Below are 72089 nucleotides of genomic sequence, written 5' to 3'. Positions count from 1 at the left end.
TGACAGCATTTATGAGAATGCACTGTAGCAACACCAAGACAAAACATATTACTGAAACATTCTGCAGGGCCTGTTTGAAAAATGCAAACCAAGGATGTCCCAAATGGCATCCTATTCCCATATGGCTCTGGTCAGAAGTAGTGCAGTATACAGGGATAAGGGGGTGATTTAGTGTGGAGGTTGTCCAAGCCAGGAAATACATCCAGACAATTCAGCTGAACCAGTCACCAACTCCCATGCTTCTAATACACAACTGGGCACAGACGTCAATTCAACATCTATTCCACATTGGTTCAACATCATTTCATTGAAATGACGTGGAAACAACATTGATTCAGCGGTGTGTGCCCAGTGGAAACCCCGTTTCCCTTATGAGATTAAAACAGGCACAGTGAAGGAGAGTGACATTAAGAGAGAGGAAGGGTTAGAGAGAGAGAGGGGGTCAGAGAGAGAGAGAGAGAGTGCGAGAAGAGGTCAGAGAGAGGGTCACAGAGAGCGAGAGAAAGAGAGAGGAGGGGTCAGAGAGAGAGAGAGAGAGAGGGGGGGGGTCAGAGAGAGAGAGAGAGAGAGAGTGCGAGAATAGGTCAGAGAGAGGGTCACAGAGAGCGAGAGAAAGAGAGAGGAGGGGTAGAGAGAGAGAGGGGTTCAGAGAGCACGAGAGAGGGTCAGAGAGAGAGGGGGGGGGTCAGAGAGAGCGAGAGAGGGTCAGAGAGAGAGAGAGTGAGAGAAGAGGTCAGAGAGAGGGTCACAGAGAGCGAGAGAAAGAGAGAGGAGGGGTCAGAGAGAGAGAGAGAGAGAGAGAGGGGGTCAGAGAGAGCGAGAGAGGGTCAGAGAGAGAGAGAGGGGGTCAGAGAGAGCGAGAGTGAGAGAAGAGGTCAGAGAGTGGGTCACAGAGAGCGAGAGAAAGAGAGAGGAGGGGTCAGAGAGAGAGAGAGAGAGAGGGGGGGGTCAGAGAATGGGTCACAGAGAGCGAGAGAAAGAGAGAGGAGGGGTCAGAGAGAGAGAGGGGGGGGGGTCAGAGAGCGAGAGAGGGTCCGAGAGAGAGGGGGGGTCAGAGAGAGCGAGAGAGGGTCCGAGAGAGAGAGAGAGTGAGAGAAGAGGTCAGAGAGAGGGTCACAGAGAGCGAGAGAAAGAGAGAGATTTACAGCAGGTCAGCCCTGAGGTGACCCCAGCCAGCAACCCTCCTGGACCAGAGCTGGGATGCAGAGGTCAATGGTCGGTCTGGGAAAATGTATCCCACATGGCACCATATTCCCTAATAGTGCACTACTTTTAACCAGAGCTCTATGGGCCCTGGTCAAAAGTAGTGCACTAAATAAATAATAGAGTGCTATTTGTTGCCGCAGACCATGTCCTGTGCTGGCTGGTGTTCTGGAACAGGGTCAGAACACAGGTGTGACAGAAAACTGAGTGGGGAGCGATGGAAATGAAATAAAGACTGTGGGGGTGTAGCACCACACTAAGAGCCTGTACGGGTTCACTATTCTCTAGACCAGAGCTGCAGTCTGTCTTCTACTGTCTCATTATGTCCTCATGGACCATACTGCTGCAGTCTGTCTTCTACTGTCTCATTATGTCCTCATGGACCATACTGCTGCAGTCTGTCTTCTACTGTCTCATTATGTCCTCATGGACCATACTGCTGCAGTCTGTCTTCTACTGTCTCATTATGTCCTCATGGACCATACTGCTGCAGTCTGTCTTCTACTGTCTCATTATGTCCTCATGGACCATACTGCTGCAGTCTGTCTTCTACTGTCTCATTATGTCCTCATGGACCATACTGCTGTAGTCTGTCTTCTACTGTCTCATTATGTCCTCATGGACCATACTGCTGCAGTCTGTCTTCTACTGTCTCATTATGTCCTCATGGACCATACTGCTGTAGTCTGTCTTCTACTGTCTCATTATGTCCTCATGGACCATACTGCTGCAGTCTGTCTTCTACTGTCTCATTATGTCCTCATGGACCATACTGCTGTAGTCTGTCTTCTACTGTCTCATTATGTCCTCATGGACCATACTGCTGCAGTCTGTCTTCTACTGTCTCATTATGTCCTCATGGACCATACTGCTGTAGTCTGTCTTCTACTGTCTCATTATGTCCTCATGGACCATACTGCTGCAGTCTGTCTTCTACTGTCTCATTATGTCCTCATGGACCATACTGCTGTAGTCTGTCTTCTACTGTCTCATTATGTCCTCATGGACCATACTGCTGCAGTCTGTCTTCTACTGTCTCATTATGTCCTCATGGACCATACTGTATAGCTCCCTCCAGTAACCACGAGCACAACCGTTCCTTGATTTTAACTGGCGGCTTTATTCTGTAGATTAGTCAGAATTATCACCTTCCGTGAGAACTATAAAGTAAATGAAAAATACAGTTAAGCATACTCTTACAACCTTATCTTACGAGTGACTTATTAGCTTGGTATAACTAGAAGTGCTTACATACATAAACAGTTTAGCCGGCGCTATAACAGTATTAGATTAAACACATGAATAAAGGAAAAATACCTCATTGGCTGCTTATTACAGAAGGGAGGAAATCAAAACTTCACACTTATTATTCCTGGCATGAATTCACGCTTCATCCTTAATTATTATAACGTTACCATCCTAACATATACGCTTCAAACTTTATGAACTACACCCGATGACATGAAAACTTAGCTAACACAGCGCGGGATTGCCTTCCCTCCAAAAGTGTGTTGCTACAATAAGAATCCCCGTTACAACAGTTATTAGCTACGTAGTTCCGCTTGTCTTATCATTTCCCGCACAGCGGACACGTAAACAATTCAAACACAAAACAATGACATAACCTGTAAGTCTAACTGTCAGTTACACTCCCACCAATCACCGGTGATTTCTGTGAAAGGGGTCTGCAGGTTTCTTGATCGGCTTCCAGGAGGGTGACTGTCTTATGGATGGGCCTCTCCAGGACGGTGGGTTTGGTGATGCGTTTACCTCTCTCATCCAGGGTTGAGTCGCTGATCAGTAACTTGAATCTTCTCACCCGGCCATCCTGTCCCGGGTACACTTCTGTAACCTTTGCCAATTTCCACTGGTTGCGTGGTGCGGTATCATCTTGCAAGATGACAATGTCATTAATCCTTGCGTTTCTTCTGTCTTTATTCCATTTCTGTCTGTGTTGGAGGTTTAGGAGGTACTCTTTCTTCCACCTTGTCCAGAATTCATTGGCTAAAAATTGTACTCTGCGCCATCTCTTGCGGAGATAAAGATCTTCCTTGATGAACTGTCCAGGTGGCGGCAAGATAACTGTGGACTTCATTGTCAAGATGTGATTTGGCGTGAGAGGTTCTGGACCTAATGGATCATTCAGATATTCCGTAGTTAGGGACCTACTATTTAAAATCGCCATGACTTCATAGAGAAAGGTACGCAGAGAAGCGCTGTCGAGTCTTCCGCATGACTGATCAAGAATGGATGTTAAGACACTTCGTATCGTGCGGATTTGCCTTTCCCAAACACCACCCATGTGACTTGAAAATGGGGTGTTCATGATAAACTCGCATCCAATTTCCTTCAGTCGTGTTTGATCCATTTCTTTCAGGGCGTCCACAAACTCGCGTCTTGCGCCAATGAAGTTGCTGCCTTGATCACATCTAATTTGACGAACATTACCACGTATGGCAATGAATGAACGCAGGGAATTGATAAAGGCGTCGGTGGTTAAGTCATCAAGCATTTCAATGTGAACTGCTCGAGAGCCCATGCAAGTGAGTAGGAGCCCATAACGCTTTAATTCTCTTCTTCCGTCCTTGGCATAGAAAGGTCCAAAGCAGTCCATCCCGCAGTATGTGAAGGGAGGCGTGGTCTCCATGCGTTCCTTCGGAAGATCTGCCATCCTTTGCCCTTCTGTACATCTTCTGAATTTCCTGCATTTCACACATTTGTAGATGTGAGAGGACACGGCATTGCTGCATCCTAGGATCCATATACCGTTGGATCGCAGCTCATTGATCGTCATTCCACGTCCTTGGTGTCGTACTCTTTCATGATAGTGCTTGACGAGCAGCACTGACAAGTGGCTATCTCTTGGCAGGATTGTAGGATGCTTCACATGGGAATGAAGAGTTGCATGAGCCAAGCGACCTCCCACCCTGAGGATACCTTGCTCATCCAGAAATGGACTCAATTTATGCAACTTGCTTGCTTTATCTTTGGTCTTGATGTCTTTCTGGTGCCTAAGTTTGTGTATCTCATGGGAGAAGGCTGCTTCTTGAACCATCTTTATAATGGTGAGCTCTGCCTCTCTCCTTTCTTCTATGCTTGTAGCTTCACTGGACCTCAATTTTAAGCCTATGGCTTCCTTGACACGTCGTTTGAGCCTGGCAATAGCTTTTACCACTCTTGCCCAGTCTGAGAACTTGTGAAGGTGATCTAGTAATGATCTTTCTTCCTTTGCCTGGGTATCATGGACCAGGGATTTCTGCAGCTCTGGATCATTGTCTGAGAACTCTTCCCCCTTGACTTGTCCTTTGGGAAGTTCTTCTTGCCAAAGAAAGTCTGGACCTGTGAACCAGTTGGAAGCCATGAGCTGTTCTGATGTGAGACCTCTGGAAGCATGATCCGCAGGATTCTCTTCAGAGGTCACATATCTCCATTGTTCGGGATCTGTGCTTTGCTTAATGCGTTGAATACGGTTAGCTACAAAGACGTGGAATCTTCTGGCTTCATTGTTGATGTAGCCAAGAACTACCTTCGAGTCTGTCCAGAAGTATTCCTGTAGACCTTGTATCTCTAGCTCCCTTTTGAGCATGTCACTTGTTCGAACAGCGACCACCGCTGCTGAAAGTTCCAGTCGTGGTATGGTCGTAACCTTGGAAGGGGCGACTCTCGCCTTCCCCATAACTAGGGAGCAATGAACTTCTCCTGCTGTGCTGATTGTTCTGAGGTATGAGCACTCTCCATAACCTGAGGTACTAGCGTCGGAGAAGTGATGGAGTTCATAACTCTGCACCTCCTTGAAACTTGATGGCAAGTAGCTTCGTTGGATCCTTACTTCAGACAAGTTTTGTAGACCCTGGAGCCAGAATTCCCACTGGGAGCGTAGGTGATCTGGAAGTGGGTCATCCCAGTCGATCTTGTCACGACACATCTGCTGCAAGATCTGCTTCCCTGTCAGGACAAAGGGTGCCACAAACCCAAGCGGATCATATACAGAGGCTACTGTAGACAACACTCCTCTTCTTGTGAGTGGGCGTTCCTTGACAACTACTCTGAACTGGAACTCGTCTGATGCGACACACCACAGTACACCAAGCGCTCTCTCCGTGTGTGGTTCACCCAGAGCCATATCCAGGTCTTTGGCACCCTCGGCACGTTCTTCCTTGGGAATTGTTTGCTGTTAGAGATAAACTTGTGCAACCGAAGTTTGCCGATGCTGCAAAGCTCTCTTGCTTCTTTCACCAGCTGGGCCGCTTCAGCTTCAGACGATACACTCGTCAACCCATCATCAACATAAAAGTTCCTTTCTATGAACTGGATAGACTTCTTGCTGAAGCTTCCTCGTCCTTCGGCAGCAAGATGTTTGAGACCATAGTTGGCGCAACCAGGAGATGAAGCTGCGCCGAACAAGTGGACCTTCATACGATACACTGAGGGTTGAGACTCTAGATCTCCGTTCTCCCACCAAAGGAACCGTAGATAATCTTGGTCTTCTGCTTTCACATGAAACTGGTGGAACATGCGCTCTACGTCACACATGATTGCAACTGGACCCTTACGAAAACGACAAAGGACGCCCAGCAATGTGTTTGTCAACTCTGGACCGGTAAGGAGATGGTCATTCAAGGACGTCTCTCGAAACTTAGCTGAGCAGTCAAAGACGACTCGTATCTTCCCCGGCTTTTGTGGGTGATAAACCCCATGGTGCGGGATGTACCATGCTGGATGCTTGTTAATTTCCTCTTTGGAGACCTTCTCAGCATCTCCACAAGCTATGGTCTCTTCCATGAATGCTGTGTAGTCCTTGTAGTACTGCTTGTCTCTCCTTAGCCTCCTTTCCAGGCACTTGAGACGGTGAACTGCACATGTTTTATTGTTCGGCAGGTTGGGTCTTTCTTCCTTAAATGGCAGCGGCATCTCATAATGTCCATTGTCCTTGCGTCTGATGCCCGCTTTCATTTTTGTCAGGAACCGGATATCCTCTTGAGATATGAGGTCCTCTTCTGCAGCTCTCTCGTTGAAGTCAGATTCGAGCGTCTTGATAATGTCCAGTGCTGTGACTACCTCTCTTACGCGTGTTCTACAAACATAGTGTACTTGATTTGTGAGGTTGGAAGAAGATTGAAGGCTTGGCATCACCTGTCTAACGATAACCCGATGACTCACTCCAATAGCGTCGCCAAAGTCGATACATGGGTTTCCATAGCCGACTATGCTCCAGCCAAGATCTGTTCTCTGAGCAAAAGGATGATTTCCCTTACCAGACACAATTTCTCTTGGAAGGAGAGCCTGGGAGCAGTTGTAGCCAATTAAGAGACCGACATCACAGCTCTGTTGAGGAGCAATCTCCTCTGCAATGTGTTCAAGATGAGACCATGCTCTTGCAGTCTCTGGAGTAGGAATATGATCTCTGTTTGCAAGAATAAACTCTCTCGAGTAGGTCGTTGGCAGAGGGATTTTCTTCTCCAAGTAAAACCCTCTAACCTGCAAACCAGACAGCTTCTGGCAGGGCACAATGGTATTCCTTGAAGCCATTGTAGAGAGTTTCAGTTGGACTGGCTCCTTCCTTGTATTGAGAGTCTTTGTTGTCTCTTCAAGGATAAAAGTGGTGTCGCTCTGGGTGTCAAGAAGTGCATACACAAGAACTTCACGATCTGGCTCACTTGTGGTTGACACCCATACTGGAATGATTGTGGAGGTGTGAGTGTTGTTAATGTCCCTTACGACTCTGTTAGATATGGCCTCACTTGATGCTCTTGTCCCCTTATCTTGTGGGGGCTCTGTTTTCCTATCCCTTAACCTTTCTTTAGTACGATCTTCGTGCAGGCAGGATGGATGCCTCCTCTGACACGTGTCGCAGGTGTTCCTGTTATTACAATCTTTTGAGCGATGCCCAGGCCTTAAACAGCCAAAGCACAATTTATTCTTTTGAACAAACATCTGTCGCTCTGCGGTGGGCTTATCCATGAACTTCCAGCATTTGTGGAGACTGTGACCTGACTTCTCACAGAAGACACAACTAGTAACAGTATCTTTCTCATCAGAGTTAGTTGCTAATACCCTTGCTCCAGGGCTTTGAATCTTTGGCGTCTTAGGTTTTCCATCTTCACTTGGTTTCAAAGCATGAAGGGATGTCACAGGATTGCAAGCTATCTTTGCTTCTCTCGTGAGAAACTTCACAAACTGACTGAAGCTTGGAAAGGTCTCAGTTTCTTCTAAGATGTCTATGACCTTTCTATTCCATCTTGAAGTTAGCCAATCTGGAAGTTTAGCGAGGATCTTTTGGTTTTCATTACAGTCATTAAGCACCTCCAGGCCCTTATTCTGAGACATAGCAGCCTCACAGCTGCGAAGAAAGTCTACAAGGTCTCTAAGTTCAAGACTGTCCTTGGATCCTATCTTAGGCCATGCATTGAGCTTATCTCTGAAGGACTTGGCGAAGAGGAATTTGTTTCCGTACCTTTCTTCAAGAATGGTCCACGCAGCATGGTAGGCTGACTGTCCCTAACATAAAGTAACTTTCAATGGCTTTCTTGGCAGGCCCACCGATCTATTTTCTTAAGTAATATATCTTCTCAGTTGCTGGTATGTTCTTCCTGTCTATCAGAGTCTGAAAGGAGACCTTCCAGTCAGTGAACGAGAGTGTTTCTCCATTGAATGTTACTGGTTCTGGTATGGGGAGGCGGCTTTCACTGATTGATTCCGCTAGTAACCTGAACATGGTCTTGGTGCCATCTTCTTGTTGTGTGCTTGTAACAACATGTTGTGGTGAGAGACTGTGAAATGACCCATTTCTGTGCATGACTTCTTTCACAGATTTGCAGTTAGAGAGTAGTTCTCTCTTCTCGTCCTCTGAGTTTTCATCTTGCTCATACACTTGCATCCGCGCCTTGGCAGCATTTAGTTTCTTGAGCACTTCTAGGCGCTTTAACTCTCTACGCTTGTCTTCTAGCGTCCTTCGTCTGGCAGCATTTTCTACCTCTAACTTGACTCGCAGCCTAGCTTCTTCTAAGCTGCGTTTCACAGCCTCAGCTTCTTGCTCCGCTGTCCTCTTCTTATCTTCATCTTCGAGTCTCTGAAGCTCTTCTAGTTGGCGTTCTTGCTTAACCATTACTTCTAAAGCTGCTTGGTTAGCAGCAACTTCCGCCGCAGCCTCTTGTCTTTTGACAGATGACACGCTTGAGCGTCTGGAGTTGACCTTTGAGTTGCTTTGAGACTGGGAGGAAGCACTTGAGGGCTGATAGTTGAGACTTGACTTGTGCGTGTCCGAACTCTCACATAAGGAATTGCTGTCCTTCCAGTTCAGTTCTATCTTGTTACTTTGACCTTCTTCCCTGCCTTTTAAATGACACCTTACAGTCTTGATAATAGACATTGTAACTGCTTCACAAGTATCAACTCTGCGTCTTATATCGTTGTCGGGAATGCCGATTTGACGCAAATTTACATAGACAAGGTTTAGTTCTGTAGAGGTATGACTAATATTGTTTAAGAGGTCTTCTAGTAGGTCTTCAGAGCAACAGCCTGTCAGTGACTGTTTTGCTTCCTTTACCAGAGCCTTCCACTTCTCATAGCTGACCCTGAAACGATGTTCGAGCTGTCTCCACCTTTCGTCGCGCAGTTCTCTGCCCTTTTCAGTTAACCTGCGGACCCTCTCACCTTTTCGTGGCTCTTGTTGTGATATCTCATTAGCAGCCTCTGTATCATCATTCGCTGGCAGAAGTGACTCCACACCAGTCTGGGCCTCTTCCTGCTGCTCTGTTTGTTCTGATGAAGGCTTGAAGTTTGCGAGGTGTTGCTGCAGCTGCTCAACTTGACCTACCCCATCTCTATCACCTTTAGTGAAACTACCTCTTTCTGACATTCTAAATCAAATCAATTCTAGGTAAGGTTTGGATAAGTGAGTAGGTGATTTATACTCTAATTCACTGTAATTTAAACCTTAGTACGTGGTATAAACATGTATAATGCTTGTAACAAAGGCTTGAACAAACACCTTACCAAACAATTACACTATTAACTTACAGGTGAAAATAGAATTAATAGGTGTACGCAGACCCTTAATGTTTTGTAACTATATATATATCCCTTTTTTATATATATATATTTTTTTTTAGTAAGTATCAAAGAATATTTTTCCAGTAATACACATACCAGCGATACATTAAGATAGAAAGAACAAATGCATAATACCAGCCTCTTGAAATACACAACTATTTCCAGTCCTTACGAATTGTAATCTTAAAGTCTCTTATTAGCTGTTCACAAGGCTAGGACCACCTTCAAACACCTTGACTTGTACTTGCGTGTCTGACTTTCCTGTTAGTCTTGACCTTATGTTGCCTCACGATGCTTCCTTATGTGGAGATTTTCTTCTTAGGTTGCAGGTAGGTGCAAAACTCTATCTGGCAGATGACAGGGTCTACCAGGATTTGGGAATCTTGTAGACGTTTTACAGCTGGGTAAGATTCTTCTTTCTCTCTTGCTCGTGAAGAGCATTGAGTTCTCACTATAGCTCCCTCCAGTAACCACGAGCACAACCGTTCCTTGATTTTAACTGGCGGCTTTATTCTGTAGATTAGTCAGAATTATCACCTTCCGTTAGAACTATAAAGTAAATGAAAAATACAGTTAAGCATACTCTTACAACCTTATCTTACGAGTGACTTATTAGCTTGGTATAACTAGAAGTGCTTACATACATAAACAGTTTAGCCGGCGCTATAACAGTATTAGATTAAACACATGAATAAAGGAAAAATACCTCATTGGCTGCTTATTACAGAAGGGAGGAAATCAAAACTTCACACTTATTATTCCTGGCATGAATTCACGCTTCATCCTTAATTATTATAACGTTACCATCCTAACATATACGCTTCAAACTTTATGAACTACACCCGATGACATGAAAACTTAGCTAACACAGCGCGGGATTGCCTTCCCTCCAAAAGTGTGTTGCTACAATAAGAATCCCCGTTACAACAGTTATTAGCTACGTAGTTCCGCTTGTCTTATCATTTCCCGCACAGCGGACACGTAAACAATTCAAACACAAAACAACGACATAACCTGTAAGTCTAACTGTCAGTTACATACTGCTGTAGTCTGTCTTCTACTGTCTCATTATGTCCTCATGGACCATACTGCTGCAGTCTGTCTTCTACTGTCTCATTATGTCCTCATGGACCATACTGCTGCAGTCTGTCTTCTACTGTCTCATTATGTCCTCATGGACCATACTGCTGTAGTCTGTCTTCTACTGTCTCATTATGTCCTCATGGACCATACTGCTGTAGTCTGTCTTCTACTGTCTCATTATGTCCTCATGGACCATACTGCTGTAGTCTGTCTTCTACTGTCTCATTATGTCCTCATGGACCATACTGCTGCAGTCTGTCTTCTACTGTCTCATTATGTCCTCATGGACCATACTGCTGCAGTCTGTCTTCTACTGTCTCATTATGTCCTCATGGACCATACTGCTGCAGTCTGTCTTCTACTGTCTCATTATGTCCTCATGGACCATACTGCTGTAGTCTGTCTTCTACTGTCTCATTATGTCCTCATGGACCATGCTGCTGTAGTCTGTCTTCTACTGTCTCATTATGTCCTCATGGACCATACTGCTGCAGTCTGTCTTCTACTGTCTCATTATGTCCTCATGGACCATACTGCTGCAGTCTGTCTTCTACTGTCTCATTATGCCCTCATGGACCATACTGATGTAGTCTGTCTGTCCACATTTTCTGTTTTATACAAACCATGGTCTCTCCTCTCTGACTACCTGCCTCTGGACCTGCGCTTCACACCTGAGCACAGAGCCAGACAATTATATGTCATTTCCTTACTTTATTCATCCTTTCTTTGCTTGTTCTTTCTTTCTCAAGGTGGAGGGAGTTGGGGTTGGTTGAGGCCTGTGTAATGGAAGGAGTTGGGGTTGGATGAGGCCTGTGTAATGGAGGGAGTTGGGGTTGGTTGAGGCCTGTGTAATGGAAGGAGTTGGGGTTGGTTGAGGCCTATGTGATGGAAGGAGTTGGGGTTGGTTGAGGCCTGTGTGATGGAGGGAGTTGGGGTTGGTTGAGGCCTGTGTGATGGAGGGAGTTGGGGTTGGTTGAGGCCTGTGTAATGGAGGGAGTTGGGGTTGGTTGAGGCCTGTGTAATGGAAGGAGTTGGGGTTGGTTGAGGCCTGTGTGATGGAGGGAGTTGGGGTTGGTTGAAGCCTGTGTAATGGAGGGAGTTGGGGTTGGTTGAGGCCTGTGTAATGGAGGGAGTTTGGGTTGGTTGAGGCCTGTGTAATGGAGGGAGTTGGGGTTGGTTGAGGCCTGTGTAATGGAAGGAGTTGGGGTTGGTTGAGGCCTGTGTGATGGAAGGAGTTGGGGTTGGTTTAGGCCTGTGTGATGGAAAGAGTTGGGGTTGGTTGAGGCCTGTGTGATGGAAGGAGTTGGGGTTGGTTGAGGCCTGTGTGATGGAAGGAGTTGGGGTTGGTTGAGGCCTGTGTAATGGAGGGAGTTGGGGTTGGTTGAGGCCTGTGTGATGGAGGGATTTATGCTTGGATGGGGCCTGTGTGATGGAGGGAGTTGGGGTTGGTTGAGGGCTGTGTGATGGAGGGATTTATGCTTGGATGAGGCCTGTGTAATGGAAGGAGTTGGGGTTGGTTGAAGCCTGTGTGATGAGGGATTTATGCTTGGATGGGGCCTGTGTGATGGAGGGAGTTGGGGTTGGTTGAGGGCTGTGTGATGGAGGGAGTTGGGGTTGGTTGAGGGCTGTGTGATGGAGGAAGTTGGGGTTGGTTGAGGCCTGTGTGATGGAGGGAGTTGGGGTTGGTTGAGGCCTGTGTGATGGAGGGCGTTGGGGTTGGATGATGCCTGTGTGATGGAGGGCGTTGGGGTTGGTTGAGGCCTGTGTGATGGAGGGCGTTGGGGTTGGTTGAGGCCTGTGTGACGGAGGGAGTTGGGGTTGGTTGGGGCCTGTGTTATGGAGGGCGTTGGGGTTGGTTGGGGCCTGTGTCATGGAGGGAGTTGGTTGGGGCCTGTGTCATGGAGGGAGTTGGTTGGGGCCTGTGTCATGGAGGGAGTTTGTTGGGGCGTGTCATGGAGGGCGTTGGTTGGGGCCTGTGTCATGGAGGGGGTTGGTTGGGGCCTGTGTCATGGAGGGAGTTGGTTGAGGCCTGTGTCATGGAGGGCGTTGGTTGGGGCCTGTGTCATGGAGGGCGTTGGTTGGGGCCTGTGTCATGGAGGGCGTTGGTTGGGGCCTGTGTCATGGAGGGCGTTGGTTGGGGCCTGTGTGATGGAGGGCGTTGGTTGGGGCCTGTGTCATGGACGGAGTTGGTTGGGGCCTGTGTCATGGAAGTGGGTTGGTTGGGGCCTGTGTCATTGAGGGGGTTGGTTGGGGCCTGTGTCATGGACGGAGTTGGTTGGGGCCTGTGTCATGGAAGGAGTTATGCTTGGTTGGGGCCTGTGTGATGGAGGGAGTTGGGGTTGGTTGAGGCCTGTGTAATGGAGGGAGTTGGGGTTGGTTGAGGCCTGTGTAATGGAAGGAGTTGGGGTTGGTTGAGGCCTGTGTAATGGAGGGAGTTGGGGTTGGTTGAGGCCTGTGTAATGGAAGGAGTTGGGGTTGGATGAGGCCTGTGTGATGGAAGGAGTTGGGGTTGGTTGAGGCCTGTGTAATGGAAGGAGTTGGGGTTGGTTCAGGCCTGTGTGATGGAGGGAGTTGGGGTTGGTTGAGGCCTGTGTAATGGAGGGAGTTGGGGTTGGTTGAGGCCTGTGTGATGGAGGGAGTTGGGGTTGGTTCAGGCCTGTGTGATGGAGGGAGTTGGGGTTGGTTCAGGCCTGTGTGATGGAGGGAGTTGGGGTTGGTTGAGGCCTGTGTGATGGAGGGAGTTGGGGTTGGTTGAGGCCTGTGTGATGGAGGGAGTTGGGGTTGGTTGGGACCTGTGTCATGGAGGGCATTGGTTGGGGCCTGTGTCATGGAGGGAGTTGGTTGGGGTCTGTGTGATGGAATAAAGAGTTGGGGTGTGTTTGTGGCTGTAGTGTGCTGTGTTTTTACAACTTGTGTTTTACAGCTGCTGTTAAACAGCATTGGGTCCACGGTTCCTGCAGTTGGAGTTATTAGATAAGAAACCTAATATAAATCAGAGCCGAGGGGTCTGGCAGGCTGGGGAAAGGAGAGCCGTGACGCTGGGCGACAGGACTAATTCTTTCAGTGTGTCGGGGTTGCCGGGAGGTTGCTGGGGGGTTGCCGGGAGGATAAGGTGATATCGGGTGTTCAGCCTCTGGTTCTGTCGCCTAAACTCAAGTTTCCTATGTTTCCCCCTCTCTCCTCTTCTTCCACATTCACTCCGTTTCCCTCTCTCCTATCCTCCTCCTCCACATTCCCCGTTCAACTTTTCTCCTCTGTTTTCCCCTCTCCTTTTCTGCTCCATGTTCAGTCTGTTTCTCCCTCTGTTCTCTTCTACTCCTCTAACTTCAGTCTTTCTCCCTTCACCTCTTTCACTCACACTTCCCCCTCTCACAGACAGGCCAGAAAGAGGCACAACACTTGCTGGACAAACCATACAGCAACACTATGCATGTGCACTCACAATATAATGCAATCACGAAGCTGAGGTAATGATGTCCTGTCAATGATGTTTATTATAGACAGCACTGACCTCTGCTGGACATTCAATTGGATTTGAACTGATAGGGTTTATCAGTGGAGTTTATCCACAAAACAGCTGACTTTATCAGCATATGCATTTTCTGTTTTTCAAATCAACACACTTCAGAATGCAAATAGAATACTCTGTAAAACATCCAAATCATCCGGCCAACCAGAGAAATGGTAGGTTGAATGTCCATTTCATTTTCGTCTGAAGTTCAACTTTGCCCTTATTTGGCAAATATGTTGTCTGAAGTAGTAGCAACTTGGTTGAAAGAATAAGTGAGCCAACTGGTCTTAGACTGCTGCTTTAAATATAATGTCAAACCACAGATATTTTCCAATGACCTCAGCAACGAGACATGCTGATTCCAAAGACAAGGGATATGTCCCAAATGGCACCCTATTACCTATATATTGCACTACTTTTGGGTGCCATTGTAGTGCACTATATAGGGAATAGGGTGCCATTTGCCATGCACAAAGGGCTTCCAAAATGTCTTGTGTGGTTTTGTGGCTTTGCATCCTGTCGCTAGGAATAAGGACTTCTGGTACTAATCTGTATTTTAGGCACTAAGGGAAAAATATGGGAAACGGTTAGGAACAAATATGGTTCTGTGGTGAGACAGCTATCTATCTCAGAAATGTAATAATGTGTGCTACATGCAATACAAGCAGTAAAGAAAGAGCTAAGGAGCATGTCTGTTGAATCAGCTAGTTCAAATCAAATCGTACTGATCGGGTACACATATTTTGCAGAACTTATCGCAGGTGCCGCGAAAGGCTTATGTTTCAAGCTCCAACAGTGCAGTATACCTAGCAATACAAAGAATACCCACCACTCCAAAAAAATATGAAAAAATAAAAAATAATAATATCAGAACTAGCAATGTCAGAGTCCAGAACGCACACATACAGTACCAGTCAAAAGTTTGGACCCACCTACTCATTCAAGGGTTTTTCTTTATTTTTACGACAGTAGTTTCTACATTGTTTAATAATAGTGAAGACATCAAAACTTTGAAATAGCAAATATGGAATCATGTAGTCACCAACAAAGTGTTAAATTTGAGAATCTAAGTAGCCACCCTTTGCCTTGATGACAGCTTTGCACACTCTTGGAATTCTCTCAACCAGCTTCACCTGGAATGCTTTCCAAAAGTCTTGAAGGAGTTCTCACATATGCTGAGCACTTGTTGGCTGATTTTCCTTCTCTCTGCGGTCCAAATCATCCCAAACCATCTCAATTGGGTTGAGGTCGGGTGATTGTGGAGGCCAGGTCATCTGATGCAGCACTCCATCGCTCTCCTTCTTGGTCAAATAGCCCTTACACAGCCTGGAGATGTGTTGGGTCATTGTCCTGTTGAAAAACAAATGATAGTCCCACTAAGCGCAAACCAGATGGGATGGCGTATCGCTGCAGAATGTTGTGGTAGCCATGCTGGTTAAGTGTGCCTTGAATTCTAAATAAATCACAGACAGTGTCACCATTAAAGCATCACCACACAATCACAACTCCTCTCCATGCTCACGGTGGGAACCGCACATGCAGAGATCATCCGTTCACTTACTCTGCGTCTCACAAAGCCACAGCGGTTGGAACCAAAAATCTCAAATTTGGACTCATCAGACCAAAGGACACATTCCCCGGTCTAATGTCCATTGCTCGTGTTTCTTGTCCCAAGCAAGTCTCTTCTTCTTATTGATGTCCTTTAGTAGTGGTTTATTTGCAGCAATTCGAACATAAAAAAATATTATTTTAAATTAAAACAGTTGACGTTAAGATGTATCTGTTACTTAAGCATTTATTTGGGCTGCAATTTCTGAAGCTGGTAACTCTAATGAACGTATTGTCTGCAGCAGAGGTAACTCTGGGTCTTCCATTCCTGTGGCGGTCCTCATGAGAGCCAGTTTCATCATAGAGCTTGATGGATTTTGTGACTGCACTAGAAGAAACTTTCACAGTTGTTGACATTTTCCGGATTGACTGACCTTCATGTTTTAAAGTAATTATGGTATCAATCAAACATCTGTGGGTGGTATCTAACACTGGGCAAAAACTGGTTGAATCAATTTTGTTTCTACGTTAAATCAATGTGGAAAACTGATTGGATTTGCAAAAAGTCATCAACGTAAGGGAATTATGTCTTTTTTTTACTCAACCCAATTCCAATGACATGGTGACATTTTTTGAAGGATTTTATTTTGAATTCACTTTAGTTGACAACTCAACCAAATGTAAATCAAAAGTAGATGTTGAAATGACACAGTGGGATTGATTGATCGATTTCACGGTGTGTTGATTGCTTTTGCCTGGCTCTAATGGCCCGAAAGTAAAGAATCAAACTACACACACTTGAGATATTTACAACCGGTAGAAAGCTACAGTAGCCCAATTCTTCTGGCAAGTAGTATGGCTGCAATCAGGCGAGCAGTAGCCAGAGACTTGGTAGTGCTGGTTAATGCTGCTGAAAACGACACCTCTCCAGATTACCTGCTTTTCCGTGTGGAGGTGTAACGAAGTTAAGAACGTAACGTCACTCCACAGCTAGCTTGAAATGTCGCTGAAGGGGCTATCCAATTAGTAGCTTTTGCATAGCTCAATCGGTTAGCACCTGGTTTAAGTCCAGTCAGTGGCAAGTTCAGGGAGGCACCGGTGTATGCTAAGCTAGCACACTGACCCCGTTTATAGAGGCATGCACCAAAAATTTGAGTCAGCTAGCTGGTACAACAGAAACAGAAGTGAACCCGTTCGTTCTTAATTTTAATTTGGATGAAGTTGCCTGGTGACTTCGCCAGAGTTGAAGTGATAACAGAGAGTCCTGGTGCAGTACACTACAGACGATTGCCGTCTGGGCCACCATAATCACGCCGTTGTTCAACTGGTCGTTCAGTACAGTACCGTTTCTGTTTAATTAAATGTTAAACACCGTTCTGACGTACTGAACGAACCCCAGGCAAATGCAACAGAGCACTGCGCCGTGACATTAATTAACTTATGGTGTGTTAGATACCACCAATATGTTTTTGCTTATTATCATTTGGAGGAAGAAATACATAAATAACTGAAGAAATAATAAAAAGGAATGAAACTGGGATTAATTATTAAAATAATTATGTATCTATGTGTGCATTCATTCATCCATTTATATGTGCATTTATTTATGCATTTATAATGATGGCAGGTTTGGTCCTCCATAAAAAAACACATTTAGCATGATAATGTATAACGTTATTTAAAAAACGTATAATGTAGACAATTATACATTGGTTGTTCATATTTTGCTAGCCCATGGGAGACCCCAGCAAATGCTCTGTGGTAATTGGCTACTGTCACCTCTCATTTTTCGTGACGAATATGTTTTATACAATCTGATTGGTTTGTGGGACTTGCTTTCACGGCGGGAACTTCTAGCTAACTAGTCAGGTATGTTTACAGTTAGCTAACAAGCCGTGTATATCAAATTTGTAGATACAAAGGTAAATTAACACCATTCAAACATGAATTTCATTGATATTGTAAATAGCTAGTTCGTTTATGCTTGCTGAAAGTTGTGGTAGATGGAGGCTATACAAGCTAGCAAGGACAGCTAGCTAGTTACCTAGTACTTCAAATCACACAGATAAAAGTGAAAGCGGTTAATTTAGCTTAAGCTAACCTTAAGAAGCAAACAGCCTGTTTCCAGTAGCAAACGTCACATTTTAGCGCTTGATGTTAGTTTTGCTGTGTGCGTTATGACACATTGCTTGTTAGCTCGATAAGCTACCGTAACTAGATGCAGAGAATTATATTTCGCAAAAAGCAAATAACTAGATCTAGCTAGTTAACTAGTCAGAGCCATATTGTGAGGGGGATGTGACCAATTGATGTGAATGATATTGTCAGTTGCAGCAACATGTAACGTTACTGGCTTCAAGCTTGTTTTTATTTTTTTTCAGATAGTATACCAGTTGGACAAGGCAGTCACCATGGCTGCTCCCCCAGTGGAGTACACCATAGGAGGGGTGAAGATACAGTTCCCCTGCAAAGCCTACCCCTCGCAGCTGGCCATGATGAACTCTGTAAGTGTGTAAGCATCACACACTTTTAACCATGGGTGATTTTCAAAAGTCTTTCCTTGATTACTCGTCCTCTCTCCTTGCCGTCTCCTTAAAAGGTCAGGGAAGCAAGGAGACTGGAGGATAAGATCTGAGGAGTCGAAAAACTTTTGAGATTCACCCCATATCCCATAAATACTGTATGTAGTTAGCCTACTCTGTGTTATCAGTCTGTTATTGAGTGTGTGACTGACTAACCCCTGTTGTTTTGTGTGATTGTCTCCCCAGATAGTGCGAGGGCTGAATCATGGACAGCATTGTCTATTGGAGAGCCCTACAGGGAGTGGCAAGAGCCTAGCCCTGCTCTGCTCTGCCCTGGCCTGGCAGCAGGCACAATATGGTAAGGGTGCTGTTTAGACAACCTCTTATGAGTTTTGATTCTTGGCTTATTTGCATTCACAAGCAATGCTTTTATTTTACATTTCTGGTCCACAATAAAGCATTACTGCATGTAGTGTATATTCAAGTGTAGCATATTCTGCAGCTGTATACTAGAAATCATAGTCTCTGAGGTTAACTGTGATAATGATTCCAGTATGTATGTCCTGTGTGTGTCCAGGTAAGCTTGAACAGGACGGCAGCGGTCCTACAGAGGTTAAGAAGCCAGCTGTCACCACCCCCTGTCAGTGTGCCTGTCATAGCAAACCCGCCAGTGTCCCAGACAACAGGCCCAAAGCACTAGCCACTGTGGTGGTGGACCTCACAGGCTCACCGGAGGTAGTGATGGCACAGAGCTCATCTTCTCCCACAGACCCAGGTAATCTTAGTTGAGAAACAGTAATAGTGAGATTCCTAACCACTTAGCCATCCACTATGTTGGTCAGTGTTAGAGGTCGACCGATTAATCGGAATGGCCGATTTAATTAGGGCCGATTTCAAGTTTTTTTGGACACCGATTATGACCGATTACATTGCACTCCATGAGGAGACTGCGTGGCAGGCTGACTACCTGTTATGCAAGTGCAGCAAGGAGCCAAGGTAAGATGCTAGCTAGCATTCAACTTATCTTATGAAAAACAATCAATCTTAACATAATCACTAGTTAACTACACATGGTTGATGATATTACTAGTTAACTAGCTTGTCCTGCGTTGCATATAATCGATGCGGTGCCTGTTAATTTATCATTGAATCACAGCCTACTTCGCCAAACGGGTGATTTAACAAGCGCATTTGCGAAAAAAGCACTGTTGTTGAACCAATGGGTACTTGACCATAAATATCCACGCCTTTCTTAAAACCAATACACAAGTATATATTTTTAAACCTGCATATTTAGTTAATATTGCCTGCTAACATGAATTTCATTTTAACTAGGGAAATTGTGCCACTTCTCTTGCGTTCTGTGCAAGCAGAGTCAGGTTATATGCAGCATTTTGGGCCTCCTGGCTCGTTGCGAACTGTGTGAAGACCATTTCTTCCTAACAAGGACCGTAATTAATTTGCCAGAATTGTACATAATTATGATGTAACATTGAAGGTTGTGCAATGTAACAGCAATATTTAGACTTAGGGATTCCACCCGTTGGATAAATTACGGAACGGTTCCGTATTTCACTGAAAGAATAAACGTTTTGTTTTCGAAATTATAGTTTCCGGATTTGTCTATATTAATGACCTAAGGCTCGTATTTCTGTGTGTTATTATATTATAATTAAGTCTATGATTTGATAGAGCAGTCTGACTGAGCGGTGGTAGGCAGCAGCAGGCTCGTAAGCATTCATTCAAACGGCACTTTCCTGCATTTGCCAGCAGCTCTTCACTGTGCTTCAAGCATTGCGCTGTTTATGACTTCAAGCCTATCAACTCCCGAGATTAGGCTGGCAATACTATAGTGCCTATAAGAACATCCAATAGTCAAAGGTATATGAAATACAAATGGTATAAAGAGAAATAGTCCTATAATAACTACAACCTAAAACTTCTTAACTGGGAATATTGAAGACTCATGTTAAAAGGAACCACCAGCTTTCATATGTTCTGAGCAAGGAACTTAAACTTTAGCTTTTTTAATGGCACATTTTGCACTTTTACTTTCTTCTCCAATACTTTGTTTTTGCATTATTTAAACCAAATTGAACATGTTTCATTATTTATTTGAGACTAAATTGATTTTATTGATTTAACTTTAAAATAATAGCCTGTATCTGCTTTTTTGGGTCCTCCAATAATCGGTGTCGGCGTTGAAAAATCATAGTCGGTCGACCTCTAGTCAGTGTGACTGGGGGATGCCCAGGGGGTGAATATTTCCATTCTAACCCAGCACTAATAAAACATATGATTCAACAAATGAAGGGCTTGGTGATTATTTTATTAGTTGAATACAGTGTATTCGCGCTGAGTTCGAACAGAAATGTGCACCCCGTTGGGATCACCTCAGGAATGGATTGAGAACCCATCTGTACTGCAGTGTAAGTCTTATTCCCAATCCCCTAGCTCAGCTCAGTTTGTACATTTTCAATTCAATACAAATGTTGATACCTTTGTCTCAGTCTGTTCAGTGCTCCCACCACCAGAGGAGTACAAGCCCAAGTCTCTAGCCTCTCGTCTGTCTGACAAGGTCCAGACCTCCCTCACTTCCGAGGATGATGACTTCCAGCCTGATAGGAAACGCATCCGCACCCCTGCCATGGAGCAGAAGGTAGGACACCTTATAGAATTTAATGTATTTTTATGTGTAGCCATATTAACAATAAGTTTAACCATTCTGATTTGTCCCCGTTTCAAGTTCTAGGGCATACAAAATCTGCATGTCTGCTGATTTTCAGTTCTTTGCTGCCTTGAATGCCTAAAGATGTATTTGACATCTCAGGAACTACTTAAACAAGATATAAAGATCTTATAATCTATGCAGGCCTGTGCTGATAATGATACACCCTTAGTGTTTTATGTTTTTTATAGGACAATGTACAAAATTCAGTCAATAATAACATAAACCCTTACTCTCTGTTTCCCTCAGGGTCGTAAGAGGAGATGCTTGGAGCAGGGAGTGGTGTTTATAGATGATGAGCCAGAAGGAGAGCGGCCAGTGCCTGGAGCACAGACCTGGACTGTGGAGCTGAGTACCCAGGCACAGACTATAGACCTGCCCCTTGATAGAAACTGCTGTGTGAGTACATCTACTGTATCTTAACTAAGGATATGTTGCCAGTTGCCTGTAAGTGCTGATCTAAATTGATGCACCTTCCCCCTGAGGCGCACTATGTGAGTACTTCTATTCTAAACTAAGGATATGTTGCTTTTTAATGCTGTCCTAGGATCAGCTCAACTGATGGTAGGGCTGGGAAATATATTGTGTATACCGGTACAGATCCACATACCGATATGGATTTTTACCGTCTACAAAGATATTTTGATACAGTGCAAAATTTAATGAAAAGTTCTACAAATTGGACTACTTTCACAGGCAGTTGTGACCTAGTTCTGACATTTCTTGATTTCCTATTTTTTTGGTATTATGTATTGTTTAACATTTTACTGCGTTGTTAGGAGCTAGTAACATAAGTATTTCGCTGCACCCGCTATGACATCTGCTAAACTGTGTACGTGACCAATAAACTTGGATTTGATTTAGTTTGGTTGAGTATAAAACCATCAAAATGTAGAAAGTCCATTCAAATCACTTAGAATTCATTTGTTTCCATCATAGGCTCATGCACTACTCATAAAACATATTTAGAACTGTTTTATTATTCAAATACATAAAAACCATACCGCTATACCGTTAAAATTGAGGAAAATATTGTGATATGATAATTATTTTGGCCATATCGCCCAGCCCTAACTGGTGGACCTGCCCCCTGAGGCACACTATTGTGTGAGTACATCTATTTTTAACTAAGGATAAGTTGCTTTTTAATGCTGATCTAGGATCAGCTCAACTGACTACCACTTTAATGCCAACCATTAGAATCCATGAAGATAAGTATTTTAGTGTTGTACAGCTACACAATTTTGTACCGCTACCCAAGTACTACATTGTGTCCACTCGGTGGCAGCATAGCCTATTTAATTTGTGGCTGTGCTCCATTTGGCATTGTTCTCACATCTCTTATGTGCCAAGTGAATGTGTCATGTAATATAGGTTGTGTTTAGAATGCATAAGGCAGGAGGAGAAGGGGGTAAAAAAGAAATGAAGAGGAGGTGGAAGGAGGAGAAAGTTCCCTCCCGCTGTTCATCTTGCGTTCCCCAGCAGATAACTGAACGGCTCCTCTCTGCTGTGAACTGCTGACTGAAGTCATGAATGGGGCTCTTTGATGGGATAGAGCTCCACTTTTAATTAAGAGGGTTTGCCTCGCCTCGCCGCTGATCTTTGAAAGCCAGGGATAAATATTGAATGGGGTTCACCTGCTGGTTACTGAGCCCTGGGACCTAAAGGGATAAACCCATGCTTTCTGAGGAGGGAGGGCTGGGTGGCCATTCGGGGGGCCCCACAACCTCACACCTGTGCCAGTTGCTGACCAGGATGCATCCCAAATGGGGCCCTATTCCATACTTAGTCCACTACTTTTGACTAGAGCCCAATGGGCCCTGTTCAAAAGTAATGCACTATATAGGGAATAGCGTGCCATTTGGAAATCACTCCAGAGCAGAGGGGTGATGGCTAGTTTGTGTCATGTCTCCTAAGGTATTTGATCAGGATGGCACTGCAGTCATCTTTTTGAGACTTAGCCAGCCCACCCCCTCCCTGTGTGTGTGTTTTTTTATGTGCACCCCACCTCCCACTGGAATGCATTCCGAACCTTGAAGGTTGAGGACTGATGAGCAAATTGGCGTCCAGCGAGCGGCGCCAGAGAGCCAGCCTGTCCCCGCCAACTCCCCACCACCATCACCTGGCCCCCCGGAGTGTGAGATTCCTGTCTCTCAGGTGTCAGCTGTGCAATGCTGAAACTCAAAAGCACATAGGGCTGGAATCGGCTAGGTCTACGTGGCCAAAAGTATACTGAGTGACTGAGAACCACACCAACACCTACATCCAGGGCATGATTTTGACTGTCGCTGCCCTGACAATAAGGATGACGCTAGTACTGTTTGAAACATACCAAGTGATATCTTTGAGTTTTTTTTTTTATGAACACTAGGGAGAAGCCACAAGCAAGGTAATATGGTGCCATTTGGGAGGCAGCTTCTGTGAGTTAAGGGGATAAAGAACCCTGAGCTGACATGATGAATAAACAGAGGGGCCTCTAGGGTCCCCTAGTAGGATCAGGTTACAGCAGGGCCAGATCATTGGAACAGACTAGTCGGCTTTGTGGCTCCGCTACTCGCCTGGGCAACAGAGCCTGATCACCTTACCTGCTGCTGATGCCACGTTAAATAGGCCCCTCCGCATGTCCCTCCTTTTACGGCGAGATCATGGCAAATAATTACTTATTCATCGACAGGTGGGGGGAGGGGGCCACTGCTGAAAAGAGACCCTTGTCAAGAGGCAGCAGCAGGAAACTGCTGACAAGGGTATCCCTTTACATGCCTGTCCCCACCCGAGGCGCAGACCGACACGGTTTGGGGCTTCGCTGGGCTCATAGGAGCGAGCAGACACCCCCCTGGAATGGAATGTAGATAACTAACTAATGGGGCCTGATGGTGTTGCCTGCCCTCTGCAACAGACACACAGCGGCTCATTCATTCAACACTGGACAGTTCCACCCACCGCCGCTGCCTGTTTCTCCATGTGTGATGCTGAGAGTGAGAGTGAATACCTGTTCAATCAAAGTGGCTGAGCTCAGTTAGGGTCCCCTAACACACATTGTAATATTGAATGGTTTGAGAAGGAGCGTTAAGGAGGGTTACCTGAACCGCCTGGCCCCTCTAGTCTCAGCTGAAGCACCACAGGCTCAGCTAGCTTGATCTGCTGGCAGAGAGGTGTAACACACACCCTGAGCTTTCCTTTATACGGTGAGGGATATAAACCGGTTGGTGCCAGATTGTAAAAGATGGAAGAGAGTGAGGGACTTTTTATTATTTTAAAAGTAGGACTTATGCAGTTACTAAGCTTAAGGTTTATGTTAGTGTTATTGAAAGGGTTGGAGTGTCCCACTTAAAAAAGCTCACCACCTGATTGGTATTGGTTTCAGCAGCGCTGTCGGCTACACTTCACCTGTGTGTCAAGAGAAAGGGACGCCACACATCCACTTTGGTTACTGACAGCCAATTAAAAAGCAGCTACACTTTCACATCCCCAACAATGGCCACATATCAGCTTTCAGTAGTCAGAGAATGTCATCTAACCATGGCTGACAGGCAGTATTATGTGGATACACATTATTGCTATACTTTCCTATATGTTAACTACTAGAACATATAGAGTTCACCTGTTAAGAGATTCATCAGTTGTCTGGTATTGGTCATTACCTTTTTTCTATAGAGAGCAATGTAAAATTGAAGAGATTAAAGAGAACTCTCTTGATCTTGTTCTTTCTCCCCCCATGTCTTCCTCCATGTGTCCACCAGTCCCCCGTGGTGTCCTGCTCTCTCTGCCCCTGTGCCTCGTCAAAAGGCGGCCAGAATGGAGCCGCGGGGAAGTCTTCAAAGGAGAAGGACAAAGAGGGCAAGAAGAAACAAGTCCCCAAGATCTTCTTCGGCACGCGCACCCACAAACAGATCACTCAGATCGCCCACGAGATGAAGCGTACGCTCTACTCCTCCGCCCCCATGACCATCCTGTCCAGTAGGGACCACACCTGTGTTCACCCAGAGGTGGTGCCTCATTCCAACCGCAACGAACGCTGCAAGGAACTGCTGGAAGCCAAGAATGTGAGTAGAGTATAGACACACAGCACATACAGACCTACACATACATAGACCTAATACACATAGGGTTACAAAGGGAGGGTATATTTCTAGAAACTTTTCTAAGTTTACCAGTAAACTTCTAGAAAATGTGTATCTTTCAAGGATTTTATGTCCTCTATCACAAGACATCTGGTGGTCCTTTTGGTGCTTCAGATTTGTAGAGGTGTCTGTAATTATCTCTGGCCCTCTGTGTGTCCTTATCACATATTAAACATTATAAATAATTAAATATGATTTTCAAATACAGAATAGAATGATAAATCTGTAAAACATTTTCCTAAATATAAACCATCAACGTAGTGAGTATCATTGGTATTTAATATGAGGGTTTCATGATATCCTTTATATATATTTTTTACACACTTGTGTATTTGACTATGTCAGTATGTATTTGTTAATATTTCAGCATCAAAATGAAGGCATTTGTGAAAATAGACAATAGTTGGAAAAGTTGCAGAGTTAATTGAAAATAATGCCATTGTTGATGCTTTTTAAATTAATTAGGCAATTTTCTCTTGAACCATATGGTCTGGTCTATCTGCTAGAAACTCATGGCCAATATAGACACAGATATAAAAAATGAATACTATATATGAATACTTTTTTAAAGTGATTCAAGGTTTCCTCTTAATTACTGAAGATTCCGGTAATTTTGGTAAACTACAGTTAGCTTTGCAACCCTACACACTTTTTTTTTAATCAAACCTGGAATTTTAACTGACGATTGTCCAATTGCTGGCCCGCTTCCCTAAACTCTGGCTCACCTACCGCCATTCTTTGTAGTAACATGATGTCCTCCTTAGTATCACCAATAGGGTCTTGTTGTGTAGAGCCGAAGTCAAGGCCTCTTGGCCTGCTCCACCCTATGGCTTAGACCAGCTCAGCTCCTAGATAGGCTACATTAGTGTTGCCCTGTTACCTCTCAATGGAGGTGGTTGGGCCTGAATTGGATTCTTTTGAATGGAGATTTACCCCAATCCAAATGTGGAAACCAACTCCTCCTCAGAAATGGAAACACACACACCTCCAATCCTGAGTTTGAGTGGTGTTTCTAATCCCAGTGACAGACACTTAAAGGGAGTGAATTCGAGCCGCCTCTGAGCTCTAGAAAGAAAGGCTTCGTAACCCAACCCCACAGTTAAAAGACAGGCAGACAACCCCCGTCACCGTCGCCCCGGGTGGCAATTACATAATATCCCCAATCGGTCAGACAGACTCTCTAGCAGGACGACGAGGCTTCAGACAGGTTTTGTGTTTGATGGGAGACTCTTTATAGTGTTACGGTCCTAACTCCTGTTCTCCTCAAGGTGAGGTGGCTAGTGTAATGAGCACCTATTACTCACACATACACACACAAATGTGAGACTGATTGTATAATAAGCCCCTATTGCGCTGTCACCAGAGGTGTCTACCTGTCCTGTCCGCCTCAGTCTACAGTCGACACAGTGACAGTGTCACATCCTGATCTGTTACAGAGAATGGGTGTCCCCGCGACAACCCCAAAGGATAGAATGACCACAGCTCCATTGCACTCATCCTACTTCTACCAGCCCTGTTTATCCCTCCACCCCCTCCACTCTCCAGTCCCCTAGGCCCTGTCTAAAGCCAGTCTCTTGTTGCAACACTATACACCCCACTTTCTGGCTTTGACTGAGCTCAATTGGGTAAGACTCCTCTGTTGTGCTTTCTCTTTTTGTGGAGTCATGAAGTCAAATCACACCCCTAAGCTGCCATTGCCCCAATATAACAATTACTTGAGTGGACGCTAATCCTTTCACTTTCGCGCCACACACACACACGCACAAACACACACACACTGAACCGTTTGAAACAAAACTGTTTTAAGTGCCGAAGTTTATCCTTGATGTCTGGCAGAAAGTGAGGGCTCACCCACCGCTTTGATAGCTGCTTTTCCATGCCTTTGGCGGTAACGGAGCATAGTCATCACGTGTGTGTGTCACTGGGGAGCTGGCTGGTTGTGGTATTTGAGGCGCCTCTGATGACCAGGTAATGGGTCTTCGGACATATACATACACTCAATATAGGCTGATACCAACATCAACTCTTCTGGCATTACCAATATCTCAGGGAATTTGTTACAATATTGTTTGGGGCGGGGGTAAATTCCAACCAACAGACTCATGTACTATGTGTGTAAACCATGATGAAGGTCTATTGACAAGTGTCGGTTCTGAGAGGTCCTCAAGTTCACCAGTGTACTGAAGTGAATAACTTTTCATGTGTGTATTGTCAAGGATGAAAGCAACCCCTCTCTCTTTTTCCTACCACACGCAGGGCGTGTCGTGCCGCTTCAAAAACGGTGTGCACAAGATGCAGGACCAGAACACACTGCAGTGGGTCCATGGTCTCCACCAGGCCTGGGACATAGAGGACCTGGTTCGGCTGGGGGGCCGGCTGAGGGCCTGCTCCTACTACGCTGCCAGGGACCTCATGCAGGAAGCCTGTATCGTCTTCTGTCCCTACAACTACCTACTGGACCCCCTCATCAGGGAGAGCGTGAGTCTGGGGCTGGGGTGAGGAGGATGCAGGGTGGGGCGAGGGATGGAGGGAATTGTTGTTGGAGTGAGGGATGAGGATGTAGGCCAGAAGAGAGGTTGTTTCACACATTTAAGTATAGATGTGTTCTCCTTTACTTTTAGCTGAACATATTCTTTGACCACCACCTGGTCAAACCCACTGCATGTCTACTGGGGGAGAAAGGGAGTGAGGGGAAGCTATCTGTCTCTGTATGTCATATTTCCCCTCCTGCCCTTCCCCTCTCCCCCCCTGCAGATGCAGATCAACCTGAAGGGTCAGATCGTGGTTCTGGATGAGGCCCACAACATAGAGGACTGTGCCAGGGAGAGTGCCAGCTACACCCTGAACAAACCCCAGCTGCTGTCTGCCCGGGAGGAGCTGGACGGCATGGTGACCCATAACATCAGACGCTCCAACCACGAACCCCTACGTGCCTTCTGCTGCTCCCTGCTCAAGTAAATAGACCCTAACCCCTCTGGGTAGACCCTAACCCCTCTGGGTAGACCCTAACCCCTCTAGGTAGACCCTAACCCCTCTGGGTAGACCCTAACCCCTCTGGGTAGACCCTAACCCCTCTAGGTAGACCCTAACCCCTCTGGGTAGACCCTAACCCCTCTGGGTAGACCCTAACCCCTCTGGGTAGACCCTAACCCCTCTGGGTAGACCCTAACCCCTCTGGGTAGACCCTAACCCCTCTGGGTAGACCCTAACCCCTCTGGGTAGACCCTAACCCCTTTGGGTAGACCCTAACCCCACTGGGTAGACCCTAACCCCTCTGGGTAGACTCTAACCCCTCTGGGTCTTCTGCTGCAGCCTGCTCAGGTAAGACCTCCCTCTCATCACCTCCTCCCCTACTGAAACTACAGCAGTGTTTCTCTACCTGTCTATTCCTGGTGCATGTTTTTCTTTCTAGGCCAGCACAAGCACAACTGGTCTAATCAACCCGTCTTGGTTAAACATTCATTTAAATGTAAGCAATACTTCTAAAGAATATCTTCACTAGACTTTCCTCAATATCAAACAGTATTTCTAAGATGGCATCCTCTCACTCACTCTCTCTCTCTGTCTGTCTGTCTGTCTGTCTGTCTGTCTGTCTGTCTGTCTGTCTGTCTGTCTGTCTGTCTGTCTGTCTGTCTCTTCCTTCCTCCTGTGGTGTAGCTGGATGCAGGAGAGCTGCAGTGTTCTGGCTGAAAGGGAGTATGAGATGTCTTGTAAGGTGTGGAACGGCAAGGAGGTCCTGGGACTCTTCCACACCATGGGCATCACTGCTGACACTTTTGCCATGCTGCAGGTCAGATGATGTTGTTGACCATCTGGGTCTCCGCTCACCTGTCTCTCTGTCTCAGTCCCTGTCTTTTGATCTCTCTCACTTTCACCCCCTTTTTCTTTTTTGTTTCAAGGTTTGTGTGTTTAGAAAGGAGGTCTACAGCATCTCTCTTTTCTCTCCCCATCTCTCTCCCTCCCTCATCTCTCCCCCGGTATAGAAATACCTGGCAGCGGTGTTGGAGAAGGAGGAGCGAGTTGGGCTGGTGAACGGGAAAGAGGACACAGTGGAGGTCCCCACCATCAGCTCAGCCAGCTCCTCTGTCCTCAAGAGTCTCTTCATGGTGCTGGACTTCCTCTACAGGGATAAGAGCAGGTCAGAGGCAGTCTGTGAACAAGTCTTTAACAATCAGTCAATATTTGTATTGTCTTAATTGGAAAATGTGTATTGTAGTCAGGGTGGAAAAACAAGAGCAACGCAAGAACATACTACAAAATACATTATACAAACACTTTTCGATCACTGACGAACACTTCTGTCGTGGTCGTGTTCATGTTCTCGTGGTCAGGTTTGCAGAGGACTACCGCGTGGCGCTGCAGCAGTCCTACACCTGGACCACTGCTCCAGACGTGCCAGATGCTCAGGGCTTCTTCGCCAGGCCCAACCGCCGACGCCACAGTGCCAAGACCAAGACCCTCGTACACACACTCAGCTTCTGGTGCCTCAACCCTGCTGTGGTGAGTAGCAGGGAGGATGTACTGTATACCGTTTATTTGGAGGGGGAAAGTAGCTGTTACTCAAAAGTAGCGTATTATTATATTACTTTGAGCGCTGCTTGTCCTAAGGGGTGTGGTCTTTGTTTGTATGTGTGTGTGTGTGTGTGTGTGTGTGTGCTCGCGCGTGACAGGCGTTCTCAGACCTTTCGGACAGTGTTCACAGCATCGTGCTGACCTCAGGCACATTGTCTCCTATGGGATCCTTCTCCTCAGAGCTGGGGGTCAAGTTCTCTATCCAGCTAGAGGCCAGCCACGTCATCAGCAAGTCACAGGTCAGTAGAAATCTCTGCCTTCATTTCAGCCTCTCAACTGATGTTATGGGTGGTGATTTTATCATAGTATCCAGAAACAGTCTGATTGATGATTAACTATGCTCAGAAAGGAACTGGACTATGTAGCCAAGCAAAAAAAAGCCCAAACCAATAAGATTTGACTGGGTCTTGTCCTTCATGAATTTGATACTGACAGAAGGGCATCTTTACCCCCTCAATGTATGAACAGTCAAATCCTGCATGCTTGTCAGTTGGTATACCCCTGCTCAGTGTGTTCAGTCAGTGTCTGACATGTCCCTGTCCTTCCGCCAGGTGTGGGTGGGTACGCTGGGCTCTGGGCCCCAGGGGAGGAAGCTGTGTGCCACCTTCCAGCATGCTGAGACCTATGCCTTCCAGGATGAGGTGGGAGCCCTGCTGCTCAGGGTCTGCCAGGCCGTTGGAAGGGGGGTGCTCTGCTTTTTGCCCTCCTACAAGGTAAGACCAGTCTCTTTGCTAAAGTTAGTTCGGGGAGGTTTGAAACATTTCTAATTGATTTTTGTTTTCCGTATGCAAAACGTTTTGCTTAAGAACCACTGAGCTGATGTGATCCTTCACTCACCACTCTTTCTCTTGTTTAAAAACGTCTTCAGCTCCTACCGTTTACCACCAGGAGGGGCTAGAGACCACAAATTGAGTTTGAACGTTTTAATGTACTCTTATGCCATCCTTGCTGTGTATAAGCAAATTTGGCACAATTGGTATGAGAAGGAAGTTGAGTTAATAAGTAGAGTAGAGACATTTTGTTTGATTTCAACAGAAAGATGCATAAGATGTCGCCGACAGACATGGCAGCTCTGCTTCTGATATCACATTTACATAAGTATTCAGACCCTTTACTCAGTACTTTGTTGAAGCACCTTTGGCAGTGATTACAGCCTTGAGTCTTCTTGGGAATGACGCCACAAGCTTGGCATACCTGTATTTGGGGAGTTTCTCCCATTCTGCAGATCCTCCCAAGCTTTGTCAGGTTGGATGGGAGCGTCGCTGCACAGCTATTTTCAGGTTTCTCCAGAGATGTTCGATCGGGTTCAATTCCGGGTTCTGGCTGGGCCACTCAAGGACATTCAGAGACTTGTCCTGAAGCCTCTTCTGCGTTGTCTTGGCTGTGTGCTTAGGGTTGTTGTCCTGTTGGAAGGTGAACCTTTGCCCCCAGTCTGAGGTCCTGAGAGCTTCAGCAGGTTTCCTTCTCTAGACTCCCGAGGGGTCCCGAGTGGCGCAGCGGTCTAAGGCACTGCATCTCAGTGCAAGAGGCGTCACTACAGTCCCTGGTTCGTAACCAGGCTGTATCACATCCGGCCATAATTGGGAGTCCCATAGGCCTGCGCACAATTGGCTCAGCGTTGTCTGGGTTTGGCCAGGGTAGACCATCATTGTAAATAAGAATTTGTTCTTAACTGACTTGCCTAGTTAAATAAATGTTAAATAAAACATTTAAATAGGCTGGTGTGTGCCTTTCCAAATCATGTCCAATCAATTGAATTTACCACAGGTGGACTCCAATAAAGTTGTAGAAACATCTCAAGGATGATCAATGGAAACAGGATGCACCTGAGGTATATTTCGAGTCTTATAGCAAAGGTTCTGAATACTTATGCAAATAAGGTATTTCTGTTTTTGAATTTTTATACTTTTGCAAAAATGTCTAAACCTGTTTTCACTTTGTCATTATGGGATATTGTGTGAAGATTGATGAGGATTTGTTTTTAATTAAATCCATTTTAGAATAAGGCTGTAACGTAACAAAATGTGGAAAAAGTAAAGAGTTCTGAATACTTTCTGAAGGGACTGTACACTTGAATAATGTTTACATACTGTTTTACTCATGTTAAATGTATATACTGATTTGTGTGTATTGTTGTGAATTGTTAAATACTACTGCACTGTTGGAGCTAGGAACAGAAGCATTTTGCAACACCCACAGTATCTGCTAAATATGTATATGTCACCAATAAAATTAGATTTTGATTTGAGTGACAAAGGAAGAGGTCCTAAGAGTCCATATATGGTGAGCAGCTGTAATGTAGAGTTAATAGTTATCTCTTAAATAGCGGTAAGCTAACAAATACCTTACATAAAACCCTGTATCCCCTTTCAGTTAACCAGACACTTCTAAGGGCCCATTGATAAATACTTGGTCCTCCTTTGTTTGTTATGCTTTCCTCCATCAATAATAGATTTCCATTCAGTCTCTGTCACCAGTCCACTTAGGGACCAGCTGGCTCACTCATGTCACTGTTGGCGTGTTGGTGCTCACACGTGCACACATACGAGAGTGTTACATGTGAAGGTTTGTTAGCGTTTTTGCATAGCGCTGCATACCTTTGTGGCTACTTGTGTGCCTGTTTAGTGTCTTGCATTGCACTCATTCTTTATGCCTATATACAATAGGTCTATGGTTTGTATTTGACCCTTTGGTGTTGTCAAAGCTCCAGGTTTTCCTCTAGCTGACTATCCAGTTGAGACTATATCAATGATATCAGAATATGAAAGGAAAGCTGACAGTCTCCTCTTAGGATCCAGTTTTGTCTCTTTCCCCTCTCATTTCCCCCCCTGCCATGACGCCAGGCAGGCAGAGACAGCCACAGAACAACTGGGTGGATATTGTGTATTATTGATGGCTAGTGTAGGAGCTCTATGTCCTCTGTGCATTAATATTTAATATGCAGACATTCGGAGCTTAAAGATGAAGAGATGAGGGGCTACTTGCGGTATTAATTGGAGAGTCTGAGGCCCTCTGGAGCCGGTGAGTCGTGTGTGTGTGTGAGACAGAGGATGGGTCATCTCCAGGCTCACCTCTTGTCAGTGTGTCTGGGTGATGCCTATCGGAGAGGCTGCAGTACTGAGAGACAGAGGCCACAGTCACACAGTACTAAGATCACACAAAGGCCGTAGAGGCGTCCTCCTTCCCTCTCGGCTCTGTCTGTCACCCTCTGACAGATACACACACTCCTGGCAGACACACTCTGAATGTGCATACGCACACAGAACATACATTACAACTCAAGAACACACAGTTAAAGGTTCTCTCTCTCACGCTTGCACGCACACCTGTGTGTGGGCATACATACACTCTCATGCAGACATTACACACTCAGACATCTCCCAGAACCCACCTGGAGCTGTGGTTTGTAGCACTTGAGCCTCAACAGCCCCCCAGTTAATGCCCATTAAAACCACGGTACCCCTCTGCCCGCGCCTCGCCGTCTGGACGCACCGCTAGAGGAAAGGGACAAAACACACCATTGGGGGTTGAGAAGAGAGGGATGGAGAGGTGGGTTTATTAAAAACTGGGATTTGCAGAGGTTAAAAGATTGCAGGGAAACGCAAGATGCTTTTAAAGCAGATTGAGATAAGGGCCATTAGGAGTGATGTCGCCTAGCTGTCTGTGTGAAGACGCAGCCGCGCTGGCGCCTGAAGGGCTGAGGATGAGGCTGGGGGCATGCTCTCACACACACACACACACACACACACACACGTCCGCCCTGCTGTCTCCCAGCCACACTTCGAGATTATTACTCAGCGTAAGGTGTGCGGTCATCTCTACAGTGTGTGTTTGTGGGCTCAGACAGGCACATATCCGTCTTTAATGTTCCAGCTGAGATGATGTTTTATATGGCCTTTTACAGTGGAAACAACTGCTGTTGTAGGCTAAATGTTTTACTAAGCTACAGCGTTGAGGAGGCAAAGCATTAAAGGGGAGTTCCACTCAAACTATATTTTGGCCTCCCGGGTGGCGCAGTGGTCTAGGGCACTGCATCGCAGTGCTAACTGCGCCACCAGAGTCTCTGGGTTCGCCCCCAGGCTCTGTCGCAGCCGGCCGCGACCGGGAGGTCCGTGGGGCGACGCACAATTGGGCCAGCGTCGTCCGGGTTAGGGGGGGTTTGGCCGATAGGGATTTCCTTGTCTCATCGCGCTCCAGCGACTCCTGTGGCGGGCTGGGCGCAGTGCGCGCTAACCAAGGGGGCCAGGTGCACGGTGTTTCCTCCGACACATTGGTGCGGCTGGCTTCCGGGTTGGAGGCGCGCTGTGTTAAAGAAGCAGTGCGGCTTGGTTGGGTTGTGCTTCGGAGGACGCATGGCTTTCGACCTTCGTCTCTCCCGAGCCCGTACGGGAGTTGTAGCGATGAGACAAGATAGTAATTACTAGCGATTGGATACCACGAAAATTGGGGAGAAAAGGGGATAAAAAAAAAAAGAAGCAAATTTTGATATTTGTTTCATTAGTCCATTGTTGATATAGTCCCAAAATGTTTTGCATGTCAGTGGTCACGTTTTCAAGATATTGGACTTTCAAGAAGCAAAGTGTCATCGTCCACAACATCATGATAATGCGTTTTGCAGTGGAGTTTCCCTTTAGACCCCTGTCTGTGCTTACTAACAGCTAACCATTCTGGAGAGATTGACACCAAGAAGATCTTCAATGCTTAACTTGACAGCCCAAACTTCACTCTCGAAGTGTGGACACCAGGGGAGGGGTTGGGGTGGCAGTGGCAGGTGGCGTGGAAGCAGTGGCACCACTCTTGGTGTGATGGTTGCTGTCATATTTAAACGGCTGAATAATTCAAGGCTGCAACACGTCTCCCGTTAATGTTTAATTAATACTACCGTCGCCCAAGACCACCTCCATTATTTATCAGGCGCTAGGAGAATAGTGACGTCAGTGACCGACACTGGGGGGAGCGGAAAGAGGTGAAATATGGAGATTTTGGGGGCATTGAGGAAGCGAAGACGTGCGAAAGAGAGAGGAAGTCTACACTTCAATACCTAAGAGTGGCACTCGACCCTCCAGACCAGACAAAGTAGAGATCCGGCCCACTCTACCATGTTGTTTATGACCTGAAGCTGAGCGACTCGCTCACACACATACACCATACCCAGAAATCGCCATGAATTATTCACTGTTAGTTGTGCCTGTTTGTTACTCTGAGACTGGCTAAATACTGTAGTCCTCCTCTTTCCATGTTGTGTGGATCAACAGCATCTCAGGGCTGCTGTGGAACCTTATGGCATGTTTTGAATGAGGGGCCTGCTAGCACTGCCCTGCTGGAGAGCCAGTGGTTGTGGACTACACATTGCCACTAGGGGCCGGGGGTTTGATTCCCATGTTTGCAACCTTCTTCAGTTTCTATTTCCTTCATATTTGTCTAAATTAAGTACAATACCGTTAAATTCAAAAGGAGCTTTGAAATGTGTGTGGTGGTTTATCCTCTGTGGGGGTGCGCTGGGTCGTTCCTGTCGTGTTTGTGCACCTGGGCACCAGCCGAGTGTGCAGATTGACATTTGCCATAGCGCTTCAGCAGACCGCCCCAGACCGATGTGAGCCCAGTAGATACACCACCTCCCTGTCAGATAATGCCCTTAAATGAGTCATGGCCAAGTTACACACACCATGGCACACCATGGCGTCCTTCCATTCATACTCTCTGTACTACGTGTGGACTCAGAAACATAAACTCTACACAGGTCCTCTCTGGTGTTCATAGGTTGCTTGTACATAGTTCTTGCAACCTGTCATTAGCTGTCATTAGCTGTTGGATCAGTTGGAGGTCAAGGGGAGCTGTCTGGCAGAGGAGACGAGCCTAGATGAATAGCTAGGTGATTGTCATTTGTCTGCCTGCCTTTCCATAAAGTAGTGTAGCACAGTCTCCTCTCCTAGACTTAGCCAGCCCTCCTTGTCTCCTCGTCTCCCTGCCAGGTCCCCAGTGTCCGGCCTGAAGTTACGAGCTCTGATGGTCGGCTACTGAGTAGCAACCTAGCGGTGCCAAAAGCCCTGGTCTACCCTAGAAAGCCTATGTAAATTATGATCGCCAGAATGGCCAAACAAAATGTTTTTAGACGGGCGTTGTGCCATTCAGCCCACTGAGGTATAAGGTTCAGCGATATGGCGCGCTTCAAATTCAAATACTTCCGGCTTCATGCACCATCGGTTGCATAGGAATACGTGGATGACGTCAGCGCTATCACTAGCTACTGGTTTTAATGTCTATGCTCCCTGCCTATTCTCTGCCCTGCCTCGCCTCGTCGCCTTTGAACCCGGCTCTACTCAGTCAAGATTAAGGAAAATGTGCTCGTAATTAAATGGCAGCATCAGTCGGGGCAACAAGACACAGAGAGTTTGTCCCAAATGGCACCCTGTTCCCTATCAAGTACACAGCTTTTATGGTCCGGGTCAAAAATAGTGCACTATAAATGGAGTAGGGTTCTATTTGGTTCACAGCCAGAGTGATGTTTACTCTTAGTGTCTGAGAGATAAAAGCATTAGGGGCCATTACCCTGGGCCCTGCTGCAAGCCAAGGGGCTCCTGCTGGAGTGGCACTGACTGGATTGTATTTCACCCCCCGCTTTTATAAGGACTTTACAAATTACAGCTCAGGGAATGTAAACAACAAGCTCTGTACAAGGACCGTTTGTGCTGTTCAAGTGCATGTGTTCCTCTGTGTCTCAAATGGGACACTACTCCCTATATAATGCACTACTACCATGTCCCATAGGCCTCTGGTCAAATGTAGTGCACTATATAGGGAATAGGGTGCCATTTGTGACGCATACCCTGTGTTTTAAGAGCCCTGGCTGGCCTTTTGTTATTGGGTTACGCTTCCCTTGTTATCAGGTTACTCGCTGTTCCCTGGCAGAAGTTTACGTCGGCTACATAAAGAACAATCCAAGATGCTGACTACAGTGACCCAGACCATCAATTAGATCAGCAAGAGAATGAACATCGCATGTCTCCTCTCCCCTCCTTGCTGGGAGCTTTTTCACCCTCTTTTTTCCCCCTCTTCCCTTCCTCCTTGAATCGGCCTCTCCTCTGTTATTCCTCAAGTGCAGCATGGAAGATAATGACTGTTTTGTTTCACATCCTAAAGTACATAACATTTAATAATTCGCCCATTTTCAGTCAGGATTGGATCGGAAAGCAATTGTTGGGACAACCAGTTTTGTGGAGGAGTCGTGGTGGTGGTTGACGAACGAAAGCTGCTAAAAGACCAGCGGTGGGCCTTGTCGATGTAAAGCTGAGGGTTTTGTGAAAGTGTCATGTTTTATTGATAGAAACTTTTCTGTTTCCCGGCCCTTCCTTTTGTTTTGTGGCGCTAAGTGAGGCGACCTAATGAAATCCGCCTCTGCTTCATTTCACAATCACAGGCAGGCTATAGCTAGTCAGTCACCTTAGTGTGCCAGGAACTAGAGGAACCATCCATCCATCCACCCTCTTGTAATGTTTCATTTCCCTTTTCTCACTTTGTTATAGTAACCTACTAACTGCTTATATATTTTTTTCGTGCATAATTATTTGTCCTAAACCATGTACTGCCTGGATTCTTTTTGAGTATCGTCTCTGAGTACGCCGCTGCTCACTGACAGTAAACAGCACGTTTACACTTAACAAGGGACAAAGGGATAACGTGGCCCAAACAAACACCCCCTCCTCCCTTTCAGCTCTCTCCCCATCTCGCTCATTGAATTTCCCTCCCTCTCTTTTGGTCAATCTCTCTGTCCTAGTCTCTCTCTGTATCTCACTTAACAGGGACAGCAAGGCCTGTATGAAAACCCCTCTGTTTCGGCCTGTAGCCGGGAGCAAACCCAGCCCTGTTGCCCTGTTGTGAGAAGTTTTCCTGCTGACTGCAAGACGAAAATAACTTCTACTTAACCCTTCGAACACATTTCCAAACCAATGAAGATGCTCTTTGATTGTGAAGCCATGTGAATAATCCGCTGCGGTGGAGACATGACTAGATCTCTGCTAGGAGCTGACGAGGAGAGGGCTTTTAGATCAATGATCCTCCCAGGAGAGATCGTGACTTTTTGCACTGACCACAGCTACAGTGATTTTATTATGGATGGAGGAGAGGAGTTTAAACGCTTCAACTTTGTGGAGGAAAGGGAGGGGGGAACTGAGCCATGGGAGGACGGAACTGAGCCATGGGAGGGCAAAAAGGGGAGAGCGGCTGGCTGGGGGGTTGGGGGGCGGAGGAGCTTCACGTGCCATCATGCTGTGAACTTTGTTTCAGACTTTAAGACACACACACATACACATACCTGCAGTGTCTGGATGCCAAGCTGTCAGGACAGTGTACTGTACTGTGTATCCCTGAACAGATTCAAGGTGCACCCACTAACTCTAAAAAACGTTTAGAGTTGTGGAAAGGAAATCTGGAAACCTATTTCTCTATGTCCTGTGAGAGGAGTATATTATGCTGCTATGTGAAAGGTTTTCTCAGCGTGCTCTAATGTGGACCACATTTCTTGGTCTAATATGGCCCTAGTTTTTCCTCTTGTTTACTATAGGTTCAACTCCTGCTCTGTTGCTTCATTAGTTCATTAGGACCCATGTGAAGAATAGCTTCTATCCCATAGTGGTGCCAAGCCTGATTCATGTTGGCACCAATTGATAGTTATTTATTTATTGGAAGGTTATGTAGTGTAGACTTCAGGAATTTGCTGATGACTGAGTTTGGAGAATTAGTAACAAAAATATGAATTGAAAAAGATATGAACAAATCACATTGTTTAATATTGTTGATGCATGCATGAAGCCCTGATCAGTTTGCTGGTGTTCTGTTTTCCTAGATGCTGGACAAGCTGCGTGATCGCTGGACCAACACAGGGCTGTGGGAAAAGCTGGAGGAGAGGAAGACTGTGATCACAGAGCCCAGAGGAGGAGGGAAGGGAGACTTTGATGAGCTGCTGCAGATGTACTATGATGCCATCAGAATCAGTGGAGAGTTTGCAGGGGACAGAGGTGAGACTGGGCTGTGTCTCTTTATTTCATTCTATCTCTCTCTCTCTTCTTCTCTCTCTCTCTGTCTCTATCTTTGTCTATCTCTTCTCTGCCAGGGATTACAGAGCACCAATTGATTAGCTGTGTACAAACAGTTATAAAATGTTTGGTTGGGTACCTTTGGTGTTGTTTCTGCCCTGCAGATGGAGCTCTGCTGATGGCAGTGTGTAGAGGGAAGGTGAGTGAAGGATTGGACTTCACAGACGACAACGCCAGAGCAGTGGTCACCATCGGCATCCCCTTCCCCAACATCAAGGACCTGCAGGTAAGAACCAGAGACCGAGGTCAGAGGTGGCTCAACGTCTTGGTGGCGAGCCCCACAGGTCTGTTTAACAGCAGAGGACCCAGAGGGACAGAGAGAGACCCATGTTTACAGTTGTCCAGCCAGTCACATACAGGTGGAGAGACCACCTCTCTAGCAGCCTCCTGCAGGTTAGACTTTGCGCTTCACAGAATCTGCTGGGTGCCAATGTATTTTCCTACAGACCTCCAGTGCCAACCCTGAAAATGTTCTGTTCTGTACACACGTGCACACACACAAACAAAAAGCATATCCTCCTCTTTTTTGGTGATCTGTAACATAATCTCAGTGATTGTTCTGTTAGATAGAGCTGACCTTTGTTTCTACCCTCCTCCACTCTCCCTCTCTTCCTCCCTCCCTGTCCTCTTCTCTCCATCCTTCCTTACCTTTTTGTCATGGCCCAGTGTTGCCTAATAAATCAGTCTGATACCAGCTTTCTGGGAACAAAGTCTGAATTAAAGCACTGCAAACACTTGTAAAGTTCTCTTACAAGCCAGATAATACACTGCTCATTCAAAAGTGACCAAAACATCAGCCAGGAAGCATAGGAACTGAGAAGTGGTCTGTGGTCACCACCTGCAGAATCACTCCTGTTTTGGGGGATGTCTTGCTAATTGCCTATAATTTCCACCTTTTGTCTATTCCATTTGCACAACAGCATGTGAAATTTATTGTCAATCAGTGTTGCTTCCTAAGTGGACAGTTTGATTTCACAGAAGTGTGATTGACTTGGAGTTACATTGTGTTGTTTAAGTGTTCCCTTTATTTTTTTGAGCAGTGTATATAGCATTTTAACTTACTCTACCGGTTGTCTGTGCGATTGGTCCTTTGGGTCGAAAAAAATGTCCACAGAAAGTACTATTATTATTTAACTTTTCAAAACGCTGGTAATGCTGTGGGGATTTCAATCACCTTGTACATGCACAAAACCATGTAAAGCGCTTTGACTTTGGTTGGTATGCATCGCGTGTACTTTCATCATTGTGTGCTTGCCTTAGGGAATGATGAGCAAATTATGATAGCCACACACAGAGACATGCGGGTTAATAACACCTTTCTGAGGATATTTTGTCTCGTATTTCCACCCAAAATAAGGACGAAATCAGCAGACAACAGGTAAGAGTAAGTTCAAAAGAAGTTTGTGATGAGCAGGTCAGGGTCGCGAGGCCCAACATCAGTATTTAGCCTTATGTAGCCCACTCGCAGCTCCCTTTTGAGTAGCCCTTGAGGGATGGGAGATGGCTAGATGTGGCCGAAGACTGGAGAGAGCTTTGGGCTCCCCTTGTCCTTCTCATGCTGAGAAACAGGTTCACCCAATAGCACAGCAGATATGTTCTGTTAAATTCCTTTCCTCTTCTCTACTGAGTAAATAGGGTAAATCTCTATTCTTTCCTTTCTTCACGTGGTGTGTCAGCTGCCTGCCCTGGCCCCAGAGGAGCCCTTAGGGGTGGTAAGGTCTGCTAGCTGACCCCCATTACCAAAAGTAGGGACTGGACATGACACTAATGACTGTCAGGGCCAGGTCACTGTATGTTCCCAGGGCCCCTCTGACAGCTACGCTAAAACAACCCAGCGGGCGCCGGGCAGGCAGGAAGCCACAGGTATACAGCAACACAACGCTGCCCCGGCTGTGACAGGGATCTTATAGAGGGGTCAGATACACACTCGCATGCTCATATGACACATGTAGTGCACACTTTCTGTCTCGCACAACTACACTCATGCTACACTCAAATCGTCTCACTCACATGCCCAGAGCCACAAAAATACATGCTGTATATTCTCACTCTCCCACCTGTTTAACATTTCTACCTTTACCCAAGCACATATAGACATTCCCTTCTCAGAACACATTAACTTGGACTTACTCACCCTGTCCCACATTTCAAGCATGCACCCCCTATAGCTTATGTAGACCCCTCATGTAGTGTGGACGCCTACCTTCGTGCCTAGACTGCTTTTCCCAGACTCGACTCTCAGCAAAAAAAAATACGGTTTTAACCGACTCACAGAGCAGCACTGTGTTTACTAGCCTTTTATCGTGCCTGAGATCAAAGGTGAACTGGAAACAGTCCTCCACACCGAAAGCTTTGCTAAGCTGCTATTACATCAAGGTCGCATTCCAAATGGAACCCTATTCCCTATTTAGTGCACTACTTTTGACCTTAGCCGTGCACTACTGTATATAGGGAACAGGGTGCCTTTTGGGACGCACACAATGTTACATTATACACATGTAGAGTCGTTTTTTCCCCCCAACAGGCATGTCTTAGAATACGCAGCCGTGTGTGTGTGGAAGAGAAACAATTCTCTGGTTTAACAGGCAATTAAAGGACACTTACAGCTGATATGGCATCTCTGTTTGCTTAATGAGGAGCACAGCAGACATTTAAAGACACTGAACACTGTTTTATAGAGACCTGGTGTCTCTGCTTTGATACTTTATGGAGGAGGAGGACCAGACAGTTTAGATCCTATGTTGAGTGGGAGACACTTTGGAATTTTGGTGTGGGGGGTGTGTAAGAGTGTGTATGTGCGTCCTGGTTAGGTGCTTGTGCATGTGTGTTCACGTCACACAAGAACACACTGAGGACGAGGCACCCAGCTGTCAGCTCTCCCGCATTAGGTAGATGGAGCACTCCATAATCTCACTGACAGGCACAAGATGGTTAGGACTGCCAAGGGCACACACACACGAACGGGTCCGCTCACCTGCAAACCATGCTTGCTGGTCAAATGTATGTTTTTAAGCATGAACAGGTAGCGGAGGGAGGACCGGGCCAAAGCGAGCGAGCGACTAGCGATCTCCTGACATTTTAACTAATCCCTTCTAGCTGGATGTTTCTTTCACTTTCAGGAGGAGATTCGCTAGAAGCTAGAATTGGCTTTTTCACATATGCATCCTGTCATGTCAGATCTGGTGTTGACATAGTGCAGGGACGTGAAGGGTGGGATGCTGAAATGGACTCCCATTGGATTTCGATGACATTGACGGCTCGGGGCTACTGGCCATTTCCGTTAGTTTGGTGTTCTCAGAAGTAGATGCGTCAGCCCCTCTGGTTGACAGGAGGAGACATCTCATCTCACCATACAGGCGCTAGCCTGCGCCTCGTGAGCCCCAATAACATGAGGTAGTATACATCTGGCCAGCAAGAAAATAGCATGGCTTACTGCAGGTCCATTTTGACATGGTCTAGTGAAGTGTTTCTTAATAAATAAAAAATAAATAAAGTGATCTAGTTCCTGCTCCTTTTTATTTGGTTCAGATCAAATATGTGTACTGAGTATGGACAGACTCATTCAGATTCAGAACTCTAATGTCCTCAGAGGCAATTCATCTTGCAGCAGTCATAAAACATTAAACATCTAAAAATGGGTATTTACAAATAGGCAGGGTAAGTGCAATTTCATAGTGCAAGTGCTAAGTGCAATTAGTCCAACATTTGTTAAATTACAGAATTGCATTCGGAATAAAAGAGACCTTGGCCCTATTTTTTTAACCTTAGATAGTCTGTACCTGCGTTGAGGGATGGAGCTGGTATTCAGGGTGGAGTGGATGGGAAGAGTCAACCGCTATTTGATTGGCCTTCTGGAGGGTTCTGCCCAGGTAGAGAGATGACAGTTATTGCTGTTGCTGCCCCATTATTTTATAAGTCCAGACTATCTTTCTCAACACATTTTTCTGTACAAACTTGATATTCCCAAACCAGCAGGTCAAGCAGTAGGACAGAATGCTCTCAATTAATGATTTATAAAACAGAATCATGATGGTTAGATCAACATTAAAAAAGTGCCTTTTCCGTTTTCCATGTTGACGTCCAGTTATGACACATCATCTCTCCTTGGACAGAAAGCAGAGAGAGGGGAGCAGTGTGTACATGCCTGTGTCGTTAGGGGTCATGGTGCTCTGGGCTGTGAACACACGGCACCTGCCTGTCAGTCCCTGTTAGAGCCCTGTTCACCGGCATGTCCCATATGTCCCGCCCGTCAGACGCCATATGAACTTTTCACTTGTCAATCCCGAAAGGTTAGTGCTGAAAGTCCAGGACTGATGGATGGATGCAAATTGATGGAGATAGATGCCTTCGTGGCCTTTTTGTGGCATAGCTTGTTGCTTGTCTTGTGTAGACTGGAGCACCTTTTCTGCCCCAACTACCTCCTGTCTCACCACCTCTTTGCCTGTTTGCTCGATCTCCCCCATCTTTCACAACAGATCTGTCTACCACACCACCTTCTTCATCACTTGTATTGACTAGACCCCCTCCTACCTCTCGTCTCTTCTTCACCTCTGCTGTATCCTCCCTTTATTCCCCCTTTCACAACAGATCTGTCTGAGGGGGCATTCTAGGCAGGCAATAATAAACCTCTTCAGGCCCTGTGTATTTTTAACAGGGTTGGCGTCTCCCCCTGAGCTCCCTGTCTGCCCCTCACCTTCCCACTCCACAGCCCACATTAATCACATTAATTCTCAGTGGATGAGCACTGCCTGATGCCTGAAAGGTGCTGGATGGCAGGTCAGAGCACAGGTGATGGCCCACAGCTATATTTAGCCTATTAGCTGCCTTCCAGCCACTGGGGCACATTTGGTGGTTTTGGGGTGTCTGACGGGTAGTGATTGATTTGTCCTTCTCACTTCATGTCAAAGATAATGTTCCGGGCTACACAAGAAATTCAAATGTCATGATTTTGGAAAATCGAAGGCTGCTTCAGTTCAACATTTAATATATTGATCCCCAACAAGGACATTTGATTTATTTATTTTCTCTTTATTTATTTATATATATATAGATGTGTGTGTGTGTGTGTGTGTGTGTGTGTACATGTATATATACTGTATATACAGTGCATTCGGAAAGTATTCAGACCCCATGACTTTTTCCACATTTTGTTACCTTTTAGCCTTATTCTAAACTTGATTAAATTATTTGTTCTCCTCATCAAGCTACATAACCCATAATGACAAAGCAAAAACAGGTTTTTAGAAAGGTTAGCAAATGTATAAAAACTGAAATATCACATTTACATAAGTATTCAGACCCTTTACTCAGTACTTTGTTGAAGCACCTTTGGCAGCGATTACAGCCTCTAGTCTTCTTGGGCATGACGCTACAAGCTTGGCCCACCTGCATTTGGGTAGTTTCTCCCATTCTTCTCTCCTCAAGCTCTGTCAGGTTGGATGGGGAGTGTCACTGAACAGCTATTTTCAGGTCTCTCCAGAGATGTTCGATCAGGTTCAATTCCGGGCTCTGGCTGGGCCTCTCAAGTACATTCAGAGACTTGTTCCGAAGCCTCTCCTGCGTTCTCTTGGCTGTGTGCTTAGGGTCATTGTCCTGTTGGAAGGTGAACCTTCGCCCCCATTGCTTAATTTTTGCTCTGATATGCACTGTTCGTTTTTTTTATACATTTTGCAAAAATGTATAAATACCTGTTTTCACTTTGTCATTATAGCGTATTGTGTGTAGATTGAAGAGGATTTTTTATTTTATTTCATTCATTTTTAGAATACGGCTGTAATGTAACTAAATGTGGGAAAAGTAAAGGGGTCTGGACATTTTTTGAATGCACTATATAAACTCAGCAAAAAAAGAAACGTCCTCTCACTATCAACTGCGTTTATTTTCAGCAAACTTAACATGTGTAAATATTTGTATGAACATAACAAGATTCAACAACTGAGACATAAACTTAGCAAGTTCCACAGACATGTGACTAACAGAAATGGAATAATGTGTCCCTGAACAAAGGGGGGGTCAAAATCAAAAGTAAGTCGGTATCTGGTGTGGCCACCAGCTGCATTAAGTACTGCAGTGCATCTCCTCCTCATAACTGCACCAGATTTGCCAGTTCTTGCTGTGAGATGTTACCCCACTCTTCCACCAAGGCACCTGCAAGTTCCCGGACATTTCTGGGGGGAATGGCCCTAGCCCTCACCCTCCGACCCAACAGGTCCCAGACGTGCTCAATGGGATTGAGATCCGGGCTCTTCGCTGGCCATGGCAAACACTGACATTCCTCTTTTGCAGGAAATCACGCACAGAACAAGCAGTATGGCTGGTGGCATTGTCATGCTGGAGGGTCATGTCAGGATGAGCCTGCAGGAAGGGTACCACATAAGGGAGGAGGATGTCTTCCCTGTAACGCACAGCGTTGAGATTGCCTGCAAAGACAACAAGCTCAGTCCGATGATGCTGTGACACACCGCCCCAGACCATGACGGACCCTCCATCTCCAAACCGATCCCCCGCTCCGGAGTACAGGCCTCGGTGTAACGCTCATTCCTTCGACGATAAACGCAAATTCAACCATCACCCCCTGGTGAGACAAAACCGCGACTCGTGAGAGAAGAGCACTTTTTGCCAGTCCTGTCTGGTCCAGCGACGGTGGGTTTGTGCCCATAGGCGACGTTGTTGCCGGTGATGTCTGGTGAGGACCTGCCTTACAACAGGCCTACAAGCCCTCAGTCCAGCCTCTCTCAGCCTATTACGGACAGTCTGAGCACTGATGGAGGGATTGTGCATTCCTGGTGTAACTCGTGTGTGCTGTTCGGATGTACCGATCCTGTGCAGGTGTTGTTACACGTGGTCTGTCACTGCGAGGACGATCAGCTGTCCGTCCTGTCTCCCTGTAGCGCTGTCTTAGGCATCTCACAGTACGGACGTTGCAATTTATTGCCCTGGCCACATCTGCAGTCCTCATGCCTCCTTGCAGCATGTAAGGCACGTTCACACAGATGAGCAGGGACCTTGGGCATCTTTCTTTTGGTGTTTTTCAGAGTCAGTAGAACGGCCTCTTTTGTGCTCTAAGTTTTCATAACTGTGACCTTAATTGCCGACCGTCTGTAAGCTGTTAGTGTCTTAACGACCGTTCCACAGGTGCATGTTCATTAATTGTTTATGGTTCATTGAACAAGCATGGGGAATGGTGTTTTAAACCCTTTGCAATGAAGATCTGTGAAGTTATTTTGGATTTTTACGAATTATCTTTGAAAGACAGGGTCCTGAAAAAGGGACGTTTCTTGTTTTGCTGAGTTTATATAATAATACATTTTATTCATACATTTTCAGTTTTACAGACAGATAACTGCAAACAATAACATAACACACCCCCTGAAAGAAACCCCAAAAACAAAAACTCTTATACAAAAAATGGACAGAGTAGAAAATAATCGTTACCATGCTTCATTTAAATTTGACACAAACAGAATATGCTCCATTAAAGATTAAGTAGGCTACTATGGATCAGGGTGGATTGCAGACTGTGTGTCATGTTGCCCATCACATGATAGATAAGACAGAAAGGGCTGCCATATCTTATCAAATGTGCTGGATCGTGACCAGTCCTTTCCATATGTAACAGACTAGTGACTTCATCTAACCAGGTTTTAAAAATGGGACAAATATTTTCTATTAATCTTTCAGTGTTTTTGTAAGCACACCAGTCTGTCTCCTGTTGTCTTTTCTGCTGTGTTTTCAGCTTTGATTGGTCTGTGGTGGCAGCATAGCAGTGTCCTGATGACCCGTCCTGTGAGGTGTGTCTCTATCTAACATTCCAGCTGTGTTTTCAGGTGGAGCTGAAGATGAAGTATAATGACCAGCACTGTAAAGCCAGGGGTCTGCTGTCAGGCTCCCGCTGGTATGAGATCCAGGCCTACAGAGCCCTCAACCAGGCCCTAGGCAGGTACGGGTCTCTTTGTTTATGTTCCTGTTTATTTCTTCATCATTGACTCAGCCTATCACAGGAGGCTTCCTCCTAGCTCACAAGTCAGGCTCATGTAGGCTGAAAAAGTGTTGATACATTTTAAAAACCAGGTGGTTACTACCTGAACTTGACAATGTTTTTGCTACCACAGGTGTATCAGACACAAGAATGACTGGGGAGCCCTCATTCTGGTAGACGACAGGTTTGGAAACAACCCCAACAAATACATCTCAGGTACTGAAATGAATGATCACATGTTGCAGCAGCTCGAGCTTCATGTACTCACAAACAAGCCCGCTAATGTCCCCGTTGTCTTACACAATGTGTAGTTTCATATCTTGGGCACATGGTGGTGATGGTAGTCCACAAGATAGAGGGCTTGTGTTGAGCAGGGTGGCAGGTAGCCTAGCGTTTAGAGCATTGGGCCAGTAACGGAAAGGTTGCTGGTTCGAATACCCGAGCCGACAAAGTGAAAATATGCCGGTGTGCCCTGGAGCAAGGCACTTAACCCTAATTTTATCCCGCAGTGCCGTGCTACTATGGCTGACCCTGTAAAATCAACACATTTCACTGCACCTATCCAGTGTATGGAAATAAAACATACATTTAAAAACAATAAAAATGTATACATTGTTTTAACCTGGAGGATTGGTCTTTTCACATGCAGAATTTACCCAAATAAAATTCTCTTAGAATAAGTGTTATTAGAAATTACTGTAAATAATTTGTTTTTATATTATAATAATGTATGTTTTTAAATGTGTGTAGGCGGTGGAATGCCCTTCCACTAACAAGATTAGTCTCTGTTTACCCCAGGTCTGTCCAAGTGGGTGCGTAACCTGGTCAGGCACCACAACACTTTCAGCGGTGCCATGCAGTCGCTGGTGGCCTTCTCCCAGTGCCAACAGGGGGCAGGAGAGACCCATGGAGCAGGGAGCCAGACCTTCAACAGCACCACCTTCCTGTCTCCAGCCAGTCAATCTCCAGTGACTGTGGAAGATCTGTCCCACTGTCAGACCAGTCCTAGCCCCAGCTCAGACTGCCTTCTCTGGGCCACGGTGCACCACACTACCACCTCTCAGGTCCCAGAGCCCCACACCCAGCTACAGGGGTTCAGGTCCTGGGTTCCCCCTACGGTCCCACCTGCTCTGTGGCCTCTCCCCACCACCAGCACTGGAAAGAGTAGAAACAGAGGTGAGGTGTATTACATTAGATACATTATATACAGTGCATTCGGAAAGTATTCAGACCCCTTTACTTTTTCCACATTTTGTTAGTCTAAAATGGATTCAATCGTTTTTTCCCCCTCATCCATCTACGCACAATATCCCATAATGACAAAGCAAATACAGGTTTTTAGAATTTTTGCAAATGTATTAAAAATTAATGATTTACATAATTATTCAGACCCTTTACTCAGCGCTATGTTGAAGCACCTTTGTCAGCGATTACAGCCTCGAGTCTTCTTGGGTATGACACTACAAGCTCTGTCAGATTGGATGGGGAGCGTCGCTGCACAGCCATTTTCAGGTCTCTGCAGAGATGTTCGATCGGATTCAAGTCCGGGCTCTGGCTGAGCCACTCAAGGACATTCAGAGACTTGTCCCGAAGCCATTCCAACATTGTCTTGGCTGTGTGCTTAGGGTTGTTGTCCTGTTGTAAGGTGAACCTTCATCCCAGTCTGAGGTCCTGAGCGCTCTGGAGCAGGTTTTCATCAAGGATATTTCTGTACTTTGCTCCGTTCATCTTTCCCTTGATCCTGACTAGTCTCCCAGTCCCTGCCGCTGAAAAACATCCCCACAACATGATGCTGCCACGACCATGCTTCACCGTGGAGATGGTGCCTTTCCTTCAGACGTGTCGCTTGGCATTCAAGCCAAAGAGTTCAGTCTTGGTTTTATCAGACCAAATAATCTTGTTTCTCATGGTAAGAGTCCTTTTAGGTCTCCTTTTGCCAAACTCTAAGCGGGCTGTCGTGCCTTTTACTGAGGAGTGGCTTCCGACCGGCCACTTTACCATAAAGGCCTGATTGGTGGAGTGCTGCAGAGATGGTTGCCCTTCTGGAAGGTTCTCCCATCTCCACAGAGGAACTCTGTCAGTGGCCATCGGGTTCTTGGTCACCTCCCTGACCAAGGCCCTAATCCGTTATTGATACCTTGCTCTGGTTCATTTAACAGTGCTAGCTTTTTCTTCTGCTCCTACCCTGCACTGTTTGTTACCACTGAACCTCTTATATGTGTCAAGCTAAACGAGCGTAAATGCAGCGAGATATCAGGTTTCATACAGTGCCTTGGCCCTCACTGAGGATGGATCAATAGAAAAACATGCGTCTGAGCCTAACAGAATGATATTACTGAGGTCACTGGGTCTATTAAATGAGGTGGGTATTCTCCGTTCTAGAGCTCTAGACTATTGTCTGTCGGGTGACTCGGGTCACTGTAAGGCTGAGCTGTTTGCTCAATTGTGTTTTGAGGGGTGGGTGGGGGTGGCATGAGCTGCATCAGGCTGTGATGGGGGGTGGGGTTTGTGTGTGTGTACACCAGTCTCATTACTATGAGGCCCTCTACATGGCTGAGTGGTGCTGGGTTGGGCTGAGGCAAGCAGCTTGATGAGCAGATGTTGGACTGTTGCTTTTAATTAAATCCCATTGACCATTGTTTGTGTTATATTGAGCGTGAGCTGGTGGTGCCGTTTTCTTCTCCTCTGTACTGTTCTGGATAAGAGAGAGAGACACCCCTAAATCACTAAACATGTGTACATTAACCTAGCTGTTACGGGCCCAACTTATAGGTTCATTGAGGCCAATGTTGGCATCTTGAACGTACTTTCCCAGTTATTTTCTCATCTTTACTGTCAACACCTGATGACTGCTCCAATCAGCTCCTCAGCTGAATTTCTAAATGCATTGTAACAGTCTTCATACAACCGTGTTGTCTTTCCTTTCCATGATTTCCCATAACGTGTGTATTCTCTGTGGGCAGGTGACCAGAAGCAGACATGGCAACACCCCTACACTTATCCGAACAGTGATCCCAAGGCCCCGCCCCCGAACATCTCCACTCCCCTCACCACCCCACGGTCCCTGCACCACCTCTTCACCTCCACCCCTGTGAGCTCCACCCACTTCAAGACCCCAATCTTCCAGGCTCAGAACCCAAGCAGGCGTCAAGATCATCTGGATGACCCGCCACGGCCTGACTCTGTGGAGGAGGAGAAGAAGAACCAGGAGAATGTAAGTCAGGATCCCTGGATCCCCTTCCCAGGAGGGATGGCCCGTGAGGGGCTGGATGGATCGGCATCTACCCCTCCCAGCCAGGACCAGGGTCCGGTTCTAGACCTCTCCCCAGTGGAGGTCCCTGCCAGTTGTGAGCCCAGACAGACCACTGTAGTTGTTGACGATCCCACCCTGCTAGAGGAAGAGGAAGACCAGAGCATCTTCTTCACACCTGAGATGTTTGATGACGAAGAGGAGGTGGTGGACACCAAGCCTCTCCCCAGGACAGTGCAGGGGATGATGACAGGGAAGGAAACTGTGCTTGCGTCCAGCCTTGCTCTCTCTACCGGAACAGCCCAGGCTCTGTCTGAGGACCTGTTTGGCCCAGAGCAGGGTCCCAGGGAGGACACAGAGACAGTCACTACCACTGATAACAAGAGGGGCGGCGCCCTCGCTCCCTCGGCCAGTAGAGACTGTGTCAGTTTGGGATGGGAACAGGACAGGCAGGAGGGGAGTAGGATAGGGAGTGGTGACGAGGCCCAACAGACCCAGAGACAGGAGGTGAACCAGGGGGCGACCCAAGGCCAGAGCAGGCAGACAGGCAGCAGGACACACAGACTGTCTAGGTCCAGACAGAAAGCTCTAGAGCCATCCTCAGGTAAACTAACCAGCTACTTCTTTGTTGTCCCTCAGGTTATAACCATAGACAACTAGACAACTAGACACCAGGTTATAACTGTAGATGATTAGGCACCAGGGCCCGTATTCACAAAGGGTCTCAGTAGGAGTGCTGATCTAGAATCAGTTATTCATTTTAGATAATAATTATTCAAATTAAATGGACAGGGGAGATATGATCCTAGATCAGCACTCCAACTGAACTCTTTATGGACACGGGCCCAGGTTTTACCCATAAACTATGGTTATAAATATAGATAACTAGACACACCAAAACGCTCAGTAAAGCCAGTTAGTTCTCAGATCATGTCTCATTATCTGGCGTGACAGCATAACTGGGTTGACTCGTCTGACCGACATTATCTGTTTAAACAGTCTGGAGCTAACGAACTTCTCACAAATTGCCATGTTAACGTGCAGTCTTATATTTTTGTACACATCATTAAAATGCATGAAAATGTCTTTATTTTCATGTAAATGTGATGGAAGCATTGTCCTGTTATGTGTTTTAATGAGGTGTGTTATTTGGAGTGAGGAGAGGGGGAATGCAGCATGCCTGACTTCACACAGATAGACATCTTGCATTTTTACAAAGTTACTCTACAATCTTTTCATAAATTAATTATCTGATGTAAACCAGAAGGGAGGTGGGGTGTGGGGATGTGTGTGCAATGACTTGGGGGAAACACATAAGGCCTTTCCAGCAACACAAGAAACCTCAGAAATACCATCATTCATCTTGAGAACATCTCCAGGGTGACTACATATATATATATATATATATATCAATAAATAATGATTGTGGCCATCTGTTATGGAAAATGGATGAATAAAATCATGTTGGCAGGTTTTTGTTTGTGTGGTGTCAAATTGATGCAGAAGAGTGCAGATTGGTAGTTTGAACCATCAATATAGCACCTTGTATTGGCTTTACTTTGCCAGTTACCATGTTATTGACCCAATAGTACCAAAAATACGTTTTATCTTCCTATCAGAAGGTAAAGCCGATGAAGAATTATAAATGCTGTATTTTTTTATTTTTAGTCTCAGTTGTTAAACTGTAGTTGTTTTTATGTTAATATTTTATTAGTAGTTGGACCTGTTTGTCTTTGCTATAGTGGTGGTCATTTTCTCTATTTCTTCATTCCGGCTTGCAGGTTACTATTGTATTTGATGTGATATTATGGCTTTCATTAAACCTTGGTAAATAAATATTTATTGACCTGTTTATGTCCATTGCTTCCCGTATATGCCTAATGTTCTGTATGTACGAACAGTTAAGCAAATGGCATATGTTCTCACGGACACCCTAACCATTCCCCTTAATGGAGAAAATGGTTTAATGATGTCGTGAAGAGTAAAAGGCCATTTACAGTGTTAGAAGGATTAGTTGTGATCGTGGCTTGGGATTACCCCGACAATGATCAATCATACCATTGGTTAAAGAAGCTGAATTGTAGATGGAGGGAGGCGGGAACAGTGAAGTCTGGCAAATTAAGCCCCATTAGCTTGACAGGACGTTGTCTGTTAGAACACAAACCTCCCTAACGATCCCTAACCTGTGATTGGTTGACGGAGGCGTCCAACGTGGACGCCCGAACCATTCAATTAAAGCTCATCCCTCTGCTCATCAGCCTCACTATATGACAGCGCCTTAGCTTTGTTAGTTAATGTAATTGCATGGCTGAATGTGGCAGGGTACCTCGTTAATATCAGTATCAACAAGGGTACCATGGGAGAGGGTAAGCGGATGTTGGTCTGTAAGGCTGCTATGCAGCACTGTGAGGTTATTGGAGTATTTACTGAGGCTTCCATAAGTTCCTTTAGTATCTCATCAGTATCTGATGAGCCTAGGCCTTTATATATCCTTACGAGTTGGAACAAATACAATTATCCACACAGTAGGCTAATTGTAGTATTATTTTTTTTATGTCCCATGTTGCTGATAATTGGAAAGTAAGTTTGTTTCAGCTTGTTTGAGATTTTGCCAGTTAAAAAACAATGCCACGCAGTAGGAGGCAGCTGGCATATTGACATAATTTGCTTTAATTGGCAGGTCACTGCGCTGAGGTCCTTGTTGCAAGACCGACCCAGCCATGGAAAGGGAGAGTTGTTCTTTCCAAGACTCAGGCTAAGAACCAGGCCCAGACCCATGTCAGGTGCAGTCAGAGGGGCAGAGGCAGGACCAAGGCAGGGGTGCCCTTTGCACCCACCTCCAGTCTCCCAGTCCAGCCCCAGACCAAAGACCAGAGCCTAGAGGTCCAGGGCAGGACAGCCAGAGTCAGATCTGCTAGTGTCGCTGGTCCTGAGGGAGAGCAGGCAGTCACAGGATGGAAGGACCAGGCCTCTACCAAGCCTGGGACTAGTATTATGGCCAAGACCAGGGGGCCAGAGGACTCTTTCAAGTCAGGAACCAGCAGGACGGCCAGGGGGCAGGAGGATGTTCCCAAGCCAGAGACCAACAGCAGTAAGGCCAAGGGGCAGGAGGTTACTAGTGTTTTCTGCCAACAGTACAGCAGCAGGGGGAGATTGAAGACAGCATGCAGAACAGAGGTGAAGAGATTCAGGGGGAAAGAGGCACGGTTGCCACCCTCTTGGGGGGGCCTGGAAGAAGTCACGAGCAGCACCCCCGCCACCACAACAGTGCACTTGGACATTGTCAACCCTAAATGCGAGGGTAGAGTGTGTGTCCCAGGAACTCCTGGAGGTGAACCTGAGACTGAGAGTAGCTCCACTGGGCTAACAAAGGAAGGGCCTGGCAGTCAGAACTCTTTAAAGAAAGGTTAGACCGCCTGTACGCATCAGAGTGATTTGGTCAGTGTATCCTTTTTTTTGTCAGTGAATTTTTCAGTAGTCATTTGGAAATTAAATCAAAACCATCCATCTGTTGCTTGTTCCCCCCTCTAGGCATCAAGGTGCAGGATAGAGGGGGCAACAGGGCCTCTCGGAGGAGGAAGGTGCGTTAGGGGCCACTGCATAGACCAGGTTTGGAGCCTAGGTATCTGAACAGTAGTGATGCACATCATGCCAACTCAAGTCTTGTCTTTCAGAGGACTAACAACTAGAGAACCTGTTCCAGAGGACTAGACTGTGCTGTGTGTGGGCAGCAGCTACCGCCTGTGGCAGAGGGTACATTTAATTCCCACAAATAAACACATATCCTTATGTCAGTAATCCTCAATCAAATCAAAAGTGGATGTTGTAACTTGTGACCGTGTACCTTAAGTGAGCTGCAGAGCACTGTGTGTTATCTGGAGCAGATAGCCAGGCTTAAAGGCACCAGAGGGTGGGGGGCCACAGCTGCAGGTCCAGCCCAGTGTCCCTGCCTCCCACCCAGACCCCAATGTCCCCCCTACCACACTGGTGGTATGGGGGCATAGCGGCCCTACAGACCCTCAGAAGCTGTCTTCAGCCTTACAGGGACAACAACACTACAGATGGACATTAAATAAATCATACATCTGACTTTATCTTTAATCTTTACGTTGTTGCCTAACCTACAGGAATTAGTTAATTTGTGATTTCACTGTGGAATAATACAGCCACATACGAAGAACCTGCTATTACAGACTTTCCTTGTTCAGGCTTGTTTTAGTACATCTGGGGATGACCATAAAGAGAGGGAAGCACTGTTATAGGAGCTAAACATTGCAGTCAGCAAGATGTTTCCATAGTTACAAAACCCCTGCTTCATTGATGCCATAAGTCTATGCTGGGGAGCTCCCCTCTCTTTGAAGTGAGAGTGAGAGAAACCAACCTGTCTGAACGATGTCCCAACTGAAAGGATATAACCTGGATCCACCCAAATCACTGACTCAATAGATTATTCAGGACAAAAGAAGCCATGGTGCCTGCTAGAATCCCCTAGTCACTTTTCCCTTTGACAGTGTTGCTATCCAAGCCAACGAATAAGAATGAATCATTCAATTTCTCTGATCCAAGCACCTTTCATCCATACATACAGTACACACTTCACCAAAAGCATTCTATAGTTCCATTGGTATATGTATTTACAGTCCCTTCAAAGTAATGATCCATTTAAACTATCTGTCTTTATAAAACAGCAATCAGTGTCACTAGCCAAAGAGTGTTTATACATATTCACTTTCCCCCAGGATTAAGGTGTATGACTTTCTGTGCTGACGAGTGGGTTAATGTGTGGCTGGCGGCTGAGGCCTTTGATGCTGTTTCCCTACAGGCTTTTCTGTGGGTTACTTTGCATTTAGTTGTTTTGTCCTTTATTTTCATTTTCTCTTTCTCTCTCTGAAGCACACACACACACACACGAACACACACACACACGTACAGCCTACAATTCTATCTGGGACCCAGTGGAGTGCTCTGTGACAAGGCTACTACAGTCTAGAGGTTGTGCCTTCCACAACCCCTACTCTTCCTTGTCTGCTGCTGTGGTAGCAGCTGAGATCCAGCACCCACGGGACCCCACCCTGGACCAGGTGAGCCTCAACCTTACAGGGAGGGACACAGCACCTTGTACTAGGTGTGCTTGGTCTGGTTGTCCTCTAGCTGGTGTTCCACAGACACACAAACAATTGTTTATTCCTCGAAAGCAGCCTATGCATAAGGAGAGACTAATATCCATGCTTTGGGTTTGTTTAGAGCAATTCCATGGTAACAGAAGGATTCTGAGACTCAGATTTGTCACTTTAAAATGTATGTCAAACAAAAACCAATGAATGTAAAGTTAATCAATCAAGTTTATTTTATATAGCCCTTCGTACATCAGCTAATATCTCGAAGTGCTGTACAGAAACCCAGCCTAAAACCCCAAACAGCAAGCAATGCAGGTGTAGAAGCACGGTGGCTAGGAAAAACTCCCTAGAAAGGCCAAAACCTAGGAAGAAACCTAGAGAGGAACCAGGCTATGAGGGGTGGCCAGTCCTCTTCTGGCTGTGCCGGGTGGAGATTATAACAGAACATGGCCAAAATGTTGAAAATGTTCATAAGTGACAAGCATGGTCAAATAATAATCAGGAATAAATGTTAGTTGGCTTTTCATAGCCGATCATTAAAAGTTGAAAACAGCAGGTCTGGGACAGGTAGGGGTTCCATAACCGCAGGCAGAACAGTTGAAACTGGAATAGCAGCAAGGCCAGGTGGACTGGGGACAGCAAGGAGTCATCATGCCCGGTAGTCCTGACGTATGGTCCTAGGGCTCAGGTCCTCCGAGAGAGAGAGAGAGAAAGAAAGAGAGGAGGAGAGAATTAGAGAGCCAAGATTTTCAAAATGTTCATAAATGACAAGCATGGTCAAATAATAATCAGGAATAAATGTCAGTTGGCTTTTCATAGCCGATCATTAAGAGTTGAAAGCAGCAGATCAAACCATACAATTTCCACAGAAAATTCTACAAAAATAAATTTGCTTGAAGAACAGTGCAGATGCAAAGTTTTGTAACAGAATGACGGTTTGTGACATCATTCTGTTACCAAACTTTGCACCAACCAAAAATATTAGCATTTTCTAACCAAAAACCAATGGAAGTCAATATACCCCAAATGTTTGCCTCATAATCAAGTTATGAATCAAGACAGTAACGTTAAACTGACCATAACAGGTTGAATCAGTTGTAGAACTGAGAGGTATAATTTATGTAATGACATACATCTTTTGTTCTGTGCCTAGTACAATATGTTCTTTTCTATCTTCATTTGTTGCTGTGGGTTTGAAGTGTGGGTTCCGTAACCAATGTGACAGATGAAAGTTGCATTGTAACCAATATCTGTCCCTCTTCTGTGTTGAAATATGCTGTAATTATTGAACTGTATGATGATGCAAAATTAAGACTGAAACGTCATGCCAATATCAATCTGTTGTCGACAGTGTTTGCGCACGCATGCATTTGTGATGGCATTGTACTGTACAACCTCTTAGATGTAAAGTCCCCTGTTTTGGGGATCTGCTTGGTTCTAGTACCGGTTCCGACTGACATTTTCACTTATAAATCAGTATGTGGACACCATAGATCGAAATGGCTTGCATTGAGTGGTAGTCCTGATTCTCATGGACACAGGAGTATGTCTCTTCTGCCTGTGTGAAGCAGGATGTGAAATCAGACAACACTTGAAGCTGGCATGTCCCTCGACCATTTCATTCGCTCTTCCGACTGTCCATCAACTCCTGACTGAACCCTACGTCACGAATAGCCACTAACAATGCATATGCCTGGAATCCTTACACCGCAATGCAGCAGGAGAGAGTGGTTTCGTCGCTGTAGCACATTCAGAGACCAAATTATAGCCAGTAATCTAAAATAATTCATAGATTTTTAAAAACACTGTCATAGATGGACAGGATTAATAGGTAAATTCCTCACGAGTTCTGGAAGCCAAGCTCTGTGAGAAGTTCACAGTGATGGGGCAGATGTTTGATCAAGAGAGAACTTTAGAAAATATGCACATTTTCTCTAACACTAAATATACATCTGTATTTCACAGTTACAAGCAGTGGTGGAAAAAGTCCCCAATTTTCATACTTGAGTAAAAGTAAAGATAAGAAAATTACTCAAGTAAAATGGGAAGTCACCCAGTAAAATACTACTTGAGTAAAAAAGTATTTGGTTTTAAATATACTTAAGTATCAAAAGTAAATATGAAAATAATTTCAAATTCCTTATAAAGCAAACCAGATGGCATAATTTTCATTTTAAAAAAATATATATTTATGGATAGCCAGGGGCATGCTCCAACACTCAGACATAATTTACAAATGAAGCATGTGTTTATTAAGTCTGCCAGATCAGAGGCAGTAGGGATAACCAGGGATGTTCTCTTGATAAGTGTGTGAATTAGACAATTACTTTTGGGTGTCAGGGGAAATGTATGGAGTAAAAAGTACATCTTTTTCTTTAGGAATGTAGTGAAGTTGCTGCTACCGTTTCTTATGACTGAAAATAAATTCTGGACATCAGAACAGTGATTACTCACCTCGAACTGGAAGAAGATTTTTACTTTAACGAGTCCAACGCGAACGATATACTGCTTTCTCGGGAACGGGCACAAATCCCGTCATTTGCGTGAAGAAAAGACAGATGTCCAGGGGCGGAGGTCGGGCTGCCTGTTGAGAATTTTTAGGCGAGTGAGTAACTGCCGTACGTTCTGTTGGCTATTGTGCAATCATTGGCAAATTCAAATGGATGAACAACAATCAAGATTATACTACCAACGGGACATTAAAAACGAATATCTTATGTTTCACCAAGTTGTGGCTGAACGACAACACGGATAATATAAAGCTGGCTGGATTTTCCATGCACCGGCAGGACCGAGAAGCTACGTCTGGTAAGACGAGGGGCAGGGCTGTGTGTCTATTTGTCAATAACAGCTGGTGCGCGATATCTAATATTAAAGAAGTCTCGAGGTATTGCTTGCCTGAGGTAGAGTACCTTATGATAAGCTGTAAACCACACTATCTACCAAGAGAGTTCTCATCTATATTATTCGTAGCCGTGTATTTACCACCACAAACGGATGCTGGCACTAAGACCCGCACTCAACCAACTCTGTAAGGCCATAAGCAAACAAGAAAATGCTCATCCAGAAGCGGCGCTCCTAGTGGCCGGGGACTTTAATGCAGGCAAACTTAAATCCGTTTTACCTCATTTCTACCAGCATGTCACATGTGGAAGAGGGAAAATAACTCTAGACCACCTTTACTCCACACACAGAGATGCATACAAAGCTCTCCCCCACCCTCCATTTGGCAAATCTGACCATAATTCTATCCTTCTGATTCCTGCTTACAAGCAAAAACTAAAGCAGGAAGAACCAGTGACTCGCTCAATACGAAAGTGGACTGATGACGCGGATGCTACGCTACAGGACTGTTTTGCTAGCACAGACTGGAATATGTTCCTGGATTTATCCATTGGCATTGAGGAGTACACACCTCAGTCATTGGCTTCATCAATAAGTGCATCGACAACATCGTCCCCACAGTGACTGTATGTACATATCCCAACCAGAAGCCATGGATTACAGATAACATCCGCATTGAGCTAAAGGCTAGAGCTGCGGGACACTAATCCAGACGCTTATAAGAAATCCCGCTATGCCCTCAGACAAACCATCAAACAAGCAAAGCGTCAATACATGATTAAGATTGAATACTACTACACCGGCTCTGATGCTTGTCGAATGTGTGACCGAGTCTGTAATAACTACATGTTTCAAGCAGACCACCATAGTCCCTGTGCACAAGGAAGCGAAAAATGATTACCGCCCCGTAGCACTCACGTCGGTAGCCATGAAGTGCTTTGAAAGGCTGGTCATGGCTCACATCAAAAGCATCCTCCTGGATACCATAGACCCACTCAAATTCGCATACCGCCCCATCAGTTCCACAGATGGCGCAATCTCAATCGCACTCCACACTGCCCTTTCCCACCTGGACAAAAAGAACACCTATGTGAGAATGCTGTTCATTGACTACCGCTCAGCGTTCAACACCATCGTGCCCTCAAAGCTCATCACTAAGCTAAGGACCCTGGGACTAAACACCTCCCTCTGCCACTGGATCCTGGACTTCCTGACGGGCCACCCCCAGGTGGAAAGGGTAGGCAACAACACTTCTGCCACGCTGATCCCTCAGGGGTGTGTGCTTAGTCCCCTCGTGTGTACTCCCTGTTCACCCACGACTGCATGGCCGAACATAAGTTTGCTGACGACATTACTGACAACACAACAGTGTGCCTGTTGTGTTGAGACAGCCTTTAGGGCCTTTAGGGAGGAGGTCAAAGACCTGGCAGTGTGGTGCCAAGACAACAACCTCTCCCTCAATGTGAGCAAGACAATGGAGCTGATCATGGACTACAGGAAAAGGTGGGCCGAACAGGCCCCCATTAACGTTGACGGGTCGAGAGTTTAAAGTTCCTTAGTGTCCACATCACCAACAAACTATCATTGTCCAAACACACCAAGACAGTTGTGAAGTGGGCACGACAACAATGTTTCCCCCTCAGGAGACTGAAAAGATTTGGCATGGGTCCCCAGATCCTCAAAAAGTTCTACAGCTGCACCATCGAGAGCATCCTGACCGGTTGCATCACCGCCTGGTATGGTAACTGCTCGGCATATGACCGTAAGGCGCTACAGAGGGTAGTGCGTACTGCCCAGTTCATCACTGGGGCCAAGCTTCCAGCCATCCAGGACCTACGTACTAGGCGGTGTCAGAGGGAAGTCCAAAATATTGTCCAAGACCCCAGTCATCCAAGTCATAGACTGTTTTATCTGCTTCCGCACAGCAAGCGGTACCGGAGCGCCAAGTCTAGGACCAAAAGGCTGCTTAACAGCGTCTACCCTCAAGCCATAAAACTGCTGAACAATTAATCAAATGACCACCGAACTATTTACATTGACACCCCCCCCTATTTGTTTTTTTACACTGCTGCTACTCGCTGTTCATTATCATAGTTACGTCATAGTCACGTCACTACATGTACAAATTAACTTGAATAACCTGTACCCCAGCGCATTGACTCAGTACCGGTACCACCTGCATATAGCCTCGTTATTGTGTTACTTTGTAACGGTCCTGACCTGTTTTTTGTATGTGTTTAGGTCAGGGCATGTGTTTTGGGTGGGCAGTCTATGTTATCTGTTTCTATGTTGGTTTTGGTTGCCTGGTATGGCTCTTAATTAGAGGCAGGTGTTTTGCGTTCTCCTCTAATTAAGAGTCATATTTAGGTAGGGTGTTCTCACTGTTTGTTTGTGGGTGATTGTCTCCTGTGTCTGTGTCGATGTTACACCATACGGGATTGTTTCGGTTTGTTCGTGCGTTTTTTGTAGTAAGTACTTGTTCGTTCGTTCTGCGTGTGTTATGTCAGTTCGTCGTACTAAGTCTGTCTATTTTCGTTTTGTTATTTTGTTAGTTTATTCAAGTATAGTTTGTTTTGTCTTGTAAATAAAATTCATCATGTATTCACAACCCGCTGCGCCTTGGTTCGATCACTACTCCTCCTCTTCTTATGAAGAGAGAGAGGAACGCCGTTACATACTTTTTATAATTTTTTACTTTATTTGGTATATATTTCATGTGTACTTGTGTCCATACCTCAGCAACCATTTTTACCAGAAAGGTGAGATTTTAACCTTTCTTGGAATATTTATTAATTTTTTAATTTAACCAGGCAAGTCAGTTAAGAACAAATTCTTAATTACAATGATGGCCTACCGGGGAAAAGTGGGTGAACTGCCTTGTTCAGGAGCAGAACAACATATTTTTTTAACCTCGTCAGCTCGGGATTCGATCCCCATATGGCCCAACACTATAACCACTAGGCTACCTGCCGCCCCACTGATATGTATCCAGCATTACTAGTTATTGTTTATGGCCCTCATGATAAATATTTATTTTGGGGGATTATGTAGATTACATTTTCGATTACATGCAGTTACATTTAAGAGGTTTAATAACAGGCCAAATGTTTGATGTCCTCACACTGCAGTACATGTGCTAGACAAAGGGCTAATGTACTGTTTTTTTGCACATCATGTTCTTAGGTTTCAGTTGGTGTTTGTCACTTGTGCCTCTGTGTTTACATCCCGAATGGCACCCTATTCTCTACATGGTGCACTACTTTTGACCAGGACCTATTTGGTATATAGGGTGCAATTGGGGGACTTAGACTCTGTCTCCTGCCAAGCGTCCATATGCTATGCTACACTACGCCTGGGGTGGAGTGGCGAGACATTTGGGTGAATAAATCAATACCAACAACACAACAGTGACAGGATAATTATTGAATTAGATCTCCCATAATCTGTCTGATATTGGTGACGGACTGAAGACCGATTCCAAGTTGTCACGCTTCTCCTTGTGAATGAGTTAACAAGCCTTTATTGACCCGTTGGTAGATGCGGCTGCTGCCAAGTCTTAATCGATTACGACGTCTTAATCACTCCTAAGCTGCTTTTTTAATAGTTCAATTGAGTGATGAGAGATTACAGAGATGCCCCTCTGCAAAAGCTTGGGGGTAATGGCTAGCACACTGGGGACGCTTGGGTGTGACAGCTAGCACATTTGGGTCATAAACAGTACTGTTTTTAGAACATGATTTTAATGACTTGTTTTGACATAAACTGAGGGATTGTATCTTATATTATTTCTAGTTTATTATCTTTTATACTAATTATATCGGCTAGAGCACTTGTCAAACTCAAGGCCCGCTAGCCGATTCCTCTTTTCTGATTGAAAGGCTTGGCCTTGATTGACTGGTAAGCTCAGGTCAGAACAAATTCACTGCAGTGTCTAGGAAAGTTCTGTCCTGAGTTGACCAGACAATGACAGATTAAAGCAGGGATGGTAGGCTAGTTGTAGAAAATTAGAAGGGAAAGTTTGATGTGTGAACTCCATATGAAAACCATGTATAAACATTTCCCACAAGTCTTCTCAACCATGATTACTAGTTGAGTTAAAGAAAATGTAGTTACATTACATTACAGTACATTACAGGAAGGTTTGTAAGAGAGTGCATAGATACACAAAATACTAATCACTAGTGTGAATACCAGCAAAACGCTACTACCAGCAACATTGTTTTCTGTGTATGTTGGATCAATATTTTGTCGATCGATACACCCCAGACTTTTGGCCATCTGTGTTGCAGCTCAGTTTGTTTACCACTTACGTTGTGCACTGTGTCTACACACAAGACACGTTTCTTACAAACCTTATCCGGCAGGTAGCCTAGTGGTTAGAGCGTTGGGCCAGTGACCGAACGGTTGCTAGATCAAATCCCTGAGCTGACAAGATAAAATTCTGTTCTGCCCCTGAACAAGGCAGTTAAGCCACTGTTCCTAGGCTGTCATTGTAAATAAGAATTTGTTCTTAACTGACTTGCCTAGTTAAATAAATAAAAATATTTCAAACGGCATCATTTTCAAAAATCTGCGTTTGAACAGATTTCACCTGCGTTCTAATTAAACAAATGGACAATAAATACAGCAGTCCACTCAGTGTTCTAGAATGCAGGAAAATATGTGTCAGTTCAAGAGGGTGCTACAGTATGTAAAAATGTTTTCTTTACCCTATGTCATTTGCCTCAATATGCTTGTACTCGACAGTGTTGATGAATTACAAACGTTTTAGGTGCATTGGAAAAATAACAAGATCACGACACGCATCTGATTAATTAATTATGAATATGATTTATTTGATTTCAGTCTTTTACATTCATAATTTTAACCACAATGTAACAAGTAATCAAACTGGTTTGAACTTCAGCAAACAAACTATTGTGAAAACTGCCACATAAAATATTGTCAACATTTAATGTGCTCATTATCTTACTTCCTCATCTCCCTCCCCTCCCTCCGTTGCATTCTATTTTCTCATTTTCTCCCTTGTAGAAAATGGTGCATGCCCTAGCAAAGTCAAAATTTCGGTACTCCGGTTCCCCCATTGAAATTCTCATTTGGTCAGGGATCATCAGATTTAATCGCAGGCCGATTTTATTTATTATTATTTTTATTTTATTTCTTTTTTCTTCTTGAGCGGATGGTCAAGGGGCCAGAACATAATTCAAAATAATTTGTAGACTGCAAATTTCCCAAAAGAAACATTAACAGATATGATATTTGACTAAAACATAATTTCAAACCTTGCTTACATTTTGGATATGATCACATATCTCTCTATTATGCGTGGGAACACTTTGGAACAGATGTCCAAAATTAAAATCACTTGGAGCTGATTTAATGATGATTTTAACGTATTTTATGTCCAACAATTTTAAAAAGTCGTATATTTTTTTTGCTCAAAACTTGGGGGGGCAAATAAAGTCACCCGTGGGCCACCAGTTGGGGAACCCTGCACTAGCCTATACGGGAGCATTTCCTGATCAGAATTTGATTATGTCAGCTGAATCCCCTTTCAGCTGGAACACTGGACAAAGGGAGGACCACAGCAATGGCCGCGAGCTGAGAGTGCGCTGGGAACACATTGCAAATGCCACTGACAGAGACTCGTACCACACACCCTCCCCGCAGACGGGCAGAGAGAGCGAGTGGTTTACAGGATGGATGAGAAGTTTCAGATAATCGCAGCAAGACTATTTAATTATAAAAAGTTGAAACAGTTGGAAATGTAATGTCTCATTGTCCCAGCCACCCGAGCCATGACCTGTTCTCCCTGCTTCAATTACTCAGACGCGGGCAGTACAGGAGCATCATGGCAAAAACTGGAAGACTGGGCAACAGTTTCTACCCTCAGACCATCAGGCTGCTGAATAGCCACAACTAGTCAGATACCTGCTCCCCCCTCCCCTGCTACTCCCTCTTTGGACATTTTCCCCCACCTCATCTGGATTTTACTCTGCCCCCACCCCAACAACATTCATCACTGTTGCAGTTGTTTAATATTATTGTATATTATAGTTTTTTAATTGTAATTTTTATTGTTTTTATTTAACGTGGTCCCCAGACACCCTCAATGGTCATGCTGCTCCCGCTATGGTCATTCACCCCCACCTCCTCAACAGTGTTTACTCTGCCTCCACCACAATGGACATTTATTAATCACTGCTACAGTTGTTAGTATATAGTGCTATTTTTATATTTATATTGTTGTTTTTATTACAATTTTCATTATTTTATTTCACTTAGTCCTGCATGTTGGAGCTCAGAGCCTATGATCTTCACTGTACCCAGCAACCACACCTGCAACCCTGTACATGTGACTATTAAACACATAAAGGCATCCACCAGTTCATCTGACTAGGGGGGAGTAGTTAAAGGGCCTCATTGCCAAAATCGCAAAGTATCCCTTTAATTTTAAGTTGTATGGGAAATGTATAGTATGTGTTTTAGAAACCTTAGAACCTGTTCTTTCTGATAGGTTATGAAATAAAAACGTCTTACCTGCATGAAGATGATTGGAAACAGTTGCTTTTTGGTAAGCTCCGTTCCCTTCTTCCTCAATTACCCACGCTGCACTGTAGTCACTTCATTCACAAGGCAATTGATAATATTGTCACCCATCAGACTATTGTCAATTTAATCTTTCGGCGATCTATTATTATAGGCCTACGTGTGAGATTAGTTTTGATATAGTTTAGGTGTAGTTTCAATGGGCCATTGTCATATGGCAGCCAACGGGTGAAGGAAGGGCATGAAGGGGGGATTACTTGTCCTAAACTTCTTATAACACAAACTTTTTAAGAACGACTGTGTTGAATAAACTTATTTAGGGAAAGTCAAGGAAGGGGGACATGACTTTGAAAATGGCAGAGTAATTAAAATGTTAAATGCATATGACCTCGAAATTATGCTCTCTGAGTTTTTAGTTAGTTATCTAAGATAAATATTTCCTCGTTCATCTTTGAAATACCCACGTGGGGTTGTATGCTCCTGAAAACCAATGAGTCGATGGGAGAGGTGGGACTTGCAGCTCGTCAAGTTCTATTTTAGCGCTTGGCTATGCAGATGCTCGTTCACGCGTGGGAGCGGTGTGGGTGAAATGATTGACTAACATGTATTGTGCATTCTGAAATTATTCAGACTCCTTGACTTTTTCTAAATTTTAAAAAATTATTTTAAAACTACTTTTTCTAAATTATTCTAAAATTGATTAAATAGTTTATTTCCCTCATCAATCTACACACACAATACCCCATAATGCAAAGCAAAAATATTTTTCTAGAAATTGCAAATGTATTAAAAATAAAAAACATATCACTTCCAGTGACACCTCAAGCGCTGTGATGCAGTGCCTTAGACTGCTGACCACTCAGGACGCCTGGCTGGCATCTTTTTGTCCAGTCTTGCTTTGTTTTCATCCTCACACCAATGACACTTCCCTGTGGCTGCTCCACCCCAAATCATAACTGGCCATCACCACACACACACACACATTAAATCATTATGTCCACATAATGAACAGGGCTCGAAAAAAAACACCTGTGTTTTCCTAATGTGCTTTGTTACAGCAGAGATGAGAGACTGGCAGCTTGCTGCTGGCGATGTTTAAGTTACAACTACCACGCAGGATCATGTCTCTGTCATAATAAAAAAACATGGCTCTGTCCCAAATGGCACTCTATATAGGGAACCCCAATAGGCTTTATCATTTATCATGTTTGCTCTTGGACATAAAAGACTGTAAAATAACCAGGAAATTAGCTCAAAGTGATTTTAATTTAGGAAATCTGTTCCCAAGTATTCCCACTCATAAATAGAGTGACATATGTGATCGTATCCCAATGTAATAAAGGTTTGAAATTATATATATTTTTTGTCAAATACTATATCTGTTTGGGATTCTTGCGGTCAATTTGCAGTGTACAAATTATTCATAAATATGTTCTGGACCCCCGACTATCCGCTCAAGGAAAAAATAAACCCACAGTTACAATTTATTTGGGTCCCCTGCCCTATATAGTACACTCTATGGACCCTGGTCTAAAGTAGTGCACTATATAGGGGATAGGGTGCCCTTTGGGACATACACTACCTTCATGCTCCACTAGGTATTACATCTAATCATTTTCGTCTGAACGCTCACGTTGGATTAAACAATAGAAAACGTCCAGTAGGCTAGCTGCCCCCCGTGCTCTCACCACCATGACATGGGGTGACCAAGTCTGTGTCTAGGTATTGTTTGGTTTTGAGAATGGCAAAGTGTCAAAAGTAGTGCTGAGTTTATATGTAGGCCTATATATTTAGCGGCTGTGGGGAGAGACTCTTGGCTGGAACTGTGGAGGCAGGTGGTACACACACAATATGCTTTTGTTTCTTTTTTTCCCTTTTTCTGTATTTATTTAACTGTTTATGGTATTTATGTATGTATATTATTTTACTGCTTTAGGGATGTAATTTACTATTATGTATTGATTTTTACCCTCTTTTTATGAGGTGCACAATGCAGAGAACACCAGAAGATTTATAATTTAATTACCATAGTGAATTATTGTAATATTTGTGTCAATTAATCCCATAAGGGATGGGTTGCCAATTGGCGATTTGACACGAAAATACAATTTCATTCATTCATACAGTGCATTCGAAAAGTATTCAGACCCCTTGACCTTTTCCACATTTTGGTATGTTACAGCCTTTTTTTTAAATGTATTAAATTGTATTTTCCCCTCATCAATCTAAACACAATACCCAATAATGACTAAGCAAAAACAGGTTTTGGGAATTTTTTGCCAATTTTTATCAAATAAACTGAAGTAGCTTATTTACATACAGTACCAGTCAAAGGTTTGGACACACCTACTCATACAAGGATTTTTATTGTAGTTTTACTATTTTCTCCATTGTATAATAATAGTGAAGACATCAAAACTTTGAAATGACACATATGGAATCATGTAGTAACCAAAAAAGTGTTCAACAAATCTAAATATTTTAGATTCTTCAAAGTAGCCACCCTTTGGCTTGATGACACTCTTGGCATTCTCTCAATTAGCTTCATGAGGTAGTCACCTGGAATTTGACCTAGATAGTTTGTGTGTATGCATTGATATGTAGGCTACGTGTGCCTTTAAAACGTTTTTATTTAGTTCTGTCCTTGAGCTGTTCTTGTCTATTGGTGTTCTGTATTATGACATTCTGTATTGTGTTTTGTGTGGACCCAGGAAGAGCAGCTGCTGCTTTTGCTAAAAATGCATTTCAATTAACAGGTGTGCCCTGTTAAAAGTGAATTTGTTGAATTTCTATCCTTAATGCGTTTCAGCCATTCAGTTGTGTTGTGACAAGGTAGGGTTGGTATACAGAAGATAGCCCTATTTGGTAAAACACCAAGTCCATATTATGGCAAGAACAGCTCAAATAAGCAAAGATAAATGACAGCCCATCATTACTTTAAGACATGAAGGTCAGTCAATTCGAAAAATTTGAAAGTTTCTTAAAGTGCAGTAGCAAAAACCATCAAGCGCTATGATGAAACTGTCTCTCATGAGGACCGCCACAGGAAAGAAAGACCCAGAAATACCTCTGCTGCAGAGGATAAGTTCATTAGAGTTACCAGCCTCAGAAATTGCAGACCAAATAAATGCTTCACAGAGTTCAAGTAACAGACACATCTCAACATCAATCGTTCACAGGAGACTGCGTGAATCAGGCCTTTGTGGTCGAATTGCTGCAAAGAGACCACTACTAATGGACACCAATAAGAAGAAGAGACTTGTTTGGGCCAAGAAACACGAGCAATGGACATTAGACCGGTGGAAAGACTCGAAATTGAGCTCAGGTGCATACTGTTACCATTGATCATCCTTGAGATATCTCTACAACTTCATTGGAGTCCACCTGCGGTAAACTCAATTGATTGGACATGATTTGGAAAATCATACATATGTCTATATAAGGTCCCACAGTTGACAGTGCACATGGCAATTTTGGCGCACACGGAGATTATAGGATTTGCATACACAAAACATTGGGATTAATCAAACTATCCCACATAGGGTTGGCCAATATTTCAGACCTCTTCTACGATATTCTACTCCAAATAGCACGATATCCGATATTATCGTTTTGTGACCATATTGACTAGATAAATCCAGACTGTGCAATTTTTGTGCAAAATAATAAAAATAAGAATATGGCTTAGTTAATTCATTCATTCATTCATTCATTCATTTAGACTTCATTTTCAACATGCTTATACAGCCTACCTGATAAAACTGGGCCATTTTGATTTGTAAAGTTCAAGATGTAGTCTTGCAAATCAAGATATATCGTCTTTGTCAAATATCACAATATTCGATTTAATCATTAACTCAGCAAAAAAAGAAACGTCCCTTTTTCAGGACCCTGTCTTTCAAAGATAATTCGTAAAAATCCAAATAACTTCACAGATCTTCATTGTAAAGGGTTTAAACACTGTTTACCATGCTTGTTCAATGAACCATAAACAATTAATGAGCATGCACTGTGGAACAGTCGTTAAGACACTAACAGCTTACAGACGATAGGCAATTAAGGTCACAGGTATGAAACCTTTCTACTGACAGAAAAACACCAAAAAAAAGATGCCCAAGGTATCACGCCTTGACCATAGAGAGCCCTCGGGTCAGGGCGTGACTAGGGGGTGTTCTAGTCTTTAATTTCTATGTTGGTGTGAGTATGGTTCCCAATTGGAGGCAGCTGATGATCGTTGCCTCTAATTGGGGATCATACTTAGTGTGGTCCATTTCCCACCTGCGTTGTGGGATATTGTTTTTGTTTAGTGCTATGTGCACTACGAACTGCACTTTCGTTTATTTATTTGTTGTCTGAAGTTTCACCTCAATAAATATGTGGAACTCTACTCACGCTGCGCTTTGGTCCACTCATTATAACGAACGTGACACAAGGTCCCTGCTCATCTGCCTGAGCGTGTCTTAGGCATGCTGCAAGGATGCATGAGGACTGCAGATGTGGCCAGGGCAATAAATTGCAATGTCCGTACTGTGAGACGCCTAAGACAGCGCTACAGGGAGACAGGATGGACAGCTGATCGTCCCTGCACAGGATCGGTACATCCGAACATCACACCTGCAGGACAGTTACAGCATGGCAACAACAACTGCCCAAGTTACACCAGGAACGCACAATCCCTCCATCAGTGCTCAGGCTGTCTGCAGTAGGCTGAGAGAGGCTGGACTGAGGGCTTGTAGGCCTGTTGTAAGGCAGGTCCTCACCAGACATCACCGGCAACAACGTCGCCTATGGGCACAAACCCACCGTCGCTGGACCAGACAGGACTGGCAAAAAGTGCTGGCGAGTTGCGGTTTTGTCTCACCAGGGGTGATGGTTGGATTCAAGGTTTATCGTCGAAAGAATGAGCATTACACCGAGGCCTGGAGCGGGGGATCGATTTGGAGGTGGAGGGTCCGTCATGGTTTGGGGCGGTGTGTCACAGCATCATCGGACTGAGCTTGTTGTCATTGCAGGCAATCTCAACGCTGTGCGTTACAGGGAAGACATCCTCCTCCCTCATGTGGTACCCTTCCTGCAGGCTCATCCTGACATGACCCTCCAGCATGACAATGCCACCAGCCATACTGCTCGTTCTGTGCGTGATTTCCTGCAAGACAGGAATGTCAGTGTTCTGCCATGGCCAGCGAAGAGCCCAGATCTCACTACCATTGAGCTTGTCTTGGACCTGTTGGATCGGAGGGTGAGGGCTAGGGCCATTCCCCCCAGAAATGTCCGGGAACTTGCAGGTGCCTTGGTGGAAGAGTGGGGTAACATCTCACAGCATGAACTGGCAAATCTGATGCAGTCCACGAGGAGGAGATGCACTGCAGTACTTAATGCAGCTGGTGGCCACACCAGATACTGACTGTTACTTTTGATTTTGACCCCCCCTCCCCTTTGTTCAGGGACACATTATTCAATTTCTGTTAGTCACGTCTGTGGAACTTGTTCAGTTTATGTCTCAGTTGTCGAATCTTGTTATGTTAATGCAAATATTTACACATGTTAAGTTTGCTGAAAATAAACGCAGTTGACAGTGAGAGGACATTTCTTTTTTTGCTGAGTTTATATACATACGTTTTCATTGATTCATCTGAGTGTTACTATATTTCTGCTCACGTGAAAGGGCATTGAAACCCTGCCTGTAAAACTTGTATTCACCTTTTATGGTAACAAAAATTCCTTCATTTGCTAGATGATTTGGAAATGTTGGAACTTGGCCATGATGACAGTTTCTAAAAGATAGCGCAATGGCAAATTGGATCTCATTTCTGTTTAGAGGCGTGGGGAGAATGTTTCGATCTTTTACAGTGACTTTTCAAACTAAACATGCATGTGCCAAACACTGGCCATGCATTCTGCAATTAAATGCTACAGCCCACACTTCTATGCAAGACACGATCTGTTGTTCAATATTTTGTTTATCGATAGAAATCATCTATCTCCTGCCTTGGTGTACAGGCTCTGAGATTAAATAGGCTATGATGTCGCACTCCTATCGCACAGCAGTACTGTAGCCTACCTATTGTCAAATATGCTTGAATGAGGGATGGATAAATGGTCATGTTTGTTGTCTAGTAGCAGGAATAAAACAATTATGTTAGAAAAGAAGAGACATATTCTGCAATATGATTATGATTTATATAATGAAATAAATGTATTAGCCTCGGCCTAGAAGCCCAGTTATGGGATCCCCTTGCCAACGGCAAATTCATCTTGTTTATCATTGTTTTTTTATTACCATCTGTGCGTGTCAACACACACCTCCATTTCCCCCAAAAACAATGTTTGCTTGCAATACAATTCTTCAACCACTAGAAGTTGTGCGTATGCATGGTTTGAGGCGTGCCTGGAGATATGCGCACTTTCCCATCAATTTCAAATTTGATAAATATCAACCTTGAGGAAAACTGGTGCACGCAAGGTTCTCTTTTCTGTGCGTATGCACCTTTGACAAATGAGGCCCCGGGTGTAGAATAATCTGTGATTAAAGGTGGCTAATCCATGTAATCAGTCTGTTATAGCTACTTGACATGACGTGGCCTACATCCAGGTTTTTACAGCCAGAAAACAGAATAAAAAAGCTTATCAGCTGAAGAAGATAAGATTGGAGATTTAGACTGGTAATCTTCTATCAATCCTCTTGTGACCAAAGACAAAAGATAAGATAGGATAAAGAAAATGGTTGGTTGTATTCAATCCTCCATTTTTTTATTTGTTTGCTTGATCAAAAACAAACCGCCGGCATTGTAGAACTGACCACAGACAGTTTTTCCTGTGTCACAGAAAATTCAGAGATTTCCTGTTTTATTTCAATTAAATAGACCATATTGTAGAGTAAATAGAGGATCTAATAAAACAACAAGTAGATTATGGGATAATTGTGGACCTTGTCTGTGTGAATGCCCCTGGGCAACCTTACTATACAGGAGTGAGGTGGCAGTGGATGGAGTGATGCCAGTTCATATTGCTCTCTTGCTGTCTCAGGAAACGTAGGCTACGCATTAAATGCATCAAGTTTTAGATTAAGGGTCCTCCTTAGCTGACAAATGGTAGTCGCAATCACACCACACTCGTATTAGTGGGTTTACGGAGTAAACACCCCAAGTAGAGCCCAAACAGAGGATGTCTATACCTAGATCAGGCTACTTGAAATGAAATGGCGTAGGCAGATTAGGTGTCTAATTCCAAACCTCAAATATACATCTGGGGATTATTAGGGTTTATTGGCCCAGGGGCTTCAAAACTATGACCCTAGCCAAGATCTGGCGGCTCTGACAGACAGATCTTGACAATTTAGAGATGATGATGATGATACAGCCCCAGCTATCCAGATTAGCCACTTACTGTAAATTAGACCATTTTCATTGGTGGACCAGGACAATGTGAAACACCAGACATGTTTTGAGAATTTTCACAATTGGTTAGGGAAAGCAAATGTATGAGTTTTCCACAAGGACGAGTAATTACAATTCAAGGTTATTAGATTTGTTTGATATAAAGTTAGACTAAATTAAAAGTTTACTCAAAATTTTCTCTAACAGCAGAAAACAGAATTTTAGTGATGAACTATAGCATAGTTGCAGATTTGACGATTGATTGAAGATTATCAGTCTAATTCCCTAAAGGATCTTCTTCAGACAATAAGAGTTTTTATTCTGTTCCATGGGGGGTAAAAACCTGGATCCATGACATGTCTATATGTCAGTATAACAGAAAAATTACAGACAGACTGTTTAACAGACAGATTACAGACATTGTATCAGCCACCGATAATTAGACACATTTGACATGTGAAACAACTGATATGTTTTACAATAAATTCCAGATCTTCTTTTTTTTTATGTTGAAGCCAAAAAAAACTCCTGTAACACCTTTGT

The 72089-nt window shown here is 44.8% G+C and overlaps 1 protein-coding gene across 2 annotated transcripts; it reads left to right on the top strand.

Annotated features, from left to right (window-relative positions):
* The first annotated feature begins 17223 nt into the window (after positions 1 to 17223).
* On the top strand, positions 17224 to 51502 carry brip1 (BRCA1 interacting helicase 1). 2 transcript variants are annotated; one of them, XM_055880880.1, is made up of 20 exons: positions 17224 to 17266; positions 17779 to 17901; positions 18166 to 18277; positions 18497 to 18694; positions 20430 to 20578; positions 20897 to 21046; positions 24388 to 24690; positions 27025 to 27246; positions 27523 to 27722; positions 28426 to 28558; positions 28752 to 28906; positions 29100 to 29268; positions 29439 to 29579; positions 29892 to 30053; positions 38183 to 38354; positions 38537 to 38658; positions 46259 to 46371; positions 46544 to 46626; positions 47209 to 47586; positions 49374 to 51502. In XM_055880880.1, exons 2-20 carry the CDS (start codon positions 17809 to 17811, stop codon positions 50318 to 50320), a joined length of 4002 nt encoding a protein of 1333 aa, XP_055736855.1. In that variant the 5' UTR covers positions 17224 to 17266; positions 17779 to 17808; the 3' UTR covers positions 50321 to 51502. The 2 variants fall into 2 exon arrangements, with proteins under 2 accessions (XP_055736855.1, XP_055736856.1); XM_055880881.1 differs by having other exon boundaries at positions 17244 to 17319.
* The last annotated feature ends 20587 nt before the right edge of the window (positions 51503 to 72089 follow it).

The sequence above is a fragment of the Salvelinus fontinalis genome, chromosome 24 (genome assembly GCF_029448725.1).
Source record: "Salvelinus fontinalis isolate EN_2023a chromosome 24, ASM2944872v1, whole genome shotgun sequence".
Lineage (NCBI taxonomy): Eukaryota > Metazoa > Chordata > Actinopteri > Salmoniformes > Salmonidae > Salvelinus > Salvelinus fontinalis.
Note: the sequence above shows the minus strand (reverse complement) of the source record. Positions and strands in the feature narration are given on the sequence as shown.

Excerpts from the sequence above, each read along its gene's own strand:
- brip1 (XM_055880880.1), top strand. The coding sequence starts at position 17,809 with ATGGCTGCTCCCCCAGTGGAGTACACCATAGGAGGGGTGAAGATACAG. Across the intron at positions 17,902-18,165 it reads AGCTGGCCATGATGAACTCT|ATAGTGCGAGGGCTGAATCA; the intron begins GTAAGTGTGTAA and ends TTGTCTCCCCAG. Across the intron at positions 18,278-18,496 it reads CTGGCAGCAGGCACAATATG|GTAAGCTTGAACAGGACGGC; the intron begins GTAAGGGTGCTG and ends GTGTGTGTCCAG.